The sequence below is a fragment of the Cavia porcellus genome, unplaced genomic scaffold (assembly GCF_034190915.1).
Source record: "Cavia porcellus strain 051 isolate PalLab524CR breed Dunkin Hartley unplaced genomic scaffold, mCavPor4.1 scaffold_8, whole genome shotgun sequence".
Taxonomy (NCBI): domain Eukaryota; kingdom Metazoa; phylum Chordata; class Mammalia; order Rodentia; family Caviidae; genus Cavia; species Cavia porcellus.
In genome coordinates this window covers 6,448,370-6,502,552 of record NW_026947491.1, presented here as the reverse complement: position 1 = coordinate 6,502,552, position 54,183 = coordinate 6,448,370, and the positions used below count along the sequence as shown (strand labels likewise).

The 54,183-nt window shown below is 50.3% G+C and overlaps 1 protein-coding gene and 1 non-coding gene across 2 annotated transcripts; both read left to right on the top strand.

Moving 5' to 3' along the window:
* The first annotated feature begins 9,478 nt into the window (after nucleotides 1-9,478).
* On the top strand, nucleotides 9,479-52,492 carry Nol10 (nucleolar protein 10). The gene is made up of 21 exons (XM_003462696.5): nucleotides 9,479-9,664; nucleotides 12,340-12,385; nucleotides 13,774-13,872; nucleotides 14,125-14,202; nucleotides 16,029-16,066; nucleotides 17,727-17,863; nucleotides 19,670-19,735; nucleotides 20,726-20,786; nucleotides 22,419-22,504; nucleotides 23,112-23,190; nucleotides 23,892-24,041; nucleotides 26,824-26,890; nucleotides 28,131-28,183; nucleotides 38,998-39,124; nucleotides 42,032-42,111; nucleotides 42,201-42,299; nucleotides 42,763-42,852; nucleotides 44,299-44,472; nucleotides 45,154-45,401; nucleotides 50,103-50,205; nucleotides 50,641-52,492. Exons 1-21 carry the CDS (start codon nucleotides 9,599-9,601, stop codon nucleotides 50,758-50,760), a joined length of 2,067 nt encoding a protein of 688 aa, XP_003462744.1. The 5' UTR covers nucleotides 9,479-9,598; the 3' UTR covers nucleotides 50,761-52,492.
* LOC111754806 (small nucleolar RNA SNORA79) lies at nucleotides 16,571-16,714 on the top strand. Its single transcript, XR_002789478.1, has one exon. It is a non-coding gene; the product is annotated as a small nucleolar RNA SNORA79 (small nucleolar RNA).
* Nucleotides 52,493-54,183: the final 1,691 nt, after the last annotated feature.

The following is a 54,183-nucleotide window of genomic DNA, read 5'->3' as shown; positions in this document are numbered from 1 at the left end:
CAGTTCACTGCTTAATACTTTTTTGATTTGGCTTTTGTTGTTTTTTCGAAATCCACTTTATTTCAAAGAGAAAAAACAAAATTTCAGAACACAACAATCAGGGGCCGACAATGCATACATCGCGCCTTGCCACCCCCGTCTTTTTGTTTTTTTGAGACAAGGTCTTGCTATAGAGTTCAGGCTGGCCTTGAACTTGTTTTGTAGCCCAGGCTGGCCTTGAACTCATGGCAATCCTCCTGCCTCAGCTTTCCTGACTGCTGGGACAGGTGTGCACCAGTATGCCCACCTGGTTATTTTAATGTATAGTGATGGTTACTCTTGCAGGAGTCACTTGAGTTTTCCCACTTTTTGCCTCCTTCTAAAGGAAATTATGTGTTTGTTTCAAAGTTTTGGAGCCATAATATGGTGGCGCATGCCTGTCATCCCAGCACTCAGGAGGCTGAGGCAGGAGGGTCGCACCAAATTCAAGGCCAGCCTGGGCTACACAGTGAGACTCTGCCTCCAAAAGTCAAACAACACAAACAAACAAAAAAGACTTTGGAAAACAGAAAGCATAAGGAAAAATGTAAAAATACCCATTACTCTGTGATCTGTGTATAACCACTGTTGACATTCAAGTTCTCTGTTCATTTTAATGCATATTTGTAGACAGAGATACAGGCTTTTTTGCATAATTGAGATGATATACATCAATTTGGCATCATGCTATCAATTGCTTTTTAAGAATTAAAAATTATCAAATGTATCTCATTGATGAAGCATAACCCAGCTTTGCCAGCAACTTATCACACAGCAGCCAAGAACATGAATCACCCGCATCGGGAGCCTTCGGGCAGGTGATGGTGGGGACATCTGCTGGGTGGATTTTTCACACATGTATTTATCACACACAGGCAGACTTCAGGTTTTCCCTCAAGTTCTCTTTTAAGTGAGACCAGACTTCCCTACAAAGAAATAAAGAAAATTGGCAGAGTGTGGTGGTGCACATCTGTCATCCCAGCACTCTGGAGGCTGAGGCAGGAGGACCACCATAAATTCAAGGCCAGCCAAGGCAAATACTCCCTAAATTATAAAAATGAAGAACCCAGGGCACAGTGGCTGTCAGTGCTTCCTGGTCATCAGGACTGGGGGCTGCCGAATGCCAGGTGCTGGTCACCTGTTGAGGGTGGCCGAGGTGAGGGTGGCTGAGGTGGTTGGAAGTGGAGTTGTGTCGAGCTGCTGCGCAGGACGCAGCAGTCCCCAGGGCCGGGAAACCGGAAGGACCAGGCCTGTCATCACCAGCCACTCCCGGGCAGAATACTTCAGGCTCCTGTTTCCACACACAAACAGCCAAGCAGGTGCCCTCTCCCGGGATGGGGTTGGAGGTGGGTGGACACCTGTGCAGGCTGCTGGGTGTGGGACAGGGACCCCGGGACAGACCCAGAAGTGTCCCTGGGACTGTCACGTGGGGCTGACCGGGGAGGGTTGGAGAGGCAGGGCAGGTGCAGCTCAGAGGATCCGATAAGCTGCTTATCCTGAGCCTCAGGTTTCCCCTCTGAGAGGAACGCATCCTGCCTGCTCTGTAGCCTGCTGGGAAAAGGCAGAGAGTATTTCTAGCAAGAGCTGAAGTTCCCACTTCTCCTGTCCTACATGTTTTATCTAGTTTTTGAGATGATCTCGCTGTGTAGCCCAGGCTGGCCTCGAACTCATGGCAATCCTCTTGCCTCAGCTTCCTGAGTGCTGGGGTCACAGATATGCTCTACCATGCTTGAGTCTTCTATATGTCTTAAATCAGTGGCTCCAAATCTTTTTGGTGCCTGGGAGCAGTTTTGTGGGAGATGATTTTTCAGCAGACGGGGGAAGGGGAGACCGTTTGGGGTTGATTTGTGCACATTACCTGTACATGTGCTTTATTCCTGAATCTTGTGGTGTCTAATGAAATTACAGTACAAATCGCCACAGTGCATAAGCAGCAAGAGACCTGAAGCCAGATGGCCCCATCTGGGGGTGACAAGAGACACCAAAGAGGCCCCTTAATCATCACTTGCCCCTGGGCAAGGTTTGGCAGAAGCTCCAAGCTGGGGCTTTATTACAGCCAGAACTCCCCACAGAGGCTGATGGTATTTCCAGCCACTGCCCAGCACTATGTTACTGTCTCAGCCCCATTCTGCTCCAGGGGCAGCCTTGTGCTGGCTTCTGTGGGCCATGGCTGGGCTGGGGCTGGTAAGCCTGCCTGAGGGGTTAGCAGGGAAGCCTGGAAAAGCATCTTGTATTTCAAAAGCTGTTTTCACTTCCAGCCAAACACTCTGAAGTGCTAGATGACCCATCACTGTACTCTGTGGCTTGCTTCTTGGAGAAAACAGGCCAGGGAATTACCAGGATTTGTATGGCCAGGTCTGTAGTGGTTCATGCCTGTGATCCCAGAACTCTGGAGGCTGAGGCAGGAGAATCACAAGTTTAAGTCCAGCTTGATCTGCATAGCTAGACCCCTGTCTCAAAAACCAACCACACAACCAACCAAAGAAAGTGTAGCCATTCTAGTGGATATGCAGTTGTATCTGATTCTAGTTTTTATGTGTGCTTCTCAAAAAAAATAACCAGGGATGTTGAGCTGGGGATTTAGCTCAGCGGTACAGTGCCTGGCATTTGACCCTCGGTACCAAAATAAATAAAAAAACAGACTAATGGTGTTGAGCATACTTTGGTGAGTTTTGTTTTCTTTTGAGGCGGTTGGTTTTGGGGTTTTTTTTTTTTTTTTTTTGCCTTTTTCCTTTTGTGAGTCTGACAGTTAAGCCCAGGGCACCCTGGTTCTCCTGCTGAGCTCTGTCTCTGACCTTACATTTTACCCTGAGACACCAAGAGTAGCTAAAGTGCCCCAGCTAGCCTTGAATTTGCAATGCTCCTGTCTCATCCTGCCAGGCTTTCTGTGAGCTCCCTGGCCATCTGCACCTCTTCTTTGGAGGTACACATGTCTGTCCACATCCCTTACTGATTTGTAGAGGAGTTAGCATTCTTTTTCCCTTTGTTCATTTTTGGTGACATGGAGAGACTCTCACAAAATTCAAAAACCAAGAAAAAGAAAGGGCTGGGGACCCTGCTCAGGGCAAATGCCCCGAATTCAATTCCCACTACCTGAAAAAAAGAAAAGAAAGAAATGACCAAATAGCATGATTCCCTGCCATGGAAACCACTCTTCATCCTTTTTATTTATCACTATCATTAATTATTTTCCTTTAATTAATTAATTACAGTTATATATGTATTTATTTTTCTGCAGCACTGAGGATTGAACCTTTGCACTGAGCTCCATCCCCAACCCTTTCCTACTCTTTATTTTGACACTAGGTTGCTAAGTTGATCAGCCTGGGCTCAAAGTAGGGCCCCTCCTGTCTCAGCCTCCCAAGCACTGGGGTTCCCAGGCATGCACTGCCACCCTGCTTTGGCATCTGTCTCGATCCCAGCACCGAGGCCCAAGCTTCTGGTGAGTGAGCCCCCAAGGGCATGGCTGGAGCACCTGGGCATGGTCCCCTGGGTCCCCAGCCCAGCCTCTGTTCCTCCCCACACCCACAGCCCACGGCCAACTCAGAGGACGGCCCACCCTGCTTCTGAATCATGCCTGTGTCCCTAGCCCTTGCCTGGCACCACCCTGAGAGGACACTTGGGAAAGGCCTGCACTGTGGGCTGGCCCAGCTGGCCGTGGGAGGAGGGCTGGGCAGAGGCCAAGAACACGGATCAGGATGTGGCTGGGCCTGTCTCCCAGGTCCTTCACTCCCTCAAGCCTCTGCCACCTGGGGAGAGGCCACACCTCCCCTGAGGGAGGCTCAGCGCTGCTGGGTGGAGCTCCCAGTCCTTATTTCCTTAGACACTCCCCCGCTGGGTGGGCTTGGCCACATGGTCCTGCAAGCAGGCTACTTGAGAGGCTGAGGAAGAAGGTTCTCGAGTTCAAGTCCATGACTGAGGAAGACTGTGTGGCTAACTAGAAAGTAAAGCCGTGCGTGGTGGCGTACACCTATCATCCGAGGCTGAGGCAGGAGGATCTCCAACTCAAGCCCACCTTGGGCGACTTAACCAGACCATGCCTCAAAATGAAATATAAAAATTGGGGAATGTAGCTCAGTCAAAGACCCTAGGTTCATTCCCTGATGCCACAAAGAGAAAAATATACAAACACAAACTAAAAAGGCCTTGTAGTGTAGCTCAGTGCTCAAGTGCTAGTTTAGCACACAGGATATTAGTAAAAAAATTTTCCAAGGTCTTTCTCTGAGCTGCTGGAATCACCAGGAGCCTCTGTGCTAATTCGAGGGAGCTTCTTTGATAGGGGTGATGACATATGACATATGACAAGCTGATGTCATTTCTCTTTTTCAGCATCAGTTCTCAAGTGCATCCACTTGGAAAGTGGTCACAATAACAGGAACTTTTTTATTTTATTTTGTGAGACAGGATCTTGCTATGTAGTCCAGGCTGTCCTGAAAAGTATAGCAATCCTCCTGCCTTAGCCTCCCAAGTGCTGGGGTGACAGGTGTGCGCCACAATGCCTAGCAGTCCCCTCTTTACAGCAGAGCAACTGCCATCCACCCCCAGCAAAAGGACTCCTGTGCCACAGCTAGGATGGAACATGGGGAAGCCACCACTGTGCCTAAGCACTGACGAGTGCTTAGCAACCAGAGAGCAGTCATCAGGAGGGTCTGTGACAGTCTGGTCCACCAGGGCTGAAGGTAATGAACAGGGAGTACTTCCTGGATGAATGAGTGAACTGGATGCCTCAAAGAACAACTGGATGAATGAATGAATGAATGAATGAATGAACAAATGGCTGGCTGAATGGATGGGTGGCTGAATGACAGGCGGTTTGTATGAATGAAGAATGACTGGATGGACATGAATGGAGGGGTGATGAGTGAGTGGATGGGTGGATGAATGGAGACTGATGAATGGCTGTATGAGAAGTGAATGGATGTGCCATCAACCGTCAACACCCCCATCCCCCCATGTTCTGTCTCCAGTGCAGGCTTTCCCTCCTCGCCGCTGGCACCGGCCCCACCTCAGAGCTCTGTGCTTGGGATTTTCCTGCCGGTCTCGATCTCCATCTCATCAGTGGCTCACTCCTGTGACTCCACCCTGGGCCTCTCAGCACCTGAAACCGCTCTGCCCGCACATCTGGATTCCAGCGTCACACTCCCTCCACAGCCTGCCATGCCTCCCGCCTCCCTCTTCTACACTGCCCCACCTCCTACACAGGCTACTGCTTCCTCTTCCTGTCACTAGCTTCCCCTTGGCCTCTTTGGTGGCCAGGCTGGAGTCCCAGCTGGCCCTGGAAGCTCCTGGTTACCAGCTCCGCATGGTCCCTGCTGTGCTGCTCCTTCTGCAAACTTCCCTGCCCTGAGTGAGGCCCCTTCTCCATCCTCAGGGCCGACCCCTGTTGCTGGAGAGGCACAATGCCCGCCATCCCATGGCTGGGCAGGACCCTCAACCTGCTGACCCTTCCTCGGGCCATCCAAGCCCCTGGCCTGGCCCAGAAGGGTGTGAGGCTGTAGGACAGAGCAGACAGCAAGACAGCCAGGTACCAATGACCAGGAAGCCAGTGGCCAGTGTGTGTGTGTGTGTGTGTGTGTGAACACAGATGGGGGGACAGAGCATAGCTGAACAATCACTATCAAAGTGCAAAATTGGGAGCATGGCTTTGTGGTGAAGCAACTGCTTAGCATGTGTCAGGCCCTGGGTTTAATCCTTAGCACCAAAATACAAATAAAATAAACAGAGGGGGCTGGGCATGGTGGCACACACCTGTGATCCCAGCACTCAGGAGGCCAAGGCAGAAGGATTGCCATGAGTTCAAGGCCATACTGGGCTACATAGTGAGTACAAGGCCAGCCTAAACTATACAGTGAGACCCTGTCTCAATAAAAAATAAATACATAAAAAATATGTAGCTCAGTGTGAAAGCCCTGGGTTCAATCACTAGTGCTGCGAAAGAAAAGAATGTGGAAGTGTCAGAGACCAGGATCATTTGAAATGAAGGCAGTGAAGTAAACGGCATCGCAGAGGCTGCTGGCACAGGAGCCCACTCTGGGTCTGAGGAGTTTCTCAGGGTGACATCTGGCCAGGAGGGGGAAGGTACGAAGTGGCCAGGCACAGAGAAGCTTGGTCACAGTGTGCCAGGCAGCAAGAACGGCATGTGCACAGGGCCGGGCAGGAAGGGCAAGTCACAGAGGTGTGGGCCAGGAGGTCAGCGAGGGGCACAGCGTCTGCTGGACCAGGAAGGAAAATGTGATCCACGCAGGGGCACGATACCATCTGACATCATCTTCCTTTCCTTTCTCCTTTTTCAGTGCTGTGAATCAGCTACACCCAGCTTTGGTTTTGCTTTGAGTCCAGATCTCACTCTGTAGCCCAGGCTGGCTTTGACCTCTCAGCAATCCTCCTGCTCAGCCTCCTCAGTGCCTGGATAACAGGCGTGCGCCACCATGCCCAGCATTCACTGTCTTTTGCATTGGTGACGATGGCAGTTGTGACTCTTGAAACGCTGGAAAATCCACACCCTGCAGCACAACCCCATCCTCAGCAGAAGGCAACCCAGGAGTGGAACAGGTCAAACCCTCGGGCCAGAAACCGCAGGTCTGCAGGCCATTTATTTATCTATATATTTACTTATTTATTTGGCAGCACTGAAGATTGAGCCCAGGGCCTCACAGGGAACCACACCCCCATCCCTTTTTGTTTTCATTTTTATGGTTTTGTTTTGTTTTGGTAGTAGGGATAGAACTTATGACCTTGCATTTGCCAGGCAAGCACTTGTGTCAATGAGCTAAATCCCCAGCCCCACCTTTTTGTTTTTTGAGACAGGGTCTGCTAAATTGCTGGTATTAGCCTTGAATATGCAATCCTCTTGCCTCAGCCTCCCGAGTACAGACATTCTTTTAAAAAGGGACATTTTTATCAGCCTTTAGGTGATTTAGGGTCTGTCGGAAACTGCCAAGCACGGAGGCAACTAATGTAGGCCTGCACTCGAGTTATCTGCACTTGCAGGACGTTTCAGTATTTACTTTTCTTTCTGTTTTTATTTTAAAGAGATTGAAAGAAAACAAAAACAGTAGAAACAATATAGGATTTCAAAAAAAGCTGACAGGATATTAACTCATCACTATATTGCATATTGTCACTGTCAGAATAGCTGCTTTTATTTTTACTAGTACAGGTTTGCAGTCCGGAGCCACTGTGCCTGTCCGGAGCACTGGTGCTCACACGTACATCACGGTCATCACAGGGCTTGCACAACAGCCATCTCACTGGTATTAAATATGTTCCAGGAAAAAAAAAAGAGGATGGTGCTGTCATGGTGTTTACACAGTGAAGCTGAAGAAAATGAGCAAAACACTCAGCAGATGAGTTTCGGGGTGCAGGGAGCACTGCAGATCCAGAGGAGCAGGGGTTCAGAGCCCCAGGAGGGCACCTTGTGGGAGATGCGGAGCTGGTGAGAAACAGGACTGTGATGCCTCGTGGTTCTGGGCGCTTAATCTGCCAGGTTAGGAAGGGGACGCACCCAGAGTATCCCACACAGTGCAAGGCTGAACAGCAGTATTCTACATGGTCTTTGGTCCAGGGAATTCCTACAGAGCAACCCTGAGTAATTGAGAGCAATGCTTCTTTAGGTGTAAGCTTAGAATTTCTTTAAAAGCAGCCTACATATTCTGGAAAGCAAATGTTTTTGATGTAGCTGCCTCATTTAAAAGGCTAGTTTTAGGCAGGCATGGTGATGCACACCTGTAATGCCAGCACTCTGGAAGGCTGAGGCAGGAGGATCATTCGTTTAAGCCCAACCTGGGCAACTTAGTGACCTAGTGAGATCCTGTCTCAAAATAAAAACTAAAAAAAGGGTTGGGGCTGCAGCTCAGTGTCAAGGCCCTGGGTTCCCTCCTCAATACACACAGGCACAGTCACAGCAACATCATCGGCATCTCAGGCCAAGTCCTTATCCAACCTTGCGCCAATGGAGCAGTGTCTCAGAATGACTTTAGTTTTGTATTTACAGCCTTGGAGATGTTAATTAAACTGGACAAGAGTAATCTCAGCCCTTCTATGAGGAAAATGTTTGACATAATGATGTTTAATAAAAATAAAGTAAAAATAGAGCAATAACACTGAAAATAAACCTGAAACGCCATGCTATAAAAAAATGAACTACAAGCAGATTAGTGACAGCTTCTGGCTCCGTTGAGGGTGTGGAGTGACTGCTAATGGGGACGCTTTTTGGGATAATGAAAATGCCCTAAAAATGTTTGTGATGGTTACATAACTCCTCAGGACACTAGGAGTTATTATACGATACAGCTTACTTATTTAATGTTATTTATGCTGCACTAGGAATTGATCTGAGGGCCTGCACAATGAAATGCTCAACTCTTTTAAAATTTTTGACAGGGTCTTGCTAAGTGGCCTATGTTGGGAATGAACCAATTGTCCTGCCTCAGCCTTCCAGTGCACTAGGGTTACAGGTGTGCACCACCATGCTAGAGTGCTTTTATTTCTCTTAATAGAGGAATATCAAGTGGAGACAAAAATCACACTTTAACAAGTCAGTTTTTAAGAGTATTTCTAATGCAAGGCTACAGACACGGGCACAATGATAAAACACACTCTCCAGCCTGGCGTGGTGGCGCATGCCTGTTAACCCTAGCACTCTGGGAAGCTGAGGCAGAGAATTCCAAATTCTAGCCCAGGTCTGGGAAAGCTCAGTGGCACAGCGCCTGCCTGCCTGGCAAGCAAAACATGCTGAGTTCCATTCCCGGTCTAAAAAAAAAAAAGACTCAAAGGTCAAATTCTTTTTTTTTTTTTTTTTTTTTTTTTTGCTTTTTGGTACTGGGTATCAAACTCGAGAACCCTCAAGCTAGTGCTTGGCACTGAGTCACTGAGCTAAATCCTCAATCCCTCAGTGGCTAAATTCTAGTCCGGCCAGGGAAACTGAGACTTCGAGAGGCTCTCTCAAAAGAAAATTAAAAAAAAAAAAAACAAAAAACTAAAGAAAGAGCTGGGGCGGGCGTGATGGCGCCCTTGGGAGCCACTTGGGAGGCTGAGGAGGAGGATCGTCCCTCCTTGAGCACCTTGAGTCTTTGTCTCAAAAAAAAGAAAGAAAGAAAAGAAAAGGGCTGGTACGAAGCTACTGACATCAACCTCCAGTACAAAAACAAACGGAAAAAAAAAAAAATAAAAAACAAACAGCAACTTTTCCCCAGAATTCTCCACTGGGCCCCCTTTGCTCCTGAGTTCACTTGCTCACTCTCTCCGCCTCTGCCTGGACAGCGACCCGAACGCTACTCTCTGCTGCTCCGGATGCCGAGAGGAAGCACAGCTGGACATGATCTTGGCAAAAAACACTGCCGCCAGCCCCTGCCGTCTTGCCTGACTTCACCCTTCTTCCCACCGAACAAGCCGCTTTGCCTTCTTCCGGGAACGCTAGCTACTTCCGGCGCCCGGAAGTGCATCATCAACGCACAGGAAGCGAACACGTCATCACGCAGCGCCAGCCGCGCACGCTGTGTGCCTGGACCTCGGGTGTGTACTTGGTCCAGTGAGACGGGAGCCCGTGTCGCGAGCGGGGTCGCCTGTTCTCGGTGCCACCATGCAGGTCTCCAGCCTCAACGAGGTGAAGATTTACAGCCTCAGCTGCGGCAAGTCCCTTCCTGAGGTGAGCCTGTCTTCTGGGTGCCCGCGCTTGGAAGTCTATGGGAACCTCCTCGCGGGTTCACCTCCCCGCCCCCTGGCCCCGGTTCTTTTTTTCTCAGCAGCCCGCAGCTAGGCGAGGCCCAGGGGCGAGCGATGCCGCGGCAGAGGTCCGGTCGCCACTCGTGACCGAGGACGCGGCCCGGGCTTGGGGTGCTCGCAGTCGCTGTCGCGCGCAGGAGGAGAACCCGGCCGCGCGATGACGGACAGCGCGCCCCACGCCCGCCGAGTTCTGACGCGCGCTCGGTGCCGAGCACCTGCTCTGGTCCACTTGGGAGGCACAGCCGCGAACCACAGACTCGCGCCTGCAGTTTCCGGCGTGGTCTGATCGGAGTTTGGAACCTTGGGGGCAGAACTTGACTTAGAGCATCGGGGTTGGGCCGGGGCTGACCAGCGTTTCTCTTCCAGTGTTCACGTTTATATTGTATTATCTTCCCGTGCCGGGGGTGGAGCCCTAGGCCTAGGACATGCTAGGCAAAGGCTCCAGCACAGAGCGACAGCCCCGGTCCTCACCTTCTCTTCTGTAAAACTCGCAGCTAAGATCCGGCCAGGGGAAGAGTGACTGATCTGGGGTCACAGCCTGGGCCCTGAAGTTCGGTTTATCTCTTATAAGTGAAGGTCAAGTCTCTGTCCGTCCAAGCATTTCAAGATAGAGGCAGCCTTGGCCGAAGCTCATAGCCATTTTGAAACCCTACTCTTGTTAGATGTTTTCAAAGCAGCCACTTGACATTACGACCCTGTTGGCCTCAATGCGGCCTTTAGAAAGCAGAGTAAACATTAAATGTGCTTCCTATGCCTCTGTCCCCTAAAACACTTGAAGCCAGCAGTGAGATTCTTCCTGATCAAAATTCAAGTTTAAATAATTCCTTGTCTTCCAGGTGTACTTCGCACGTTGGGTCTTCCTCGTTTTGTTCCTTCATTCTGTTCACCTATTGAAGGGTTGTTCTGTGCTGTTTGTCTTTCAGCAGTACTAGAGAATGAAACCAAGGCCTTTGCACTGAGCTGTTTCCCCAGACTTTTTAAAAAAATATTTTGAGACAGAGTCCTGCTAAGTTGCTGACCAACTCTCAGATTTGAACTTGAGATTCTGCTGCCTCAGTCTCCCAGAGTGCCGAGATTACAAGTGTGCTCCACCAGGCTGGGCAGGGCAGCTGTTTGAAGTGTCAGGGTTCATGGTGAACATGTCAGATGAAATTTCCTGTTGGAGAAAAAGTGAGCAAACGAAAAGGTAATGCCAGATGTTGGAAAGTACTTTGAGCATTGAGCAGTGACTAGCGGAGAGCTCTTATGGATAAACTGTCAGAGGAACTGTTATGTGCAGTCTGTAGCGAAGTTCTCTCCAGCAGAGACAGCATGGGAACAGGAACAGGGATGAAGGAAAGGAGCCAGTCAGGGATCAGTACATGGAAGAGTTTCCAGTGCCACAGGAACAGGAGAGTAAGTGTCCCCACAAGGGACCATCCTTGATGTGTGGAAGGACTGGAAGAGGCCCAGGCATGGCTTTGGTGGCCACGCTCCTGGAGGACAGCTTTGGGGACCAGGAAGCAGGAAGTCAAGGTTATGCTCTATGCTCTAGACTGCCTCAAGGTGACAGGCGGCTGTGGCTGGGGAGGGGAGAGAGAGGAGGGCAACTGGGTGTGGTGGTGGGGGCTGCTATCGGCAGGGATGTGGGAGCTGGGGCCAGTGGGATGGTGATGCATGGTGTGGTGTCAGAGAGGACTGCACCACAGTGAGGAAAAGATGGTGGGTAGGGCATATGGCAAGGTGAGCAGGGTTTAAACACTGAAGGCCTGAAGTTCTGATGGATGTCACACAGGTCGTGGGTGTCATGGTTTTGTGTTCAGGCCAGGAGATGGCAGCTAGGGTCGTTATCCTGCCGTCGACTAGGGAAACTGAGGGCAGAGTTGCCCCCAGGGACAGCCCTGCTTCAGGAGAATCACAGTTGACCAGGGCTGCATTACTGTTGCCTGTCCATACTATGGAATTATGCAGGCTGCCTAGCAGCTGTGAAGAATAAACTGAGGTATCCATGAATATGACTGTGAAAAGTACCGTGTATTTACTGTCCAGTGTTAGCTGTTCATCTGGTTTTACTCTTTATAAAAAATGTACCTTGATGGTCAAGGTAGCGTATGCCTCAGGGAGGCACAGGCAGGAGGATCTCTATGAGTTCAAGATCAGCCTAAGCTATATAGGTTGAATTACATAGTGAGACTGTCTCAAAAGCAAAACAAAAAGTTTGTTAAACTTTCCCCTTTTAATGATTTATTTTTACAGTTTTCATTTAAATCATGAAAGTTGTGCACTTGTTGGTGAACAGTGAATAGTGCATTTGTTCCACCTGTGAATTATAACCAATAGCTCTGCCTTACCTTGGTTCAGTGAATTTATTTTCTTTCACATAAAACACAAGAATTTAAGAAACTTATTGTCGAAATCTGTAAGTATATAAAAGGAAAGTCCAGAAAATCTGTCAGCAGCAGGGTTAAGAGGACAGAAAACGTTCACGTTCTATGTTATGTATTCCTGTCAGATTTGAATTTTGCAATGCCATATGAGCCCATGTTACTTTCTAAGTAAGTAAAAAAAAAAAAATTTTAAATGAATTTGTTTTAAAATGAAGTCTCTGTTTTCCTTCAGTGGCTTTCAGACAGGAAGAAGAGAGCATTGCAGAAGAAAGATGTTGGTGAGTATGAAACCCCCCAGCTTCAGTGACCTGAGGCGTCCTGCTTGCACTCTCAGGTGGTCATGTGCAAGCAAGGGGCCGCAGAAATGCGGTGGGATTTACGTAACAAAAAGTAAACATTTTGCCTGTTTTCTTTGTTTCTCTGGTGCTGGAGATTGAACCCAGGGCCTCACACATGCTTGGCAGGCTCCTCCAGAGTGACAGCCCCAGCCCTTATTTTTTGTTTTGGGACAGGCTCTCCCTAAGTTGCCAGGCTGGGCTGAAATTTGTATCCTCCTGTGTCAGCCTCCCAGCTAGGGGATTTCAGGTGTGCACTACTACACCTAGCTCCCATTTCTCATGCCACCCTAAGGTTTTGGAGGCGTAAACCTGTTTGTTTATATTTATTTTTTAGAGACAGGGTCTTGCTAGATAGTCCAGGTTGGCCTTGAACTCTCAGCAATCCTCCTGTCTCAGCCTCCCAAGTGCTGGGGTTCAGGGGTGCACCACTAGGCATGGCAAGCCTGTTGTTATTTGTAAAAAGGAAATAAAGATTTTCTTTGGTTGTAGGTGTGATCCAAGGACAGTGGATTAAGGTGGTTTAATGTTTCTTCTCTTCTCCCAGGAGGTTTTAAATATTCATTGTGTATGTGCCACATTGTTTCAGATTTTTTTAAGTTAGTACTGATTTTTTTTTTTTTTTTTTTTTTTTTGTCTTTTTCTTTTTTATCGGTATCGGAGATCGAACTCACGACTGCCTGCTTGCAAGGCAGGTGCTTCCACTGAGCTAAATCCCCAGCCCCCTAAGTTAGTACTGATACTTTTGCTTTTTTTTTTTTTTGTCTTTTAGAGACAGGGTTTCACTATCAGTTTAGGCTGGTCTTGTGTTCACTTTGTAGCCCAGGCTGGCTTAAAATGCATAGTGCTCTTCTGCCTCTGCCTCCTGAGTGCTAGGATTACAGCATGCATAAGCAAGCCTGGCTGATACTTTTGCTTTTGAAAAGTGGAAAAATACAATGTGTCAGTTTTCCATTACAGTGACAAAATATTTGAGATAATAACTTACAAAAAGGGAAGGGTCTCTTGATCTCACCTTATTGTGGATTTCATCTGTGGTCAGGTGGTCCTGTCGTGGTCTCAGGACCATTGTCACTTGGTCCCCTCCAGGGGCCTGAGACCTTCCCAAGGACCCAACCTCTGAGGTCCTACTGTGGGCAGAGTGCAGGCCTTTGAGGAAACTGCGGACCCAACCTTAGCACAGAGTGGCAGAGATGAATGCAGGGGCTGTGGGGACACTACCATCTGACAGGAGACCCTCGGGGTGTGCGGTCCCTGCTTGCAGCTGCTGTGAGCCTGCCAGACAGGCCACCTCTGGGCGTTCAGCCTGCCCCTGCTTTGTGTCTTCGCAGACGTCCGCAGGAGGATCGAGCTCATTCAGGACTTCGAGATGCCAACTGTCTGCACCACAGTCAAGGTGTCCAAAGACGGGCAGTACATCCTCGCCACAGGTAGGTGTCCCCTAGCTGCCGTCTGCCTGCATTCCTGGCAGAGAGTGCAGCAGTGGGTCGTGAAGCTTCTCAGTCAATTGTTTTCCATTTTCTGTGCCCCGCTTATCCTTTGCTCGTTTCCCATAGGATGTTTGGGGGGCTGCTTCTGAGTGCTCTCTGCTGCTGAGGATGCAATGATCACACTAGCACTCCTCAGGGCGCGAGCTTGGGCAGTGGGTTCTCAGGTTCCACACTGTGGTCACTTCCTTACAGGAACGTATAAGCCCCGGGTTCGCTGTTACGACACCTACCAGTTATCCCTGAAGTTTGAGAGGTGTTTAGATTCGGAAGGTAAGAGACTTTTTAAGAGGCTAATTTTGAAGTCATAAGAATTGCTCCTTGTGTTGTCTGCTGTGTAGTTTGAAGATGAGACTGGACTATTCATTAACTTTCACTGTCTACAGATGAGGGCAGACGCAGAGGCTGAAAGCACCTCAAGCAGCTCTCTGCTCACATGGAAAGCCCCTGACGGCCTGGCCTTTTTGCTTAGGGCAACCTTGCTGTGGCCATCTGGGCCTCAGCAAGAATTTGCTCCCAGACTTTTCTCAGACTGTGGGTGGGACTCAGCGGGTGGCAGCTGTGAAACTGGGGCAGCATCCTGTGCTGACTGCCCGCTGGGATCCCTTGGCCCATAGAGGCTGCCTGCACTCCTTGTCACATGGTTGCCTGCCCCATCAAGCCATCAGCCACCCATTGGATGGTCCTGGTGCTTCAGAATTTTTCAGCTTTCTGCTCTGTTGCCAGTGGGAGAAGACTGCTGTGAAGGGTCTCAAGTGACCAAAGAGAGGTCTCAGCAAGTCCCAGGTTCCACCTGTGCTCTCAGGTGGAGGGGATCAGTTCTTGGGGTGAAAGTTGCTGGGGGCATTCTCAGAATTCTCTCTCTTTTTTTTTTTTTTTTTGTCTTTTTTGAGACAGGGTCTTGCTATGCAGTTCGGGCTGGCCTTGAGCTCACTTTGTAGCCCAGGCTGGTCTCGAACTCCCAACGATCCTCCCACCTCAGCCTCCCGAGTGCTGGGATTACAGGCGTGAGCCACCACACCTGGCTTCATTCTCAGAATTATCTTCAGCACAGTGGACACATGTACTGGTCAGCTTTCCTGTTGCTGGGGGACATACCTGATGTCCATGGTGTAGCGGAGGAGCAGATGGATGTGGCTCATGGTTTCAGGGGTTTCATTCCATGGTCAGCTGCTCCAAAGCAGGAGCATCATGGCAGAAGACATGGGGGAGCAAAGCTGCTCAGTTCATGGTGGTCGGGATGCAGAGGAGGGAACAGCACGAGAGAATGGGAGGGACTAGATAGAGACCCCACAATAACACCTCCATAACCACCTAGACACTCCCAGGAGTGTGCCCAACCCACCTTGTCCCAGGCTCCTAAGCCAGTCAAGTTGGCAGTTCACAGTTGCAGAGAGCTAAGGTGGGAAAGGTAACTTGAATCAGGGACCTGGTGGTGGGGGTGATGGAGGGTAGAGGAGTCAGAGGGCTGTGGTGTCTGCAGAACTGGAAGCGCTAGCCGCATGTGGTGGCTCACGCCTGTAATCCCAGCACTCAGGAGGTTGAGGAAGGAGGATTGTTGTGAGTTCAAGACTAGCCTGCACTACAGAGTGGACTCAAGGCCAGCCTGAACTGCATAGAGAGACCCTGTCTCACAAAGACAAAAAAAAAAGTGGAGGCCCTTTCTCTGTCTTCCTCACACTTGGGCAGACCCAGTGTGCCGCCATTGTGAGGTGTTTCCGCTCTTGAATTTTGTCCATGTAAAAAGTCACTGTGAGTGGTGGGAATGCGTGCTGTGTGAAACACCACACCGCCCCGGCGATCTTCAGTGAGTAGGCACCAGAGTGGATAGCAGTGTTATTCTTTGTGTGGTCAGCATTTTAGTGTTCTCTAATATATATTTGAGCCTTTAAAAATTCAAGCACATGTTTTCCTTTGTTCTGTTCTAGACAGTGTCTATTGAGAGACTGGAAAGCTATTAGTTTTCCTCTTGGCATTTTGGGGGGCAATGTGACTATTTTGTTCTTGTTTTATGTAGGGAAATCTGTGCTGAATTGGAAACTGTTATTTATATTTTATTGCAAACATTGGTGACTTTATTTTTCCCTATTACTTTTCAGTTGTCACCTTTGAAATTTTATCTGATGACTATTCAAAGGTATGTTGGACAGTATTGGTTTCTCCTGACTATGTCCAAGCAATGAGTGTGTGGAATTTATTTTTAGATGAGAATTTTTATTTTCTATTCCACTGTTAGCATAAAAATGTCTGTGCAGTAGTGTATAACCTATCATTTTCTGTTACGTACTTTCATTTTAATACATGTGTGCTGCATAGCAGTGGTGGTAAGACAAAAGCCGTTACTGTGGAGTTGCTTATTTCTAAACTAAAACCTCAGTATTCAGGTTTCATTGAGGTGTTGGCACTTTGCAATAAGTAAGTGGGTTTTGGTTTGAGCAGTTCTTTCTGAAATGTTCACCCACACTGCTGTGTAAGGTCTTTACAGTACTCCTAGATGCTGGGCATGGTGGTGCACGTGTGATCCAGATTCAACCAGCCTCGATTACGTAGCAAGACCTTGTCTCAAAAAACAAAGCAAAACAAAATTAGCAATAGTAGTAGGGACTTTGGTCAGCACAGTGTCAAAATTGGTTGTCCGCTTTGATGACTGTTCCTCCTATTGCTTTGAGGTTTGGCACTAGGATTTTAAGTCATCATAAATTGAAATTTGATTTTCTTCACTCAGAGAATATTAGGATAATGGGATTATCTGTCTGTTCTCTGAAATTTGCGGAATCAAACAGTTCCATTTACGCTTAGGTGACATTGCTGTTACTTCTGATTTGTATTTTTAAAACAAATGATGGAAGAAGCGTGACCATAGTAATCCTCAGGTTGGAAGAAAGAGATTATGTAAATTAAAATAGTTTTTACTCTGAGCTTACTCTTGAATAAACTAGCAACTGGTTCTAACAGTGATACATTGTATTACATCAGTAAAGCAGTATTGAATGAGGCAAGGTTAATTACATCTGCACTAACATTAAGAATGCACAGAGATGTGTGTGCTTAGATTGGGTAGCTATTTCCTGTTTCTAAATTCCCTTCTTTGCATTGTAATTTAAATATTTTTAGTAGTTTTTCAGTATGGAGTAGACAACACAGCTATTTTGTGTAGAAATTTAAAATCTTTTGAGTTATCAAAGTTAAATATTCCAATGCAGAGAATGTGAAAAATATATAAAAGTCAACATATATCATTTGTGTGCATATAAAATAAAAAAATAGTTCTCATCACATGTGAAATCTAATCTATATTTTTGGTAACCAGTAGCAGTCATCTTTCTTAGATCCTTTTTTTTGATACACAGTCTCACTGTATATAGCCCACACTGTTTTCAGATTTGCAATGATCCTCCTGCCTCAGCCTCCCAAGTGCTGGGATTACAGATGTACACCACTGCGCCCAGTTATTCACACAGAGCTTATCAAACTGTGATAATAGCAGGATCATTAAAATATGATGTCCAGTGACACAGGAAATTCCTTAGCACGGTCATTGTGCAGGGCTGCATGCTATAAGATGCTGAAGCCTGAGACCTGAGCCGCCTTCGTGTGCTCTCTTCCTTTAGAAGAAAGCATTGAGGGCACAGGAGCCTTCAGGAGCTGAGGTAGCTCCCAGACTCCTCACCCAGGGGGGGTGTGGGGACACACACACACACACACATACAGAGGCGAATGCAGCCCTGTCTGCTGGTTTTGGTGGCGATGATAATCGCCTGAAAGCTGAGCAAAGCCGTTTCCTTGTTTCTGTGCAGATTGTGTTCCTGCACAATGACCGGTACATCGAATTCCACTCACAGTCGGGCTTTTACTACAAAACCAGAATCCCCAAGTTTGGAAGGGACTTCTCCTACCACTACCCATCCTGTGACCTGTACTTCGTTGGTGCGAGGTATTGGGTCCAAAACGCGTGGCTTTCTTCTCTACTTGCAGGACAGCCCCTTCTTAGATCTCATACTTTCCATCTGTTTAGTCAGCCCTGGTAGAGTGTGTGTGGTCCTCGAAAAACTACATCCAATAGCCAGTCCTGGGAAGCAGGGATAAACACAACCACAATAACCCCGCATTCTGCATGTTCATGCGTTTTTGGTTTTTTTTTGGTTTTTTTTTTGTCTTTCGTTTTTATCGGTACCAGGGATCGAACTCATGACTGCCTGCTTGCAAGGCAGGCGCTTATGCCACTGAGCTAAATCCCCAGCCCCTGTTCATGCGTTTTTGTTTGCAAGTGGCTTCAGGCTATTTTAACACCTATTATTTATTCCACTTACTAAAATACTTTCTAGCAGTGAAAATCTATCTGATAAACATATGTCACAGGAGTTAAACTCAGACACACTGATAGGAAATATGTAAGCCTCTGGACACAGCCCAGATGCCTCACTGCATGATAGCATTGTTTTTCTTTTTGTTTACCCATTTCTGTTCTCCGAAGTTACAGTTTCCACTTTAGGCTTGTTTAGTATCAGTGATGATTTTTTGTTGTTGTTTTGAGAGTCTCTCTCTGTAGCACAGGCTGGCCTTAAACTCACTGTGATTCTCCTGCCTCAGCCTCCCGAGTGTTGGGATTACAGGCGTACACCACCGTGCCTGGCCTCAGGGATGAGTTCTTATTGGGCTCATATGTAATGAAGGTTTCTGTAGTTAAGGACTGTAGCTAAAGGACATTCGAGCAAGATGCAATAGGAATAGTGCTGAGATCCGTAAGGCAGCAGTAGTGGACTGAGTGGCTGCCTCATGACATTGTGTGACATTGCGTTGTGGAGCCGGTCTAAGTTTAACTTGGGAGGTTAATGCCAAGGTAGCTTCATAGCGGTCTTACTTCCTGAAGTGTTTCAGTGGAACTATTTCAAGTAGAATAGACATGAGTCTCTAATCCCAGCTACTCGGGAAGCTGAGGCAGGAGAATTGCAAATCAAAGGCCACCCTGGGCAGCTTAGGAAGACCTGTCTCAAAATAGAACAAAATAGAAGTTTATAAAAAGCACTGAGGATGGAGCTCCATGGTAAAACACCTCTGAGTTCTTGGACCACAAAAATGAGCTAACAAATGAACAAAAACCAAAGATGGAAAAGACATTTGGGAGAGAACCTTAAAGGAAATAAAAGACCATCTTCCTGCCTTCCAGCTGTTCCAGGTCAGAGTGCCGGGTCACTTAGGGATGTGCCCACCTGCTCTGCCTGGAGGAGGGAGGACCAGCAGGGCGGCCCAGGCAAGGTTTGGGGAAGCACTGCTTGGCCTTGTCGAGGGATTCCAAAGCTTTATCTTAAAGTGCTGCCTTTTGTGAATACAGAGATTAGGCGTCTGTTTTAGACAATCAGGAAACTATAGAAAAGTTTAAAATGCATTCCCGTGCGGTGATGCCACCCAAAGGAGACCTCGTTAGTACTCACTGTGTTTCTTCAGTCCCACACTCACATCAGATGCACTGTGCGGATGGATGTTTGGGGACTCGGTCTCCCTGCCGCCTTGGCAGTGCTGTCTTGGCTCAGAGTGCTGTAACTCACTTTTCTGCTTGACCAATTCCCAAAGGAGGTGAATACATTTTAGCTTAGAACTGAAGAACTTTTTAAATCAGTTTTACCAAAGAAGGTGGATTTCGAGTGATACATATCGTTCTGAAATGTGTATTTATGAAACTTGTGGGTGTTTGAGGGCTGGCGGCTGTTTCCCAGGTGTGGCTTGCTATACTGTTTTGCAGCTCTGAAGTTTACAGGCTCAACCTGGAGCAGGGACGGTACCTGAACCCCTTGCAGACCGATGCCGCGTGAGTATGGGCTTCGCGTGGCCAGCAGGGGGCGCGGGCCACTCAGGGATCGCGCAGAGCAGGCTGGGATGAGCCCTGGACTGCAGCCCCAACACGCAGTAAACGCATGAATCCATAAATGCGACCTTTTCTATCTCCCGTTTTTATATCTATGAGTCCGAGTCAGCAGCGCAGAATGATCTGGCCCCTAGGGGGGATGGCGCATGCGCATAACACACCTCCAACCTGCAGCCCCCTCCCCTCCATCCTCAGCATTTGGAGGATTTTTAAAGATGAGAAGCATAGGTCAGGATCCAAAACCAAGTCAACCCTAAAGATACTTGTAGTCTACATTGGCTTGCAATGCTTTTATTTATAAAACAAAATAAACCAACTTGTAGTGTCATATAACACATTATCAGTAACAGAAAGGCATCCCCTCTTCTGCTCTTGACTTCCTGTTTGTACTAGCAGCTGGTGTTTATCCAGTGGCTTCCATCTGGGGACGCTGCTGCCCACTTGCTGTCTCTCCATTTAATCCTCACTTTACAGAGCTGGAGGGAGGAGTCGCCAGGGTGCCTGGCTCAGGTTGTCATGGTGGCAGCCTGCTTTCTCAGGAGTGGACCTGGCTGGCCAGGGAGAGGAGAATGAGGCATTCTTCCCCGGGATCCTGTTTCAGGGGCGGGGCTGCAGCTTATCCCTTGGCAGGTGGCCTGTGACAGGCTCAGGAACAGGCTTATAGAGGGGGACACTGAATCCCTCAGGCCTCCTGGGCTCCTCTGCAGGTGTGTGGGAGGGAAGTCATGTGCGCTGTCCCCTGAATCTGAGTGACTCTTCTGAGAAAGTTCATGGAGTACCTCTTCCCCTCGAAAGTAGATGTCCCTTCATGCTCTGCCCACATGGGCAGGACAGGGTGGTCACACCCCGGGACATCACCCATCTTCACACCTCTGTGGCCCACCCCCCACCCTCCAGCTGACTAACACTTCCCACTGCTGCTGACCTTTCCAGGGAGAATAACGTCTGCGACATAAATCCCGTGCATGGCCTGTTTGCCACAGGAACCATAGAGGTGAGCAGATGTGGACTCTTTTTAAAGTATCATTCACACACTGGGTAAGGAGTGGTGGTCTGAGCAGCATGGGCTGAGGAGCTTGGTGGTCTGAGGTGAGGATGAGCCTGGCTTCCTGTGAAATGGCCCCATCTGAAAAAGGGAAAGGAACTTCCAGGAAAGAATTGCAAACCAGAGAGCAGGGAGCCATGATCTCAGAGTGCTTGGCCAGCTGTGTTCCAGTGGAGGTTTCCCCAGATGTGTTAATGTCAGGATGTACAAAGGAAGGTGTCTCAGGGCTGGAGCATAGGCCCCAAAACACTATTTATGTTCCATAGAGACCTTCTGTACTAACCTGAGGTCAGTGTAGACAGTAATTTTTAACAGTTTTGTGCACAAGGTATTATTTCAGTGTGGAATTTTCTACTTGGGCTGATGTTCAAAAAGTTTCCTGTTTTGAAGCATTTCAGATTTCAGATTAGGGATTCAGCCTGAATGAGTATTAAACAGAACCTTAGCCATTAAAAAGAATGATATATGCTGGGTGTGGTGGCATACACCTGTAATTTCGGCAGTCAGGAAGCTGAGGCAGAAAGATCACTGCAGGTTTAAGGCCAGCCTAGAATACATAGTGAGTCTCTATCTCAAAAAGAAAAAAAGAGAAAAAAACCCCACAACTCTGAGATAATAAGAATGTAGCTACATATCTATTGTGTTCAGTAATCACTCATATACATTTTGTTCTTTTGCTTTAGTATCTATAAAAGTGGGTGTGTGTGTGTTAAAAGTATGTTTACTGAGAAATTTCATCCCCCAGTGTTTCTTAAAAATGAAGGCTTACCTGGCAGTCCCAGCTCCTGACAGGAGGTGGATGGAGCCCAGGAATTTGAAGCCAGACTAGGCAGTACAATGGGGCCTCCAACTCAAGAAACAATGGAAAGACACAAAAGAACTTTCTCCTGTGAAATCTTGATAGTGTTGTCATCACTAAGAGATGTGATATTGACAAAATAATTAATTGTTTAATGGTGATGCAATAACACTTCAGTGCTTCCATCCCCTCATTCGTACTGAAATGTTTTGGACCACCCTGCACCATCAACCTAGCATCCAGTCAGATGTCCTATGTAACCTTGGTGACATTTTTGTAACCAGTGTTTTTCTTTTCTTAATTATAAAATCAGCTCATGTCAAAATGTTTAAATAGTGTTAAAAGGGATGTAAGGTAAAAAGAAAATTTTTATTCCCCAGGTGGTAAGTCTTGTGAATAGAGCTTATTTTTCTGTGTGCTTAAAGCATTTCCCATACCAGCTTTGCTTTAAAATTATTGCCAGAGCCAGGTGTGGTGGTGCACTCCTGTCATCCCAGCACTCAAGAAGCTGAGGCAGGAGGAATGTTGTGAGTTGGAAACCAATCTGGGCTATAAAATGAGCTCAAGGCCAGCCTGAACTGCATAGTGAGACCCGAAAAAAGACCCTCGAAAAGACCCTCAAAAATAAAATAAAATAAAAATAAAATTGTTGCCAGGCATGGTAGCACATGCCTATAGTCATAGCACTCGGGAGGCTGAGGCAAGAGGATCTCTTCAAGATCAAAACTAGCCTGAGCTAGCTAATGAGCCCTTAGTGAATGAATGACTCTTCATTTGCATAGGGTCGAGTGGAGTGCTGGGACCCAAGAACCCGGAGCAGAGTGGGTGTGCTGGACTGTGCCCTCAGCAGCGTCACGGCAGACTCCGAGTAAGTTGGAACTGATCTGTGGTGGAACTTTCTCAGCTTGTAGCTGAGCAGCTGGACCAAAGGAAGGTAAAGTGACGTGCTGCAGAGTGGGACTTTAGACTTAGGTCTGAAGGTGGACTGTGTTTATGCTGCACAGTCCTCTCCTGACAGCTGACTAAGCTGATAGTTTCTAATGTGCCACGTGAAGCGCCCCCCCTCTGCTCCTCCGCTCTCTGCCTTGCCCTGGCCTTCTTTCTTCCTCAGGCCTTGCTGTGTGTCCCAGGTCGACCCTGAACTCCCAGCGATGCTCCCGCCTCAGCCTCCCGGGTGCTGGGTGCAGCCCAGCTAGGAGTGAGGGCTGTTAGAGATGGAAGCCAGCACATGTTGTCCTGGAGTGCAGCTGCTCCCTCTGGAGTCAGCACGAGAATGCTGTGGGCCCTCCCGGCGTAGTTAAAGGGAGGCGGGGGCTGGCACTCTGGGCAGGGCATACCCGAGCTGGCTGGAATCGGTTGTCCCCTGGGTGAAAGCTAGGAATGTGCTTTCCCTGTTGGACCAAGTGAGGATAAGGGACAACCTCGTCACCAGTACACGGCAGACACCCACTCACACACGGACCCTTGCCTTGCAGGGTCAGCAGCCTGCCAACCATCTCCGCTCTGAGGTTCAACGGTGGCCTCACCATGGCAGTGGGCACGTCCACGGGGCAGGTACTCAGCCTTGGAGGGCGGCACATGGGTCTGGGGGGCTTTCCCGGGCAATGGGAGGCAGAGCTGCAGGCACAGGACTTTGCCTGACCCAGGAGAGGACTGAGATCTGTCCCAGTGGGTGCCCTCCCTGTGGGCTGAGACCAAGGCTGAGGTCCTGGCCCCTCATGGCTGGGCAGCCTTTGGGGACTGGTTCTGTCCAGCTGCCCCAGGGGCTCAGGAGAGCGGGAGCACAGCGGAGGCCTGGCTTCTCCCCATGCTGCGGGACACCTCCCGCATGCTTCTGTAGGGCTTTCCTGCTGCAGTGAGAGTACTTAGACCCAGCATGCCAGAAACTCCTCTCAGGGTTGTGTTTAGGAAACTGCCTTAAGATTTCTCAGAGTGCGGCTGGCAGCCTTCAGGCTGTTGGTGCCCTGGGCTGTCATTGTGAGGAGTAGAAGGGAAAGAAACTGGGTATGGTGGTCCGTGCCTGTCATCCCAGCGCTCGGAAGGCTGCAGCAGGAGGGTCACTGTGAGTTCAAGGCCAGCCTGAGCTACATAGTGAGTTTAAGGTTAGCCTGGACTACATAGTAAGACCCTGTTTCAAACCAAAGCAAAAGAAAACAAAAGATGGAGGTAAGGAAACGTAAGGCAGCCTAGCCGCTGTTCTGACTTCTGAGGTAGAATGTTTGTTTCAGGAAAGGTAACTGGTGTTTTCCCCTCAGGTTTTATTATACGATCTTCGATCCAGTAAGCCGTTGCTGGTTAAAGATCACCAGTATGGGCTGCCCATCAAGTCCGTCCACTTCCAGGACTCCTTAGATTTGATTCTGTCGGCAGACTCAAGAATCATCAAGATGTGGAATAAGAACTCAGTAGGTGTTTTTTTTTTTTTTTTTTAATTGAAATTGCTGCCTTTTTTCGTTTGCTGTATTCCTGGTGTTCGTTTTCTGTGTGCACACGTACATGTGCATGTGCTGTGTGGGTTCTCCTCACTTGGGAAGTAGGAGAAGGAAGTCACTTGGATAAAAACACATTTACGAGGTCAAGATGCAGCTCCTCCTGTTGGGAGGACTCCTGCTTACTGGCATTGGCTGGCACTTTTGAGGTTGAGTCAGGCTGAGAGAAAATCATTATTTAAAGAGTATCCTTGGGTTGTGACACACATCTGTAATTGGAGCACTCAGGAGGCAGAGACAAGAGGATCACTGTGAGTTCAAGGCCAGCCTGGGGCACATAGACTCTTGTCTCAAAAACCCAAAAAAGAAAAAAAAAAAAAAAGCCTGTCCTGGGCTGGGCATTGTGGCTCACATCTATAATTGCAGCTCTCAGGAGGCTGAGGCAAGAGGATTGCAAGTTTGAGGCCAGAACGGGCTATAGAGCAAGACCTTCTTTCAAAAAAAGTCTATCCTCGGGGACTTCTGTGTTCTTGACACCTTGGAGCTCTCCTAGCCCTAGGGAAGTCTCCGGGAGCTGCAGAGTTTCCATGAGTGTCGTGTCACATCCGTTTCCACCTCTTCCCCTCGTCCTAGATGTGGATTTTGGCAACAATGACAGCTTTGCAGTAATTTCTTATAGTAGCCAGATGTGGTACAAGCCTATCATCCCAGTATTCAAGAGACTGAGGCAGGAGGATCGTCACAAACTGCCAGCCTGCCCTTCATAGTGAGTTCAAGGCCAGCCTGAACTACACAGCAAAACCCTGTTTCAAAGAAAGACAATTTTTTTTTAAGCATATGTGTCTCAACGTTGTATTTTCCAAGACATCCGTTTTCCTGCAGATGTCTCAAAGGTGTTACTCTGTGTAGCTGAGTAATTCCATTATATATGGATATCACATTTTCTTTATCCAGTCGTCTATTTGGACGTACGGCTGCTTCCAGGGTGCAGCCATTAGGAATTGTGCTGCTGTAATCATCAGTGGGCATGTACTGCTGTAATATAGTGGCTTACGCTCTTTGGGAAAATACCTAGCAGGGTTCACTGGGTCATGGGATTTCTAACTAGAGTTTCAAAGAAATAATAAACATAAAAGCAGTATATTATTTTGAAGTTTTCTTCCCTCAACTCTGAGTCATTTAAAAAATAAAAAAATCTTGTATTTCTGGTTTTAATTCACCTGCTTTTCATTTCCTGTTTTGAAACTTAAATATTTTGAGAGATACTGCATCCCATAAATTGGAAAAATGCATCCAGTATAGCAGTTGCTCTTAAGAATTGTCTACCCTTAATTAGAAACAGCATCTTTTTTAGTTCCTAGTTTTTGTTGTTGAGGCAGGGTCTCTGTGCTGGCCTTGAACTCTTGGCTGCCTCGGCCTCCTGAGTGCTGGGATTACAGGCAATAACTGGTGCCCTTTTTCCCCCCTTTTGGCCTGTGCTCTTCCAGTCTCCTGGGGAGATGGGAAGGCAGGTTGGGTGCTGCATGACTCCGTGTGGGATGAGAGCTGGGCTGTGGTTTCCCTGGCGCACGCAGCTCCCTCTGTCCTGGGCCCCACTCCTTGCTCCCCTCGGCCCGGGAGCGTGCTGCGGCTTCCGGTGGCCCCATCTCCAGTGTGGGTGCTTGGAAACCTCATGTTCTAGTGGTTACAGTTTAGTTCGGCCCTTTTGTTTCTTATGACTAAATGCTTCCTCTGACTAACACCCACATTACTCAGTTTGGCAGGACTTGCTCTCTTGCGTGCCTTGTTTATCTTTCTCATCCCTTTTCTCTACCCACTCCCTACCCCCTTTGCTTTTCAGACAAGTCCAGGCTGGCCTTGCACTTGCTCTGTAACGCAGGCTGGCCTAGAGCTCACGACCCTCCTGCTTCAGCCTCCCGAGTGCTGCGATCACAGGTGTGCGCCACTGTGTCCTGCCCTGCACACGCCTTCTGACTTTCCTCCCACTTCCCTTGCTGTGCTCCCTGCCACCGAACTGGTAGAGCTCTGCCTTCGCTGCGGATGGAGCACCAGCTGTGCCTGTTGGGTCACCTCTCGCAGCCCGCACGCTCTCCCTGGGGCCTCCTCTGAGCCGGTGCTGCCCAGTATTGCCAGGCCCTCGTGTCCCTTGCTGACCATTGCTCCTCGGGGCCCTCTGAGCAGGGTCAGCTCGGATCCCAGGTGCATAGCCGCCTTGGCCAGGCTGATGCATATGCAGTCCAACGTCCCCTTTTCTGACATGCAAAACTCAATTTTTAAAACCTTGGACTTTCCCCCCAGAGCCTTGCACTTTCCAGGGAGGCACTTGTGCCATGAGCTATATCCCCAACACATCACCCCCTCTCCCTTTTTGAGATAGGGTCTGGCTATATGGTAAAGGCTGGCCGTGAGCTTACTATGTAGTCCAGGCTGGCCTTGAACTCCTGGCAATCCCCCTGCCTCAGCCTTCCAAGTGCTACCACACTGGGCTTCGGTTGTTTTTTGGTTTTTTTTTTTTTTTTTTTTGGTCTTTTTCCTTTTTATCGGTACCGGGGATCGAACTCACAACTGCCTGCTTACAAGGCAGGCGCTTATGCCGCTGAGCTAAATCCTCAGCCCCTGGGCTTCGGTTGTAAATTATACAGTCAGGCCATCTTCTGTGTGTGGTGGTGGATGACTGCATTCTGTTTCTAGTCTCCTTAGTTGCCAGAAGTCCGCTTTCTTTAGCTCTCCTTATTGTTATTTCTGCTTCCTATTTTAGGGGAAAATATTTACCTCCTTGGAGCCAGAACAGGACCTCAATGATGTTTGCCTCTACCCCGTCTCAGGTAAGCCCCCTGTGGCCAGCAGCTCACGCTGAGAGGCACTGGCCATGCAGCAGGGCTTGCACTTCCTTGGCCTTGCGGTGCCCTTGCTTTGCTGGGAAGTGGCCTGGCTGACCTGGCCCACTATCCACAGGGCCACATCACACGCCCTGGTGCCTTCCCATGATCAGAGAGCAGCATGCAAGTTGGGAGTCAGGGGTTTGGGTGACTGGAAACCCTAGGTTTCATGTACACCCATCAGCAAGATACAGGACAGGTTCCAAACTGCAGAGTCCCTTGAGGGTGTGACAGGAGAGCAGGGCAGGTGGGGACAGAGCGAGAGAGGGCAGGGGACTGCCCTCAGAGCATTCAGCTGGTCACATGGTGGCGGGTTGTGCTTGAGGCCGGTGTGGGGAGGGATGCAGGTGGCAGAGAGGATGGAGGGCGGGCCAGAGAGGCCTCTAGCGAGGCTCTGAGTTGCGCCTGGCCAAGGTTGGCAGGAACTGAGTGCCTCTCTGACAGTTGTAGTAGCAGAAGTGATGGTAGCTGCCAGAGTCCCTTCCCAGGAAGGCAGGGGTGAAATCCAGGAAGAGGTCCCCAGGAAGAGGGGCTGCATGGGAATAGGGTGACAAGGACAGGTGCGTGGGATGGGAGGGGTCAGCTGAGAAACTCCCGAGATCAGCAGAACCCAGGGAACCTTAGAAGAACAAGTGGGTATCATTCGGCCAAAGAACTAGCATGATTGCATGCTGTGGCAGTGACAGTCTGCCGCCTTTGTGGGAGCTCATGACCGGTCACTAGCATAGTGGTACATGGCCGTGATCCTCCTACTAAGGAGGCTGAGGCAGGAGGGTCATGCTTTTGATACTAGCTTGGACAATTTAGTTAGAGACCTTGTTTCAAAGTAGAAAGTAAGAGGTGGGCATGTAATTCAGTGTTCTCTGGCCTTAATCCCCTTTATGGCAAAAACAGACTCCTTTTGAGACTGTGTCTCGCTGTGTAGTTCAGGCCATCTTGAGCTTACTGTGGAGCCCAGACTGACCTGGAACTTGTGATCTTCCTGCCTCAGCCTTCTGAGTGTTGGGATTACAGGTGTGCACCACCACACTCAGCCTAAATTCATGTGTTCTCTGAAGGATTTGTTGAAGTGAGGACCGGTGTGTACTCCGGGGCTGCTGGCCACTGCAGACCAGGTCCCTGGGGCTCTCACGGTGGGAGGCAGATACCGGGGGCCACTTACTTTTGTCATTCTGTTCACTCTCAGGAATGCTCCTCACTGCCAACGAGGCCCCCAAGATGGGCATCTACTACATCCCGGTAAGAAGCGCAAAAGGCCAGGAGGTGGGTGGGCAGGCGGTGACCCAGGCCCACAGATGCATGGGCAAAGCTGCTGGGCCAGGAGTTTGCTTCCAGCCAAGCAGCACCTTGACCTTCTCTCCCAGGCCAGCTGTGTGACACCAGTAGGCCTTAGAGACTGACATTCATAGCTGGATTTTCACTGTTCCTCTTGGTGTCAGCTGGGTCAGAATATTTAGTTTTGTACTGTTTATCGGAGTCTTCATCTAAAGAGTGTAATAGCCACTCACGGACCACCCGGGAACCTCCCATCATTTGTTCCTCAGAACCCACCGCAGCAGAAGGAAGGCGGCAGCGTGGTTGGCATGGTCAGGGTCACCACATTGCTCACAGTCCGCTCCCGGGATTCCTCCTAACCCATCAGAAGGAACAGCCCTAACGGTCAGGGAGGGATGGGCAGGAGCCACAGAGTAGGACACCACTGTTTCTAGGGATACCATCCCATTGTTGTGCTGGGGCTGGGGCTGGGCTCACAACCCTGAGCGGCTCCAGATCTGTGCTCTGCCTGGTCCCGGGCTCTCAGGAAGGGCAGCCGGATGTCTGTACCTGAGGCCTTGCACCACTGCCTTCGCCCTGGATTTACCCATGTGCTGCGCACACGCTCTGTGCTTTTGTGTCTCTAGCCGAGGTCTCTTGCTAGGTCACCCAGGCTGGCCTTGCCTTTGCTACCCTCCTGCCTCAACCTCCTTGTCACAGTGATGTCAAAAAGCAGTTGGGCTCGATGGAGTGAGTTGAGTCTGCTGGGCACCTCCTGTGGAGGTGAGGGGTGGGAACTCCTCAGCTAGACCCCACACCCCCACTTGGCCAGGAGCAGTGGGGCTGTGATGAGACCCTCAGGTGAGGCTGGAGGCTGGCTGCGAAGATAGCAGCGGGCAGCAAGAGGACAGTGTCAGAGCCTGGGGCGTAGGAGCTCTCTCCGTGGCTAAGGGAAGGGTCCGGTGAGCTGTGGTGGATGGGGAGTCTGCCTGGTGTCGGGGGAAGCACTGGGGCAGAGGGGTGGGCTTCGAGCTGAGCTGGACACAGCAAGGTGGGCTTCAGCAAGCTGTGGAAGGACACAGCTGGACCTGGGCCAGGCCTGCCCTGCCGGGGTTGAGAATCGAGCCTGGGGGCTGAGCAATTTTGTAAAAACGTTATTTTAATATTTTGTTCATTTAGTCATTTACTTTGTGGGCCTTTGCACGGAGCTACATCTTCAGCCCTTTTTTATTGTTTTAGACAAGGCATCCCTAAATTGCCCAGGCTGGGTTCAGTACGCAATCCTCTTGCCTCAGTCTTCCAGAGTACAGGGCTGACGGGTGTGCACCTCAAGTGGCCATGACATGGGGATCTGGAGTTCAGACAGATACGAGCTTTGTTATCCTGGTGGGTGCTGCCCATGGCTGGCCGCAGGCGTACACTGATGAAGCCAGAAGCCAGCCCTCTGAGATGGGGTGGTCTGCATCCTGGAGAACCCCTCACTGGTGCAAGCAGGGTTCAGGCAGGGGTCCAAGACTGGAGAGGCCAGCTTTGGGCTTCAAGGCAGACGTACTCACCCAGCTGATGCATGTGTGTGAAGAGAGGCTGCTCAGGTCTGTACCCTGCTCTCACTGCTCGCCCTAGCAGCACTGTCACAAAACGCTGGGCCTCCTGCCAGTCTTCGGGCATCACATTGCGTTTCACACCCGGGGACTGTGGCTGACTTCTCATCTTTCGAATCTGTTGCTTCCTGGGGTGGGTTTGGACTCTGAGCAGCAGGAACTTCGCCCAGCAGAGCCGAGGGACCTGGATATTTGGGTGCCTAGCTCCCCTAACACCCAGGAGATGCCCCAGACCCATCTGCAGGGCCAGCTGTGGTCAGGCCCTGTCTGCTGTGATCTGCTTGGCCTGAGAAGCCACTCTCTGGGGTGGAGGCTAAACCAGGGAGACTGAGCTGTGTAGGCTTCAGTGTAGAAGCTGGGAATGGCTCACGTGCCAAGTAGGTGAGATGAGTTTCCCCAGCTGGGGTGACAGGCATGGTCCCTCCCATGAGTGGGGAGGAGGGGACTCAAGGTGTCCTGGGCGCTCACCGTGGTGACAAGGGTTCCATATGGTCATGCATGGAGGCAGCGCACAGAAGAGTGTGTTGTCAGAGTGTGGAGGAAAATGAGATAGACCACACAGGAGAGGACCGTGGGGCAATGCACAGCCCAGCCTCCTGACAGGAAGGACCTGGGCTGAAGGAAGTCCCCGCTCAGAGCCGCCTGAGCAAGATGGGGCAGACGTGCTCAAAAACAAGATTCACTAGACCACACAGGGAGGCTATGTTTAGATGCTAGAGTCATGGCAGCCCCCTGGTGAGTGTGTTATGTGCTCACTTCTGTTCTAAGGACAGCTTTTACGAGGACATGTGGGGGACACATACACACCAAACCCCCAGGCTCATGGAAGAGTTTAGAGGCCAGGCTCGGCCTATTTTCACCCCTTTACCTGATTAACAAAAAGGGAGATAGGTGTCTTCTCAGTGCTTTTCCGTAATAACCAAGCTTACAGGAAATCTGCCATAATTGAATTTTGTCTTAGGCGTGAAATTGCTTTATGAGGCAGTGGCATTGTTTGTAGGTTTTGTATTCATCAATGGGATCAGAGGCTGGACAGTGTGGCAAACACCTGTCATCCTGGGAGTCAGGAGGCTGAGGCAGGAGGATTACTGTGAGTCAAAGTCCAGCCTGGGCGACATAGCAAGACCCTGTCTCAAAAAACAAAGAAAGGGAACCAAAGCACCAACTTCAGAAGGCTGATAGATGCTCGGTTTTAACACAAACATGTTGGGACAAACAGTGAGGAAGTAGGGGCTTCCCACTTTAAGCACTTTGAGGCGCTCACAGTATCTGTGACATTTTTCTCAACAAAGGAAATCCTCTTCATTTCCCTTCAGTTTATTGGGGCACAAGAATAGCAGACACACAGAAAACACTGGTGTATAAAGATCAGGAAGTCACCTTCTGAGCTTCCTGTCACATTTTCAGAGTTAATTTGAGCTCTGATGGGGTCAGGCGTCATACGCTTTCCATGTGGAAACATGTGACACACAGATGGCATGTTTCCTGTTGTGTTAACTCTGGGGTTTTTTGTTTGGTTGGTTTTTTTCTTTGGGTTTTTTGAGACAAGGTCTTGCTGTGTAGTTCAGGCTGGCCCTGAACTCATGAAAGCTGACCTGTGCTGGGAAGCCCCAGGGAGCTGGTTTACTAGTTTGCAGGCAGTGGAGGCTTTGGTTTCTCAAGAAGTTGCCCAGCTACATTCCCGAGTGCCTGGCCCTGTCCTGTTGCTCCGCAGTCCCAGCACTTGGTTCCATCGGGTTCTGCATCAAGGCCTCTCACAGGGCTGCAAGGCATCTTGGTGTTTGTCTCTATTGTCCACTCCAGAAAATTGTCACGCCAGGCCAGGGATTTAGCTCAACAGCCCAGTGCCTGCCTGGCAAATGTGAGATCCTGAGTTCAGTTCCTGGTACCAAAAGAAAAAAAAAAGCAAACGCTCCATTGGGGTCGCAGCTTTGTCTCCGTGAAGTAGAATCCTTTCTCAGGAACGTGCAGCAGTGTCATCCCCCTTCCTGGCTCAGGGGTCCTGGGGTCAGAGGCACCTGGCGTGCAGCTTTGGCTGCTCTGCACTTGGTGTTCAGCACCACAGCAGGTGGTACTGGTGCCCAGGGCCTGTCAGGAGCACAGCAGAGCCAGCTTCCCACAGACAGGGCTCTGCAGGGGCCCCAGAGGTCACGGGGGCTTTGTGGGGTGGGGAAGGGGGCAGCAGATCAGGAGACTGCACCAACTTTTTTGTGACTCTGTCACCAGGCACCAGGGAACGTGGACCTTTGGCGCAGGGAAGGCCAGAGGGCAGGAAGGCAGGGCCCAGGTCTGCACCTTGGACACCACATCCAAGCTTTGCCTCAAGTCACAAGAACTCCTTTGAGGGCCTTGGTCTGGGGAGTGAGGTCAGAGACATGTGTCACAGGCCTCAGCTGCAGGGAAGCTCTGGTGGGGAGGGGACTCACGGAGATGGGGGCACAGGTAAGAAGGGACAGCCAGAAGGGGTGCACAGGGTACGCAGATGAGGTTCATGACTCAACGGGAGCGGTGCATGGGGTTGGTGTGGGGGGTGGCACCACCTGCTGAGCCCAGTGGAGCTGGTGCTGAATTCGTTTCCGGAAATGGGGAGTTGTTCAGGCTCTCCCACAAGTGGAGTTGATAAGCTGCCCCAGGAGGGATCCATACCATCTTTCTGATTTATCTCCCCAGAAAGGACTGAAGGTTATGACTCAGGTTTTTGACATTACTAGAGAAAAAAATTATCTCTGTGCTAGGCATGGTGGCGCATACCCTGTGATCCCAGCACTCTGGAGGCTGAGGCAGGAGGAACACTGAGAGTTTGAAGCCAGCCAGGACTATAAAATGAGACCCTGCTTCAAAAAGCGAATATACCATGTTTATTATGTACGTCCCGAAGGTCTCATGTCAGTGAATGCACCCTGATCCCGGTCTTCCCGAGCAGTCTCTGTCTGAGACAGCATGTGGGGAATGCCCAGTGTTCAGGTTTGGTAGCAGATGTACCCTGCAGGCTGATTCTTGTCTGTGCACTGTGCCTGTATCCTGCCGGGGCTGTATTTTTGCTTTAGAGGGAATTCTCCAGTTTTGTATGAAAATGCCCCAAAACTCCATCACCTCCACAGGAAGTGTGGCACAGCCCCCGCACACCGCGGTTAGCAGCGTGTGGCAAATCACACATGACACATGCATGCACGCACACACGCATGTGCATAGCTGCTCACTCACTACTCCTGGAAGGTTTCTCGTTTGCTGTTTAATGGTGTGTTGTGCTGGTGGGGAGCTCATTGCTCTCATCCTGTGCAGGGTGTTGACACTTGGCCACATGGTGTTTGCAGTTTCCTGCTGTGGATTTTTTCACCCCAGGTCTCCACAGTAGTGGACAGTGGCCCCATGCCTGGCCCACCTGTCCTCCATGTCACTGCTGCTGACCTCACTGTGCATGGCCACAGGCAGCTGGTGGGCTCGGGCCTCTTGTGCAGGGTTCCACAGTCATTTGGGGTCTCTGTCCTGAGCTCTCCTCAGGGTGCAGCTCCCGTATGAGATCCGGGCTGTGGGCTTGAGCAGGGTTCCAGGCCCCAGTTCCTCCTCCCTGATAGAGCTCTGCATCTCCCTCCCCTTTGGTCCCGTGGGGCTGTGGGTCTCTACCCCTCATCACCCCCAAACCATGCAGGTCTGTCCCTGGGGTCTACCCGGAGGCTACTCTAACAGAGGTGCATAGCACGCGCGTGCCATCTTGTCATGGGACCCTAGGTCCCCACTGGGTAGATGGTGACTTGGTGCCCACATTTCATTCGATTTGGCCTGGCTTGGGTTCTTTCGCTGTGCCAGGCTGTACCCACTTCTGGCTTTGTTCGGGGCGGATGGAAAACCTGAGCTGCCTCACATTCGATGCAGCTGCCAGGATTTCCTCGCCCCAGGCCTGAGCCCCAGAGATAATGCAGCCGCCCGATGGGGCAGGATGATCATGACCTTCCTGGACCAGTGCCTGCAGGTGTGGACCTTAGGGTTAGGTTTCCCTCTTCCTTTCCCTCTGCCAAGTCTTCTTCCCTGGGATATTTTTAAACATTATGGTGCCCTTCGCTTCTCCACAAACTTTAGACGTGAGACTTGGAAGGCAGGAAGAACACTCTGGAAATCATGAATCACTCCTGTCCGCAAGGAAGTGGGGGAGCTGGAAGCCGCTGTGCTGAGCTATCTGCCTCCCGTCAGCAGCAGCTGGTGGGGGTGTGCTCAGGTGCACACCAGCCTCATGCAGGTGCCCGCGGGCACACGGGGTTGGCCGGCTCACCCCTGGAACGTGCGGAGGAAACGGAAAGGAACAGGCTGGCGGCTGGGCTTCAGCTTTGCTTGGATACACGGGGAACCAGGGCACAGTGTGGTCGGAAGGTCACCTCGGGCTGCTGGCTTGGAGGCCCGGAGGCCGTGCCGAGGCCCCTCCTCCATTTCCCTCATTTTGTCTTCTCTCTTTTCCTTCACTTATTCTTTCCCTCTTTCTTTTCTGCTTTGAACATGGAAAGCAAAACAGACGCTGAAGTTTTTTCCAGCTGTGATATGGACTAGCTGTGGTTTTCCACAGAAAGCTGCCCACTTCCACCTCTACTGAGCATAATTCAGCTAACCCAACCCTACCTCTGCGAGCCTCACAGAGAACCTCAGGAGAGTTGTTTTGTGAGGGAGCCCTGTGGTTTGAATAAAACTTTTCTCGATTCAAATGCAGTAGACAGGGCTAGGGGGTGGGGAGACTGTTTCCTGATCCCTCACTGTGGTAGGGACATCCAGTCTCTGTGTCTGGAATGCTGCAAAGTTAGTTCCAAGTTTGAAGCCTCCAGAGGAGCTGTTTTCAAACCTAGTGAATTGTGCCCATTACCAAAATGTATGAGAAGCTTGAGTTTTAAAATTAAGTATATGCCAGGCACAGTGGTAATGTACTGTTATTCCCAGCTACTCAGGAGGCTGAAGCAGGATGGTCACAAATTCAGGGCCCGCCTTGAGCATTTAGACCATTCAGACTCTGTCCTAAAAATTTTAAAGGGCTGGGACATGTCTCAGTGGTCAAGTGAGTACCTCACAAACATGGGCCCCTGAATCCAGTGCCTAGTATTACCACCAAAAAAGCAGAAGTCTGTGTGTTTTGAGACAAGGTCCCACTGTGTACTTCAGACTGGTTTTGAACTCACAGTGTAGGCCAGGCTGGCCTTGAACTCACGGAGACCTGCCTGCCTCAGCCTCCTAAGCACTAGTATGATAGCCATGTGTCATGATTATGTCTGACTTGGATGTGAATTCTTTCATCTTCTGGAGGTGTGCATAGTCCCATTTAGATGGTTGATTTGATTGCATGTAGCCCTTTTCTAGCCATTGGCTGAATCACACTTCAGTGCCCTCCTGCTGCTGACCTTTGACTTCAGGAGCTGCTTAGGAATGAAAAGGTCACTAACAGATAGTAAAACTTTGAAACAGAACATGCTTCCAGGTTTTCTGAAGCAAAATTCTCAAGGTACTGGTACTTAAAAACATACATGAGCAAGCAGTGATGGGCTTAGCTGAGGTGTAGAATCTCACAGTGATGACAACATGCAAAAACCTGGGCTGTTTCCCCAGAGCTGGGGGTGGAGCCCCAGGCTCCGCACATGCTGTACAACTAAGCTGTGCTTCCAGCTCTGCCTCAGGTTGCAGAACCTAAAGTTTAGAAACAAAATTCCTTTCTCTCTCTCTCTCTCTCTCTCTCTCTCTCTCTCTCTCTCTCTGTCTGTATCTGTCTCGCCTTCTCTCCCCCTTTTTCCCTCCCCCACCATGTAGTTTTTTGGAGTATCAGGAATCAAACTCAGGACCTTTTACTTGCCGGGTAGGCTCTGTGCTGCTGAGCTACATTCCTGGCCCTCTATGTATTATTTTTACGGGCTTGAAATGGAGTCTCGTCATGTAGTTCAGACTGTCCTTGAATGTACTGGGTAGCCCAGCCTGGCCTCAAACTTGTGGTGATCCTCCTGCCTCGGCCTCTTTAATACTGGAATGATAGGTGTGTCCCACCATGCCTTGCTTGAAGCCCTGGGTTTTTAAGAATTCATTGAAGGGGGCTGGGGATTTAGCTCAGCGGCATAAGCGCCTGCCTTGCAAGCAGGCAGTCGTGAGTTCGATCCCTGGAACTGATAAAAACGAAAAAGACAAAAAAAAAAAAAAAAAAAAAAGAATTCATTGAAGTTTAACAGCTGTGACCATGAAAACATCCAGGAGTTTTTACCCATTCACACGCAGCAGGCAGACCCCTGCTTTCACCCGTTGGGGAGCCCTGGTATAGATAAACGTGCAGCCCTGCCAGTGGACAGGGTCACTTCCATTTGTTCTGTGCTTCTAATGTTTTTTCCCTGAAAGGAACTGGGGAGATATCATTAACGAAGACACTGCTAGACCTGGTTTTGTTTTGGTGGAAATATTTCTCCCATAAAATGTAGCAGCATGACACTGCTGATAGCTGGGCACCGGTATGGGGTGCGTCTCCTGAGGCAGCTGAGCGCAGGTCCCCTAAATGCCAGGCAGCTGATTGCTGCCAGCAGGCACGGAAAACTGCGGGGCTGCGGGATACTTTCTGATCCAGGCAGTGGTTTGTTATTCCTGCTGCTCACTCCGGAGGGCGTTGGGGCACATGACCTGGAGCCCCTGTTGCTGCTACTCTCCTCTCTGTGGGGTGTGGCCCCCAGGTCTGCCAGTTGGGCTGGGAATATGGGAACCACTGCTTCCATTCTGAATGGGCTGCAATCTATGTGTTTAAACCGAAGCATGGGAACCGGGCAGAGGTTATCAGCAAATTCCTGCAGATCCTATTTTATGCCAGATTTGGGCATCACACACTTTACTAGCCTCGGGGTCCGTCAAACAATTTTCACCTCTGGATGCTCGGCATCCTGTTGTGTAGCAGTTGAAAAAGACCCGACCCACCCCCAAAATGTGCTCTTTTCCCCGGTGGCTTTGTGGTATACGAGTATCCGAATGCTTTTACCTTATTAAGAAACCTAGGCCACCTGAAGATACTTCTGCTGAAGGGGACCTTGTGAATCACGTGACTCCTCGGGTGTCTGAAGCTCTTCCGGGCTTTCTGTGCATTTGCTGAGCAGTCACACTCGGTGGTCCCTGTCACCTGCGTAGGAAGTTCAGAGTTGAGAAGGACCCTGGTAGTTCCTACTCCCCACACTGTTGCCCAGTCCCTCTGCTGGGTTCCTGCAGTCTGAGGGCCTCTTAGATGTGCCCCCCCCAACCCCACCCCGCTGTCTCAGCTTCTCGTCATCGTTGTTCCTGGTCCCTGCTTGTGTCTCCCACATTGCTTCCCTGGGAAGACTGTGCTCAGCTTGTGGGGTGCAGCGCTGTGCTTCCTGGATGGTGGCCTTGCGCAGAAACACTATGCCCTCAGCTCCCACCCTAAAATTGCTGAGATCCTCGCAATTCCTTCAGGAGGCCATCTGCATCCAGCTTTTAAAAGTGGCCTTACTTTTGTTTCTTCCTGGCAGCATCACACCCCTGAGTGCATCAAAACTTCTGCTTCTCTTCTGAAAGGCACACTGAGGCGAAGCCACCCAAGGTGCTTTGTGCCCACGAAGCCTGATTTTCCTGCTGTTGTTTCCATGAGCCCCAAGCTGTGCTGGGCCCCGGGAGCCTTCTCCGCAGGTGGAGCGTCACTGGCCCAAGCCCCGACTCCCTTCTCTTAGCTCACTGCAGAGCGCGTTAACCAGCTTTGGTTTTCTTTTGTCATAGCCACCTTCTTTCTACCTGGCCTTCTCTGGAAAAGTCAGGCTAGGTTTATACGTTCCCCTTACGATCTTTGGATTGTTCCCCACGTATAAATTGATTACTCCTGAAACAAGCAGGACCCTTGTTCCCGGGAGCTCTGCTTGCTTCTGTCCAGTGTCACCTGTCCCCAGCAGCAAGCACACCATCAAGACAGGTGTGGCCTTGTGCTGGGAAAATTGGGATCAGCAATAAAGCGTGGCAGGCAGTCAGAGCTTGCTCTCTCTGGGGACTGTGGGTGCCTAAACCTAACCCTTCCAGCCCTGCTCTGCAGTCACAAATTCTGTTCAGTCGCCTTCCTAAACAGAACTTGCATTTGGGTGACCGGGAGTGGCACCACTCGGGAGGCCAGGTCTGCAGAGTCCCGTGTGTGGATAGAATTTCAAGTAGCGTGGCTTTGGCTGGAAGTGTGTGGTATCAGTGTTGTGCCCTGAGTGTGGTGGAAGGACCACGGCACCCAGGGTTCCCCCATTCCTGTGAGGGCCCTGAACATCTTACACCTTCAGCAAGCTTTAAGAATATAGAATCCATTGTTACTAAGGTCCGCAGTTTTAATTTTAAATTATACGGAGCAGGAGCAGGCCTTATGGGGCAGGGTAATTATCAGGTGATTAGTGAAAAATCTTGAAGGTAATTCTCATTTTGGATATTCGTTTGCTGTAGTTGACAGACTTCCATAAAGCCCCAGGAGCTGCTCTAATGTGTCTGCTTGTGGGGTGCCCATACTCCATAGCAAGGTAGGGTGCGGCAGGCAAGTGGGCCACAGGGCCAAGCTCCACCAGCTCTGTCCCAGTCCGTGCATTCCTGTCTTCCTGGTCCCCACTGAGTTCCGCTTTTTCACCTGCTTCTGTTGTAGCTTGGCATAACTGATGCCATCTTGAGTCCCGCATTTAGCTAGTGCCCTGTATTTGACCCAGGAAAATGGAAAATTACTCAGGGTGTAAGTCCCATGAGAAAAGCAGAATGAGCTGCACCCACAGGAGAAAACTTAACCTGCTCAACAAAAGAAGCAGGAGACAGGTGTCAACCAAAAATTAATGTAAGACTCTAGCTAAATTGTTTCCAACAGGATGTCTTTTATGATTTTGTCTTTTAAAAGCTCTGTAACTTTCCAGTTCAGTGGTACTTATTTTGGACTCTGGACTCTGAAACGGGGATGGGGGGGGGTCTGTATACGAGTAGCCCTGAGCTCAGCTAATTAAATTCAAAATTGATCAGTTTGGCTGCTTGGATTCCTATATTGTTCACCAACGCACCTCACTTCCTCCGGCTTTCTGTACTCTTCTATTATCCACGGGTTTATTAGGTATACTCTAAGCGCTGTTCAGTCCTTCTAATAGAAGTAAGGCTAAAAACCAGGCGTAGGGAAGTGTGGCCAGCATGACAGTGTCGTGGCCCCCCAAAACCTGTGGGCTGCTGACCATTCACTGAACCCCACAGGTCCTGGGCCCTGCGCCCCGCTGGTGCTCTTTCCTGGACAACCTGACAGAAGAATTAGAGGAGAATCCAGAGAGCACGGTTTACGACGATTACAAATTCGTCACCAAGAAAGACCTCGAAAATTTAGGTAAAAACACTATGATTTTTATAAAATTATTTTATTTCATTTTGTTGTTGTTATTGCTGTTCTGAACACTAAGATTGGCTAAGCTGTGTTCCTCTGATTTTCTGAACCTTTCCACCAAATCAACTGTTAAACTGTTCAATTGTCAGAATTGTTCCCTCTGCCTAGAGAGAGCCCAGATAAATCCAGGCTCCAGAGGGCTCTGTCTCTGAAACAAGCAGGACTTCTTTCAGTGCATTAGCTACATGCAGAGAAAGTATCTTAGAAACTGCAGCTAGATAACTTCTGGTTCCCTTTTAGGCCTAATCTAAAACTTAGTCCATAGTCTCTGAGTCTTCAGGTATCAAAGACCTAGACATAGCCTGAGCTTTCCAACCTGAGCCAGTATGAGCCCTGACTGCACACTCGGAAGTCTCCGGCTTTGCAGCCCTGAATTTCTGGGTCAGGAATAGTCCACTGCTGTGCAGGTCAGCTGTGTCACTATGACACTTTACCTGAGGTCATCCATTTACAACGAGAAAAGGTTTCTTTGCCTATCTTCCCAGCACCCGGGAGGCTGATGCAGAAGGATTGCTGTGATTTAAGGCCAGCCTGGGATACACAGTGAGAGACCCTGTCTCAACCACCCCCTCTCCCAAAAAGACCAAGAGGCAGCGCCCTAGACCTCATCATCTTTTTTTTTTTTTTTTTTTTTTTGTCTTTTTCATTTTTATCGGTACCAGGGATTGAACTCACGGCCGCCTGCTTGCAAGGCAGGTGCTTATGCCGCTGAGCTAAAGCCCCAGCCCCGACTTCATCATCTTTGAGACCTCCACTGGACCTCTCCCAAGGGCTCCGTTGCCTTCTCACCACACCTGTTGGACCCAGACTCCAACATTGCTGGCCTGTAGCAATCTGTGGAGTCTCTGCCCATTCTCCCGGCCACAAAGCCCTGGCACTAGACCCTGGCCTGTGCAGCTTGGTGGAGGGTCTCAGCTGGGGTTCATTTCTGTTCAGGTTTTAAAGGTCACAGCCCAGGTATCGCAGAATAAGAAACCTCAGTGCTGGGGTGTGCGTCACCCACCCCCTCAGCTGCTACAGCAGGTGCTACCCTGTTGGGATCTCCTTTGTGGGGAGGGAAACTGAGGCAGAGGGTGGCAGGAGACACCCGCCACCTGGTGCAACCGTGAGACTGAGCAACTGTGCTGGCCTGCTGGCAGTGTGGGCGAGGTGCACCCTGGGCAATGGGACGCACGGGATCCGCTCTGTGCAAGTCTGGACAGCCGAGACAGGCACGCAGTTAAGTAGCAGTTGGCTGTGAAAGAGCACTGGCGGACTAACGAGGTTAATTAAGCAGTTCTGAAGCCTCAGTTATAGCCTGTGTCCCACAGTATAGCTAATCCAGCACGGTTTATTCTTTCAGTTAATGTGTCTGAGAGGCAGCAGCACTGCGTCCCTCCACGAGGTGACTGGCAGACATCCCAGGGCCTCACAGTTCCTTCCCAGCCATTTCAAGGCAGCTTCTCCTTGTCCCTCTGGGGTGCACACACACCCACATCCTTAGGCCAGCAGTGGAGAGTGAAGGTTATTTTGTGGAGATTTGGTTTGGTTTGGTTTTGGTTTTTCATTTTGATTTTTTGAGCCCAGGATGACCTTGAAACCACAGGCATCCTCCTGCCTCTACCTCCTATGTGCTGCAATCTTGACGATGCCCCATGACATCCAGCTTTTGTGCAGTTTTTTAACTACTGCCTTTAGTATAGTTTGGGTACTTCTTTAGTCTCTGTGTTTATTTAGGGTGGGGAAAGTGATTAGTTTAGGTACATTTTGTTTAAATGTAATCTCATTACCTGTTGTAAAAAATCTATGTGGCAGCTCTAACAGCAAGACAGCAGCTATGGGAGAAGGTGTCCTTATGTGCGTCACTAGGGCCTTTTACCATGAAGTGAAGCCCAGGCTGTCACTTCTGGTAGATTTCTGCCTACAGCCTGTGTGGAGCCTCCCAGTTTACCTGAGGGAGAAGACAGGCTGTGTCCACACCCCTGGTTACTCCTCTGCAGTCTTCAGAGCTGTACTGAGCAGTGCTGGGACCTCACGGTCACCACCATGGCCAAGCCTGAGTGGGAAGTGGTTCCATCCATGCAGTGCGAGCAGGGTCACAGAGCTTGGGCTCGATCCCCACTCTGCCCGCCTGCCGGCTCTTGTGCCTGTGCGCCAGGTACAGGCGATGGCCGTGCGGGTACCCACTGTGGCTGGAGCCAGCCGGAACGTGTTCAGGCCAGGTGCCCAGACACTGATGGTGGGGAGCTTTCATTAGGCTCTGATGAAGGGGTGCGAGGATAATGTGGGCCTCGTGCAGAAGAGTGCTGATGTGTGGGGTGCACAGTGTCAGCCCTCTTCTCGGGAAGGCTGGGGCCTTTCTACATGGCTGTGGTGACAGAGTCTTTTGTCTTCAGAAACAAAGGGGATAATGTTCCTCCCAGGCTCCCGCCCTCCCCAGCTCCTGCCAGGCGGCTGGCACCCAGCCCATTTTCTTTGCTTTCTCTCTTTTGAAGTACTGGGGATTGAACCTGGCACCTTTGCTCTGAGCTGCGTCTCCAGCCTTTTTTTTAAAGACTTATTTTTGAGTCAGGGTCTCACTAAGTTACTAAATTGTCCACACTGGGCTTGAGCTGTGACCGTCCTGCCTCAGCCTTTAGAGTGCTGGGATGTCAGATGTGCGCTGCTGCACTCGGCTAAGGGTGGTGCTGATGCAGTGGGCTGAGTGTTCTCTTTCAGTGTTGAAGACCAGTAATTCTCACCCCTAAGTTTTTACCCACCCTAAGTTTTGACCCAGAGTGAAATACGATTGTGATGAAATCGCTGTCCAAAAAAATCAGTTGAGCTTTCTGCAGCCTCACTAAGGGCCACTCTGTTCTGATCCCTGTCCAGGGCTCACGCACCTCATCGGCTCGCCCTTCCTGCGGGCCTACATGCATGGCTTTTTCATGGACATCCGGCTCTACCACAAGGTGAGCGGGGACTGCAGCCTGGGGAGACAGGGAACTTTGCCCTCTGACCCTGCACTAACCACCATCCATGGTCGTTCCACTTCGGAAAGGTGAAACTGATGGTCAACCCATTCGCCTACGAAGAGTACAGGAAAGACAGAATCCGGCAGAAGATCGAGGAGACGCGTGCACAGCGGGTCCAGTTAAAGGTGAACAGAGCCAGCAACTCCCCAAAGAGAAGGATGGGTTCTGTCAAGTGAATTACTCTAAAGCAGCCTGGCCCCTTTCCACCTTTAGTGTCTACCTGACATCTTGTACTTATGTTGGTGGCATATTTGTTTCCAGAGAATGGCACTCAGAGGTTCTCTTGGGAGGGACTTGGTCACCCCATTGAGGAAACCCCTGGTGTTTGGTGTGGGCTGTGGTTTGGGGACTAAGGGTGTCACAGGCAGAGCCCACACAGCCTGTGCAATGCCAGCCCAGACCCCACGTCCCTGCGCGGGGCCGCAGGTGCTCTCTGTCTTCTGATCCCTCTGGGCCCCTGGCCTCAGTGTGAGTTGCTCATGATCCAGTGATGGTGACAGCGAGCCTGTGATCATCTGTGTCCTGCTGGAGGACTGTGCTGGCAGAACTGCCACACGGAGGACCATATTACAGCTTTTCCTTCCTTAGAAACTGCCCAAAGTGAACAAGGAGCTGGCTCTCAAGTTAATGGAGGAAGAAGAGGAGAAGCAAAGATCCTCCTGGAAAAAGAAAGTGCAGGTAAGACCTGAGCGCTTCTCAGCAGTTTGTGGGCAGGGGCCTTACTTTTGCAGTGCATGTGGTATTTCCCCCGTTTTCTGCCCTTACTGAGTAAGGGAAGTTTAGGGAAAAGAAAAGAGTATCAGGAAATTCACCCCATATTCTTAGCCCAGGAAAGGAGGCATTAATATTTTAGTGAATTTTTTTCCTAATTTTTCTTCAAATTACAAAAGTACTGTTGTCAGAGCTCAGTTTCATTTCAGAAATACGGGCATTATCTATGTGGTCTTTGGGGGATCTGAGGCTGTGGGAGATTGAGACGGGAGGATCCCAGTCTAAGCCCAGCCCTGGCAACTAGTGACTTAGCAAGTTGCTGCCTCAAAAAGTAAAAAAGAGCAAAAACCCTGGGTTCAATTTCCTATACTGGAAGAAAGAAAGAACTCTGAAGCTACTGCTGTAAACCAGTGTGTGTAACTTACTCCTCAACAGCTTCATCTTACATGGAATAAAGAGCAGCTCTGGGGGGGCTGGGGATTTAGCTCAGCAGCATAAGTGCCTGCCTTTCAAGCAGGCAGTCGTGAGTTCAATCCCTGGTACCGATAAAAAGGAAAAAGACCCCCCCCCCAAAAAAAAGAGCTGCTTTGGGGGAGGTGACTTGAGATGTCACGGGCATCTGGCCCAATCACTGAGGCTTCTGCCAGTGATGGGTCTCGGTGCTTTGGGGAACAGGGGACACAGGACACTGCAGCCCAGGGGGACATCTTCATTTCCACTCCCCCAAGCAGCACCTGTTCCCACCTTCACCGCACTGGCGCTGCCAGGCTTTTCCTGCGCCTCTTAAGCTGCACGGCCAGGGCTGGGGACCTGGCTGCCAGTTGTAAAGCACTTCAGAGCCCAGGCCTTCCCCTGCCTTCCTTTTGAAGGCAGCTGCAGAGACACAGAGGAGGACGAGCCTGGGGAGCCCTCCCGCAGCGGTGTGGGAAGCCGCCATCCAGGCAGGGCAGCTGCTTTCACGTCGGGAAATCTGCAGTCGCACTGCGCGTTCTTGTTAGCATTACTCCCTGCTGTTGTTAAATGTAGTCGTGGCTTTAATCCGTGCAGGAAGATTCAAAAGGAAACAAATGTTTTCCTAAGGATTTTTTACCCTAAACATAGGCACACAGATGTTGACTTCAGAGTCCCCACTCACAGATGACAGCACCTTGGGTGTCTTCTTGGCTCCGGCTTTTAAAGAATGGTCCGAGACTTGGGGCTGGGGGTTTAGCTCAGCGGCATAAGCACCTGCCTTGCAAGCAGGCAGTGGTGAGTTCGATCCCTGGTACTGATAAAAAAAATGGTCCGAGACTTCAGTGATTTATACTAAGTGTGCCCTGCTCGTTTCTAACGAAGGGCTGTCTGTAAGCCGTCTTTCCAGTCAGGTTCCAGCTGATGTTAAATGTGTGTGTGCTTTGTTCTCTTTCCTTCCAGAGCCTTCCAAATATTCTCACCGACGACCGATTTAAAGTTATGTTTGAGAACCCTGACTTCCAAGTAGATGAAGAAAGTGAAGAATTCAGACTTCTGAATCCACTCGTTTCAAAAATCAGTGAGAAAAGGAAGAAGAAACTAAGACTGTTAGAGCAACAAGAGCTTGACGAAAAAGTAAGATGTCTTTCGGCCTTTAGAATGTGTCACTGTTTCTTTAATGGTCAGAAATTTGAATCTGCCTTTGATTATACTTGAGACATAATTAATTCCCTCCTGGTTGTTTGAATTTTGAGATGTGATCAAAAAATGGCAAACGTTGGCATTTTTAAAAATCATATTACAATAGACGTCCCACTGTCGTCACCCCTCGCAGACCTGACCCGCACTTGGAGCACACACATCCCATCATTCTGGCTGCTTCCCGAAGCAGCTCTGGAGTCCTCTTTCCTGAGGGCCTTCAGCTGCGCCACCCCGGCCACCTCCTTGTCCTGAGTGGATTCAGAATGCCTCCCTCTCCTGGTGCCTATGACTTTGGGGTGAGGCAGTAGTCCCATGGGGCCATGCTGGGTGAACCAGGTGCACACAACCCATCCTTGTGTTGTCTTTTCAGATTGTGCTAAAGGTTTGATAGGAAGGAGTGATCAAAAATACAGTGAGCCACTAAATATTTTAAATCCCAGTAAAAGACACATTGCTACCAGTCGCCCTGGGAACCCTCTCCTGCCTCAGACACACCCACCCCAGGGGTCTGAGCAGCATCTCTGACTAAAGGAGGTTCTGGTGGGTTAGTCCTTGACCGCAGTGCCAGTGCTGGAGGAGGAAGGAGGGTTTCAGTGCGTAACTTCTCCATTCTAGGAGGAGGAAGAGGAGCTGGAAGGCAGGCCGAGCGATGCGGAGAGCTCCGGAAGCTCCGACGACGATAAGGCCTGGGTGGCCGAGGTGCGTGAGCAGCGCCGGCGGCTGCAGCAGGAGGAGAGGGCACGGCGGCGGGAGCAGCGGCTGGAGGACCAGCAGGCTGAGCTGAAGCCCCAGTTCTATGAGATCAAGGCAGGGGAGGAGTTCCGCAGCTTCCGAGACTCTGCTGCCAAGCAGAAGCTGATGAAGTGAGTGGACACAGATGGCACTATGGGGTGGGGGAGGAGCAAAGAGGAAGGGATGTTGAAAAGCACCGGCCTAAGCCGCCAGCAGCACATGCCTATGATCCCAGGATAGGGAGGCTGAGGCGGAACGATCTCTGAGTTCCAGGCCAGCCTGAGTGGGGCCTCACAATGCAGGCCGTCTCAGAAAAAACCGAAAGCCAAAAACAGGCACCAATCCTTAGTTTACTTGTTTGTAAGCAACTCTTTAAAGTCTGGCTGTTGTGCAGCAGTGCACAAGCACAGCCCCTGGAGTGCTAGAGGTGTGTGGGCGCCTATGAGCTGTGGGCCTCCCCTCACCACCTGGCCCCATGGTGGCTGTCTCACTCCAGGGGAGCAGGTCCTTTGCCTCTGGCAGGAAGCAAATGCTATGGGCATCTCAGCTCAGGTCAGCCCATCTCTGTTTACCTGGCTACTGAAAGGCTCATTTGGAAAATTAACCAGCAGTGCCAAGCAGGAAATGGGCAGGAACATCCAAAAGTCCAAAGTGGTGCTGTGGGGTATGGATGATGCCAGTACAGAGAGGCGAGGACAGTATCCAAGCAGGGAAAGGCGAGGGGGGCCGCAGTGGGCAGGAGCTTCACCTGGCTCAGCCGAAGATGCCTTGGGGTTGGGGGCGCCAAGGGCTGCCCAGCAGTTAAATGTGCTGTGTACACCCAAACAGTGCTCGCAAAAAGAGACAAAAGGGGGCCTGGGGATTTAGTTAAAGTGCCTTCCTTGCAAGTGTGCGGTTGTGAGTTCAATCCCTGGTACTGATAAAAATGAAAAAGACAAAAAAACAAAAAGACAAAAGGAGCCTGGTGTATTGGCACAGACCTGTCACCCCATCCCTTAGGGGGCTGAAGCAGGAAGATCTCTTTTAAGTTCGAGGCCAATCTGGACCACTTAGCTGTGAAAACATAAAACATAAAAACGTAAAACAAACAAAAAGAAATTGAAACAGTGAAGTACTATGTTGTAAATATTTTCTATAATGAGAAAAAAGCAGAAGTGGTGTCGAGGTCATCAGGTATTTAAGCAGTGAACATGCTGGGCACCCGGATGTGAGGGTGGAGGTGGCAGAAGGGCAGCCCAGGACCTGCTCCCCAGCCTGCCCACCCAGAGGAGCCGTTTGTGCTGCCCAAGGGGGCAGAGGAGGGACAGCGGGGAGCAGGAGTGGCAGCAGCAGCATGCATCTCCTCTGGACCGGCTCTCCTCGCATGCCACTGGCCTTGGTGCCCCCGCACGCCCCTTCCCAGCCGTGGCAGCTGCTCTGTGTCCACTGCGGGATCATGAGCGAGCGATGTGGCTGTGGCTGTGGCTTGGTGTCAGTGGCTTTGCCTGGCTGGGTGTTCGCTTCTGTGCTGGGTCTGTAGCTAGTGGCCGACTTGCAGCTCTCTTCACAGCTCGGTATTTGGGCTTTCAGCAGACTCAAGGGGCGCACACCCACAATCCGAGCATTGTGCAGGCTGAGGCAGGAGGACTGCAAGGTCAGTGCAGCCCGGGCGCCTTAGTGACTTCATGGGACCCGTCTCTAAATTACAAAGAAACTTTATAGTGGACTGGGGATGGAGAAAAGCATGGACATTGGGTTCAGTCCTCAGTATTACAAAAGAAAAGCAGAGAAGAGAAAAGGAACATGCCTTCATGTTATCTGTGTACCCCCACTTCCCTTTCTCTACAAAGCAATTTAAAAAGTCAGTTAAGGAGAGTTCTTTTTAATTAAATATTCCTAATTAAAGAAATTGTAGAGTAGTGTGTGTTTTTAGATCTCAAAGCAGTAAATTGTTCAGCTTTCCTGGGGCATCTAATAAACACCTAATTTGGTGTTCCCCCTTGCAGGCTGTGCCCTTCTTTTGCTTTGCTGTTTTTCTTTGCCATTCTAATAACTAAGGCCTTCCCTGGGGAGCCCCTCATGCCATGAGTACTCCCACTTCCCCCTCAGAATTTTAAAGCCTGCAGGTGATTTGGTTTGGTTTGTTTGTTGTTGCTGTTTTTTTGAGATAGAGTCTTGCTGCACACCCCTGTCTGGCCCCAAACTTGAGGGGACCCTCCTGCCTCAGCCCCCTGAGGGCTGGGGAGCCCAGCGCAGGATTCTGTTGTAGTTGCTCAGCTTTCCAGCTGGCATTAGTCCAAAGTGCTTGGCATGACTGTTGCTTAGAAAGGCCTCAGCACCTGCAGCCCTGGGCCATGGCGCAAAGCAGGGCCCTGCTTGCCACTGTGTCACCAGGTGTCTCTGAGGTGCTTGGAAGCTGGGCGCCAGGCATAGCTCAGGGTCACTGCACTCTGATCTACTGCACCCATCCGGGCCCAGCGCTGCCAGTGGTGCAGACGACAAGTCCTCGCAGGGGCAGGGCAGCCAGGTCCTTCTGCCAGGCGTCAGTTCCCACCATGGACCAGGCAGGCTTCTCCTCCCCAGGGTGGGTGACCCCGCACTGTCCCAGCCATGCTGAGTTTGCAGCTGGCTGGGAGAGATGAGTGTCTCGGGAGCAGTTGCAGGCACCTGGTTAGGCCTGAGCTCTGCCTTGGATGGGGAACCTGGAGGACGCTGCTCCCCGGCCTCTGCCCTCCCATCCTCTGCCTTTGATTGGCAAAGGTTGTGCTGTGGTCCTGAGTCATGGGGAGGATAAAGCGTGGAGGAACTTGAAGACGAAGAGTGCTTGGCGGGGTCCATCACCCAGTACTTGGGCACCACCGTGCAGGTCCTAGCTGGGTCACAGCAGCAGGGCCTTCAGGGCCTCCCTCTCAGGGCGCAGTGCTAAGCTCGGGCACAGTTCCCAGGATCGATGGTGCTTCCGGAAGGGGACCCCAGCTGCAGTGCCGGGCTGTGTGAAGCAGTTCCACCCATTCAGTCAGGTTGCTATAAGTAGAGGACTGGGGCTGGTTGGTTTTTGAGGAGTAAACAATAAGAAATTACATATTTTACATTTGATACATAAATTTTACATCATACATATTTTGTAGGTTATAGGTTTCTGGGGTTTTTTTTGTTTTGTTTTTTGTTTTTTGGGGTTTTTTTTGTAGATTCTTTGCTTTCTTCTCCTGTTGCTTTAGCCATTTCTCCAAGAATCAGAGCTAACTTTAAACTTACTGAGTTTGTATCGTGAGGCATCATTCACTCCTTTCCTCTAAAGCAAGTTTTCTTTTTTTTTTTTTTTTTTTTAATTTTAAGGAGAAAAGAAAAAAAAAAGCAGAGAAAGGGTACAAGTTATACAGATTTACAGAAAAAAAATAAACACTAGGAAATCACTAGTTAATGGATTACATATTGTCATCTTAGAAATAATTGTTCAAGTCACAAAATTAAAGCTTGTAAAGTGGACATTCCATCAATGATACTGCAAACAGTTCTGTTCAATGATCCAATAAAACTCTGTGATATCATTTTCTATCTTATACACTTAAATATACATGCAGTTATATAGTTTAGAGCACTTTCTTTTCCTCTCTTTTGTACAATGACTATTACACATTTTGGGTTTCATTGCTCCCACAGTTCTTATTACTTTTTTGGAAGAGAGTAGGGGGGCTGGGGATTTAGATGGGGGGCTGGGGATTTAGCTCAGTGGCTTAAGCGCCTGCCTGGCAAGCGTGAGGTCATAAGTTTGATCCCTGGCACCAAAAAAAAAAAAAAAAAGAGGAAGAGAGTAAAACCAAATGTGACATAACAGAACAGAATCGGTCAAGTCAAAAGGGTGGACATAATAGATAATGTAAAAACATAATACATCAACAATGGTTACCATAATGCCTCCCGCTATCTCTAATAGAATTGCCTATATCATTAGTTATAATACAATTGAACAAAACAGTAAAGAATAAAACCGACAAAACCAAAACATTGGAGACATTGTAGGTCTTCAAAAGTAGATAAAAGTCAACGAGAATGGGCGTTATAATGAATCTCATTATCTTCACAGCTGATGCCTAAACTTTCGAACCTGATACTACCCAGCAAAACAGAATAGGGGAACATTAGTCAAAAACAAGATGGTGAGAGTAATACAGGGCTTCAAATTGAGATAATGGAAAGTCAAAGTGGGTTACTATAATATATCCTGCTATTTTTTTTTCCTGCTATTTAAAGCAAGTTTTCAAAAGAAGCTAGCATTCTGATTCCCAAGAAAATCATTACTGTAGCCTGGTACAGTAGATACTGTGTAACTGGCTCAGTGTTCAAGTGTGGCATCATTGTGGAGGTATGCAGGAGAACTTGTTACACACACGAGTGTGAATTTCAGGGCACAGAGAACAGAGAGACAAGCCAGACACTGTGGCACACACATGTCATCCCAGCACTCAGGAGGCTGAGGCAAGAGGGTTGCTCTGAGTTTTAAGGCCAGCCTGGGCTACATAGTAAGACCCTGGCCCAACCAAAAAAAAAAAAAAACAAGAAAAAAAAATCAAATAGGAATCCATTATTTCTTGTGTTTGACCTCACAGATGCATGTTAGTAAAGTAAGAGGCAGCTGCTAACCTCTTTGGTATCAGGAGCTGCTGTGTGATAGTGAGCATCTGAGGCATCCACGTGGGGTGTGCTGTTAGGGGCGCAGGTGTCAGGATGTGGGAGGTGCTGTTCTCCCCACCCTGCCATGGTGGATGGTCAGCCTGCGTTTGTGCCTGGAGCCTTCCCCACCTGCAGCCCTCCTTGCTCACCCACCTAACACTGCTCTTTGAAATTCCCTGCAGCAAAACCCTTGAGGATCGGTTGAAACTGGAAGCCAAACATGGGACATTGAGCGTGGCTGACACCAGTGTGGGGAGCAAGCAGCTGACCTTCACGCTGAGGAAGGTGAGTGCTCCTCGGGGTTGGTTTGGACCTCTTGGAGGGAGACGCAGGCCCCTGGGCTGGTGTATGTGCATCAGCCTCTGCCATCCTCCTGCCAGACTGGTCCCTCTTAGAGAAAGTGATAGGCCTGCCCAGTGGCCCCGGCACCCAGAGCCCGGGCACCTGAGCCCTGTGTAGCCCCATAAAGTGGAAGTCCTCGCCCCTGAGGACATGGCGTGAGTGATGGTGCCCACTTATAGTCCTGAAGGATCGAAAACTGGAAACCCGCCAGCTTGTGTCAGAATGGAAGAGAGGAGCCAGGGGTGCTGCTCCCTGCCGGGCCACCAGGCCAGCATGAGGCCCAGGCTCAGCCTCCAGCCGTGAGGACCAGGACGGGGCACACCATCATCCCTGGGGGCAACCTCCCTGCAGGAGTCCTCACCCCCTCTTCTCTTTCAGTCTGAGCAGCAGAAGCAGCGGCAGGAGGCTGAGAAGCTGCACCGCCTGGAGAGGAGGCAGCTGCGCCGTTCTGCCGGCCACCTGCACTCCCGGCCCCGGAGAGGCCGCCCATTCCCCTGAGTGGCCCACCTGGATAGATGGACAGATGGACAATGTCTTCTCCTGGTCAGCAGCACCCTCATTTCTGTACCCCGCCCACCACTGTGTTAATATTGTGCAGAACAGTGAGGTGCAGGGACGCCTGGCCTGTCACCACCAGGGACCCCAGGACACTATCAGCACGGACCTGCTCGCCCCATCATTCATTTAAGGCCCTTTAGAACTGTTTTGTACCAGCTGGGCGCCCCAAGGCTGCTGCCCATGTAGGGGGCGTGGCAGTCGCTGCACCCTCCCCGCTAGAAGACAAAATGGGCCTTTCTGGGGCTGCGGTTAGAGGGACGTGCTGGAGGAGCCGTTTGTAGAATAAATTCTTCCCTTAATGCAGCCCCTGTGAGTGGCGCCCTTGCCTCGGTTGAACATGGAAATGGACTCTGGTCCTGTTGTCATTGGGCGCAGCTGCGGGGCCTCAGGGACCGTGGGCTACTCCCTGTAGTGAGGCCATGCCCTCTGGCGGCCTGGAGTTTCTGCTGCGGGGCACGGTGTGGTGTTGCCTCTCAGGTGTCCACCTCTTCTGCCCGCCCTGCCGCCCCATGGGCAGGGACAGCATGAGTCAGTTGTCCCCTCTGTGGCCCTTCGTGCTGGTGATTGTCCTCTGCACAGTTTGTGGCCCCCAGGCTAGCATGTGTCTGGCCGCAGAGCAGGAAGGACTCTTGGTTCCCTGGTGGCTGGTGACACAGCAGAGGCCGAAGCAACAGAGCCTGGGGACTACAGGCTTCTGGCGTGTATGTCCCCTGGGGTCAGGCCAGAAGGGACCTGAGTGGTGCTGTGCCCCTGGGTTCTTGGCTCTGTTTCTCTTGGGACCCCAAAAGGCAGCTTGGCCAGGGCGCAAGTCACCTCCTGTCCCAAGGATGGACCCACACCCCGCCTTGCTGGTCTCAACTTACAGTCAACACTGTCCCTGCCTGGCGCTGTTTCTCCAGGGTCTGGGCTAGCCAGCTGCGGTCCCTCCCACCCCAGTGCCGTGCCTTTTCCAATGGCATTAGCTTTGGTTGGTGGCTGCAGGCAGGAAGTGAGTGGGGACATCGAGCCTGACACCTCCATTGTCCTCCCAGCAGCATCAGAAGCTCCCAACCTTTCTGTCAGCTAGCTAGGGCAAGGAAGTATCACTTTGTCACAGTGACCCAGGGTCCTCGGGTTTCGCTGAGGATTCTCTGTCCTGTGCACAACAGCACAGAGGTCGGTGTGACACTGCCTCGGTGGTGCGGTCCCAGCACGCAGTGCTGTGTAGTGGTTTATTTACCGCTTTGCCTCTTGTTCAAACTGAGACCATGAGGCCAGAACTGGAAAAGCCATTGGGGTCGCAGGCACGGCAGTGACCTTGTAAACTGTTTTAAAAGGTTTTGTTCTGTGTTAAACTTGCAGTGCATATGAACCCCGCCTGGCTGTTCTGTTTAATTGGGTTTTAATTCTTCCTTTGTGTGTCAGGAGTCACACTCAGGGTCTTGCGCTCATCAGGACCAGTGTGGGCTACAGCTGAGCTCCGCTGGCTCAGTGAACTGGACTGGAAGTGATTCTCAAACCTGGCTTCAACTTCATGGCTGAGGAGTTGCAAAATCAGAAATGAGCATGTGGGGCATCAGCGGGGAGGCCACCCAGACCCCGGGGGGAGGTGTAGGGTTTATACTGTGTGTAAGTACTGTGCCTAAGTATTTTATTGTTTCTCTGATGTCCCTAAAAGGTTTATGTATACAAATTGATACTGGTGTTTTTTCTCCTTGGGAAAGCATGGAACTGCCTGATACTTTGAGTTTGCATGTGTTTTGGCATCTGCAGTGGCTCAATTTAGGACCCCATGTGTCTCTTTGAACATGCAGGGAAAAGTCCAGCCTAACCGCTTTTCTTCTTTTTCTTGAGACAAGGTCTCAATGTGTAGTGTAGGCTGGCCTGGAAGACACTGTGTAGTCCATGCTGGCCTCAACCTCGCCACCATCCTCCTGCCTCAGCCTCCCAAGCACTGTGATTACAGGCGTGCACACCACACCTGGCAGCTTTTATTCTTAAGTGTAATTTTTGTATTCATGTGTAAATTTTTCAAAATGAGCTCAATTAAATAGTTAATATTTGAAGGCTGTATTTTGGGCACCTATGTGCCCCGAATACCCCATCTGTCTCGAGCACAGCGCTGGTGAACAAGGTCTGCTGATGCCTGTAAGGTGCTGTGACCTGGTGTGGCGGGGCCTGGGCCTGAGGGTGTGGAATCCGGGCCCTCCCCGAGATCAGGCGGAAGCCCTGCTGCTGCCTTCCTGCCTGGAGCGCTCCAGCACACATCTCATGGAGCAGGAAGTCATTACCTCCCCACCTGCGCTCCTCAGCCTGTTTGTGACCGGTTCCAGATGGGGCTTCAAAGCCACGGGACAGGAGCCAGGCCAGCTCTTCCTGGCAGCCTTCAGTCTTGGTCATTTATTTATTTATTTGTTTTTGTTTCCTTGAGACAAGGTCTCACTGTGCAGCCCAGGCTGGCCTTGAACTCACTGTGATCCTCCTTCCTCAGCCTCCCTGATGCTGGGGTGACAGGCAGGCACCACAGCTCCTGGCCCTGCATCTCCTGCACTGTCTGCAGTCTGCAGCTCTGTCTCACCCACTGGGGAACTGACATCTCTCCTTGCGTTCCTCTGCCTTTGGCAGTGTCCCTTTCTTGGCTGCTTCAGAGCCAACTCAGACACGCATGGCCCACTTGAGTCAAAACCACTCAACAGGAATCTAGTCAGGTGCATCCCAGCCCCCCGAGTGCTTGGTCTTCACCTCTGTCCTCTTCCTCCAGGCTGGCAGCTGTTTGCTGGCCAGGCCCCCTGGCCCCTGTACCGCCTCTTGGTCCAGCCAAGTCTGGGCTCTGGGCTAATCCTTTAATGAGGAGCTGTCCAATCCCAGATGGAGTCTTCGTCTGCAAACAGGAAGAAACGGGAGGAGCCCGGGCTGGCCCAGGCTTGTGGCAAGGCTGCCAGTTAGTGGCAAAGTGACTTCACCTGCCCGGGCCTCAGTGTCTGCATCTGTGAAATGGGTTTAAGAGGAACTCCCCCCTCAGGACTTCAGAGGGGTTTGTGGAGATTAATGAGCAAGGTCCATTAAACACCCAGAAGAAAGGCAACAAACTAAGGCACTATTGGAATTGGCCCTGGGCTCTCCCACCGGGTCCAGGCTTGTAAGAGGGTAACCATGGCAATAGACTTGGTGGAAAAGCACGCCTTTCAAAGGCCTTGAATCCTGCCAGGGCAGGGAAAGTTTCCTTTGCAGGTTTCTGCTATAGCTGGGAGCTGCACAGCCCTGAGCAGTTGTCCTATGGTGACAGGACACACCCAGATGGTCAGCTCATGCCACCCCACATTCACTAGACTCAGGCTGGTCATCGCTGCACAGAGAGCCTCAGGAGGCTGCAGCAGGAGAATC

Coding starts and splice junctions, on each gene's coding strand:
- Nol10 (XM_003462696.5), top strand. CDS start 9,599: ATGCAGGTCTCCAGCCTCAACGAGGTGAAGATTTACAGCCTCAGCTGC. Junction 19,736..20,725: donor CCCTTGCAGACCGATGCCGC/GTGAGTATGGGC, acceptor TGACCTTTCCAG/GGAGAATAACGTCTGCGACA. Junction 42,300..42,762: donor CACAGCGGGTCCAGTTAAAG/GTGAACAGAGCC, acceptor TTCCTTCCTTAG/AAACTGCCCAAAGTGAACAA.